The sequence below is a fragment of the Salminus brasiliensis genome, chromosome 1 (assembly GCF_030463535.1).
Source record: "Salminus brasiliensis chromosome 1, fSalBra1.hap2, whole genome shotgun sequence".
Classification (NCBI taxonomy): Eukaryota; Metazoa; Chordata; class Actinopteri; order Characiformes; family Bryconidae; genus Salminus; species Salminus brasiliensis.
The window spans coordinates 79,067,310-79,139,398 of record NC_132878.1 but is presented as its reverse complement, the minus strand read 5'-3'; the positions used below and the strand labels follow the sequence as shown (position 1 = coordinate 79,139,398).

The following is a 72,089-nucleotide window of genomic DNA, read 5'->3' as shown; positions in this document are numbered from 1 at the left end:
GATTTTGGATTTGGATGATAGATGGTCAGGATGTTGGATGATCACCACCACACCTCATCCCTAATTCCCCAACCCATCCCACACATACTGGATGGAGCGCCATCATGCCAGAGAACATAGTTCCACTGCTCCATAGTTCAATGCTTTATACCCCTCTAGCCCACGCCTGGCAATGGGCATGATGCCCAAGGGTTCACCTTTATCTGCTCCAGAGAGCACACAGAGAGTAGACAAGCTGTGTGTGTGTATGCATTTGTACATCGGTGTTAGCAATGGGTGCAACTTACTTATTCATTAGAAGAGGTGTCCACAAACATTTGGCCATGGTGTAATTTGACATAATGACCTACATGAATTACACAGTTAGGTAATGAACGACATTTACAGTAGATGCACATTCTGTGGGGGGGGGTCGAACCGTTCAAATGCACTTGGCTGGAAGATACAGCACCACTATCTGGGCACATCAGGAAGGAGATAAGGAAGCACTGAGTTTAATCTGAGCCACGTTATCAGAACGTAGAAGAGGGAAGCAGGTAATATCAGCAAACCTGCAGTTTTCAAGCTTACGCTTTTTGAGTAGGCCAGTGCTGAAGGCCTGTGAGGTCCAGCAGCTCGGACAGCAAGTATCAGACCACAGCGCCAGAGTGCTCCTCCGATCATGCAGCATGACACTGCTTCATAATCCACTGCCCACGGCCTATCAGCGCAGCCAAGCGAATACACACCACCTCAAACAGAGTGAGAGAGAGCGCGAGAGAGATACTGAAAGAGAACAAGGAGAGGTAGGGAGAGGACTCAGTGAGAGAACCTCAAAAGAACCCTATGGATGTTTAAATGGTCCTTTACCTTGTTAAAAGCTTCTTCCTATTGGTGGAAACCCTTTTGTAAATGTTCTACAGAGAAAGGGTTCTGCTACAATTATGTGTGTAAGATAAATACAATAAATACAATCTAAATATGAGTTAGTTAGAAACATCAATCAAACCCATTCATCCTCTTATCCGCTTCTTCCTGGTCAAGGTCACGGTTGGTCTGGCGTCTACCAGTAACAATTGGGTGCGAGGCAGCAATACTCCCGGACAGAGTACCACATGCAACTTAGCACTTAGCATAGCAAATTCACCTACCAGTGTATGTTTGGGCGGTGGGAGGAAATCAGAATGCTCAGAGAAAGCCTGAGCAGTCATGAGGAGAAAACACAGCACTCCTCACAGAAAGTGAAAGCAGGGAGGATCAGAGTCCGACCCACAACCCCAGGCCCCTGAAGCTGAAGCATCAAATGTAATGCTAATATAGGCATATTCCTGCAGATTCACTACATGTCCAAAAGTTTGAGGACACCCCTTCTATGTATAAGCTGCACTCATTGCTGACACAGATGCGCAAATGCCCAAAACACACAGCTTATCTAGAGACTGCCGATAGAATAGGACTTTCTGGAGCGGATAAACATGAACCTATTGGCACCGTGCCTAATGCCAGGCGTGGACTAGAGCTAGAGGGGTGTAAAGCCCTGCAGCATTGAGCTGTGGAGCAGTGGAACGGTGTTCTCTGGAATGATGGATGATGCTCCATCCTGTACTTTTGGGACGAGTTGGGGGGTTGGGGATGAGGTGGGGTTATTGATATGTATGAAAAAAAAAAAAACAGTCAGAAGGATCCAGGTTTGGTGGCCTAACTTTTCTGTGAACTCTAGTCACTGTATGGATTACAGCGGTTAGAGCACCGGCCTATTGATAACAGGGTTGTGGGTTTAATACCCAGGCTTAGCAAGCTGCCACTGTTGGGCCCTTGAGCAGGGACCCTCACCCTCCCTGCTCCCCGGGCGCATTGGTCACTGTGTATGTGTGTGTTTGCTGACTAGTGTGTATGTGTGTGTTCACTGCATGGATGGGTTAAAGGCAGAGGCCAAAGCCCATCCCAGTCCAACAGTAATGGTGAATACGGCTGTCTTTTCTTGATTTGTTCAGCTCCACCAGCAGCTCACCTGATTTACTTTAATGAAGATTGGATTAGATTAAGTAATTATGAGATGGGAACTGCAAAGACTGGCCTTCTTCAAGGAGAACTTTGGAAAGAGTTAAGCTAACACACATTGGAGCATTTGTTAAAACATGGAAATTGAGTTTTATTCATAATGTCTTCCTCTCCCAGTTCTAAAAATAACACGGTGTTACTCTGAGTCACGAAGAGAACCCACAATCCCACTCTCCTGTCTCTCTTCCTGCTCAGAAGACAGATAGACAGAGCGAGAGAGAGACGCACACACACACAGGGCGTGTTAATCCCTGAGCCAGCATAATTGAAAACGTGCAACAAGCCATTCCCAGCTGCACTGATGTGAATGAATGTGAGTGAGGCCGAAAGAGCGAGAGTGAGCGAGCGCGATAGAGAGAGAAAGGGAAAGGGTGAGCGAGAGAGCGAGAGAGATCGGAGTTTGACGGTTCCAGTACTCTGTTTGAGCCTCCTCCAAATTATACCTCTCATTTACTCTCATAAAAGGCCAAATTATCTGCTGTTATCACATCAGCGCAGCAGGAAGCAGAAACGCATGGCTGACTGAACTGAATCACACGGGCAGGAAAATTGCTGAGATATTGCCCACCGCCTCAAAGATGCACAATTGTGATTATGCACAATTCTAACAGTTGTAGTCATCATGTCAGCTGGCCAAGAAATGCATCGTTTGCACAAAAAAAAAAAAAAGGAGGGTGAGTGTTATACAGCAGAAATGCCTTCATCAGTGAGTGTTTATATTACGGGCTCACAGCTGACCACATGGTATCATAACATCAGCATAGGGGGAAAAAAAAAAAAAAAAAAAAAAGAGTTTCCCAGCTTGTGGAGGAGGGTCTCTGTAACCATTCCACTACCACTATAGCTATACTATTTACATCACGTGATGTAGCACATTTGCACCAATCAGCCATAACATTAAACCCACTGAATACCCAGTGAACAACAGTAATCTTCTCCTTACAGTGGCACCAGTCATAGGGTGGATATATTAGGCAGCAAGTGAACAGTCAGCTCTTGAAGGTGATAAAGGTGTTAAACGCAGGAAAAATGGACAAGCATAAGGATCTGAGCCACTTTGATAAGGGTTAAATTGTGATGGTTAGGCGACTGGGTCAGAGCAGTGGTCAGTACCAATCAAAAGTGGCCTCTGAATTCCCCAGATCTCAATCCAATCATGCAAATATAGGCATTTTCACACAATGTTTTCTCACTACATGTCCAAACGTTAATAAATGCATTCAGCTACTTTGAGCTGCACTCATTGCTGACACAGATGTGCAAATGCCCGCAAACACAGCTTGTCTAGTACCTGTAGAGACAGACGGTCAATAGAATAGGACACTCTGGAGCAGATAAACAGTTAGAATTTGCACGACTTACAGGATTTAAGGGATCTGCTGCTAATTTCTGCAATATACCACAGGATGCCAAGATCTTGTGGATCTTGTGCTTGCAGAGAGTTTTGGTGGCGCAAAAGGGGCCTACACAGTATTAGTGTACTGTATACAACTCAGTATTGGTGGAGCTTTGTTCTACTGTCATTTTTCACATCAACTGAAAACGCTGGCTATCCTTTACACTGTGTACATCTCATGATAACTTGACCCCAAAGAAATGGTCGAAAATGACATGGAACACATTTACTTTGTATATTATTTTTTTAAATTATCCTTCATTTATGTTAAAATCATTGCTTCAGCTACCCTAAAGGAGCGAGTAGTTTAGCCACTTTAGGTTCTGCTCCTTTCTGACACAAGTATCAGTTGCATCAGCTGCATAATCTACATAGAAAAGCACTGCCAATAGAACAAGCTGCTCTGGGAGTGCAATGCCAAGCGGAGTGGTAGAGTCAGAAGAAATGCAGGAGATAAGACGACGTCTGGTTCAATGTCCATTAAAATGTACTATTTTTTTCTTTTTTCCTGAAATATCAGACAAATGTAATGAAATAGCTCCTATAGAAAAGGTTTAGGCCACGCCCACTTCCAGTTCAAATCCAAATCCAGATACAGAAACAGATATTTCAAGCATTAAACAGATAAACAGGATATACAGAAAATGGCACTGCAACGGAAGTGCCTTGCTGTTTTTCTGATCTGAGGCTCAGAGAAATAGAAGCACAGGTCCGGACTCTGATCTGGGAGCGTAGTCTGAAAGTGTGTGGTGTTTTTTTTCTGGGACAATCTTGTTGTGTCGGCCTTCTCACGTTTTCAGCACCGGTAAGGAATTTAAAAATCCTGTAGCGTGGGCCAGGCTGTAGCCTTCAAAGCTGCACTGAACCGGCCAAGGATCCAGACTCGCATTTCTTAGAATAATTAGACCTCATTATAACGGTTTACTGAATACTGAGGTAATAGAATTTGAGAATTTAAAAGTTGTTCAAAGAAACAAAATACTCATATTTGCTATTATTAAAATGGAAGGGCATTCATCCAGCAGCTTTTGCCCATTGGGTTGAAAATGTGCTTTGTTAAATTAAAGAAAATACAATTTCTTTAGGAGGCTATACCAAGACCTTTTAACAAAACAATGGGACCCATTAGGTTTTTGGGATATATGTAAGCGCATTACATTGTCTGGTGCTCCTCAGTCGACTCGTCAAATCCTACAGTGTCTAGAGTCCTTGAGTTTGTCCTGAGTCCAGAACAGTTCAAATCAGACTCTATTAGATGCATCTTGTTGCAGACATGGACGATTCTGAATCGATTCACAAGAATTTTTTGTTAATTGATAATGTTGATTGAATGCAAACTCGGAAGTGCAAACAGAGACACGATGGATGAGAGATGACTCAGTCATGCAGATTTCTCCTATTCAACATCCGGAGAATTCGACCCTTCCTCTCTAGACGCAACCCAGGTTCTTGTTTAGTCTCTAGTCACTTCAAGACTTGATTACTACAACTTCCTTCTGGCTGATCTTCCTCTGCGTATCATCAGGCCCCTGCAACTTATCCAGAACGCATCTGCCATGTTCAGCCATGTAGCCTGTAGCTGCTGCCCGTATCAAATTCAAAACCCTGACCCTGGCCTACAAAGCCAAGAAAGGCCAGCCCCTCCTTACTTGATGGCAATGGTCAAAAGACGATCAGCACCAAGAGCCCCTTGAGCTCGGTACAGCTCGGCTCGGCTCAACCCGCCATCCCTCAAAATCCACAAAAGACAAGCGTCCAGGCTTTTTTCTGTCCTGGCACCGACAAGGTGGAACGAAGTTTCCCTGGGTGTCCGAACAGCAGAGTCGCTCGCTGTCTTCAAACGCAGACTCTTCCGAGAGTACTTGGGCGAAGTGTAGTGTTAAGTTGTATCGTGTCCATGTTGGCTTTTATGTTTAGTAGTATTTAAGCTTACAGGTATCTGTGGATCCTAGTCTATACAAACTAGCTAAGGATATTAACAGCGAAGCACTTTTGTAAGTCACTCTGTATAAGATCATCTGCTAAATTGAATGCCTTAAATTAATATTTTACTGACACAGTGATCCCTACACTCTACATGAAAACAGGTGTAACAGCTGTACATGCGGTGTGGACGTTCATTACCACTGAATCTTATGTCACTGTAGCTGCACATTTATCACAGATGAGTGACAGCTAGCATCTCCCATGCTCCAAACAAGAGCAATGATTGAGAGCCACACGGGTGCAGATCTGGTGGAGCTGTTAAAATATGCAGCAGAGGCTGTTGCTGCTGGGCTGGGTAAATTCCAACATGTGAAATGCTAATGCCCACATGCTAAACCATACTGCTAAACCTTCCAGTTAACCTGCCACATCGCTTCCATTTGTTTTATTATCATTATTATAATTTTTTCTTTTTTCCTGAAATATCAGACAAATGTAATGAAATAGCTCCTATAGAAAAGGTTTAGGCCACGCCCACTTCCAGTTCAAATCCGAATCCAGATATAGATCAAGCACTAAACAGATATACAGCAGATACAGATGTGAAATGCTAATGCCCACACGCTAAACCCTACTGCTAAACCCTCCAGCTCTCTGAGTCGCAATGGAATCAAATGATGAGATGCCTAAAGATTCCCATCCCTCGACTCCTACTAGCTCTGCCTCGAGGACTACAGCAGCAGCTGCCGGCATTTAACAGTGTGGAAGTTTGAAATGTCAGAACGATGCAAATAAAGCGGTTCCCACTGAACTTCGCGCACAGTGTTTAGCATGTTTAACTGCAGAACTGCGTAACTGTTAACTGTGCAGAGCAAATTCAACTAAAAATGTATGTACTGACTTTTTTATGTGAAGTATAACACTTTTGGAGAATTTCGACAAACAGGATAGTGGTGAGATTTACAGAGACAGACCTACTGTAGAACAGGAAACACCTGTGGATAGGTCTTTTCATCTCTCTCCTTCTCAGAAATACACACACACACACACACACACACACACACACACACACACACACACACGAGATGCATAAATATAGACATTTGTGGGTTGTTGCACTAACCGATAAACACCTCATTATGAATGATATTAAACTGATCGTTTCAATACATTATTTTAATGTTTTACATGACTATGTGGATATTTCAGTGATAACACACACACACACACACACACACACATATACACAAACACATACACAAACACATACACTTCAACACAGTTTACTACCGACAACTAACAAGGGCATTATTATCCAATGATTATCTGAGCAAAAATAATCTTCATACCCAAGCAGGTGAAGCTGCACGCTAGAAAAACTCGCCCCCAGCTACGACTTCCCGTCATGCCATATTATGAATAACTGGATAGAGGTTAGTGGAAAATTTCAAAGCAATAAAAAGCACCTGCACAGAGCACCCCTGGATTTGGATCTAGTTTGGACAAAAAAAAAACAACAACCCAGCTTTCAGCATGAAACAGAGACAAACGTCATTATAATAATGTCATTGTTTCATTTATCCACAAATCAGAGTCACGCAAACTCCATTTGTAGAGTTTTCCACTTCTTGACAATTGTTTTGATGACTTTTGAACGGGCACTATGCATGTCCTTTACATTGGGTCATGCTCCAGAAAGAGTCAAATCTTTTTACGATGAAAGTTAAGGCGGCGTTTTTTTTTCCCCCTCCTCCAGTCATCAACCACTATAGTGAGGCTACAACAGCAGGTCACAGAGTCAGCGAGCTTCTCAGAGCGGCTGCTTCCACACGGTCTAAACACACACATTCTTTTGGTCATCAGAGATTAGATTAGATTAAATGTGTCTGAGGAAAGCAGAAGGTCTGGAAAAGCAGATCCACAGAAATGAGCACATTTTCAAATGTCTTTTTCATGGCCACTGAGTGTGTGTGTGTGTGTGTGTGTGTATATTTTCCACAGAACTGCTGCCTGTGCAGCTGAACAGCAGGATCTACGGTGAGGAAGGTAAAAAAACAAAACGTTCACCCAGTATAACCTATAGAGTCTCTCGCTCGCTCGCTCACACACACACACACACACACACACACACACACACACACACACACACACACACACACACACACACAAGCCAGACTCCGACACATCTGCACCAAGAAAAGGTTCAGAAAGTTCACGAGTGCTGTATGAGTCACATGAACTCTGAGCAAATCCTCCTCCCACTGAGACCAGTGTTTAAACTGAACTGGAAATGAGAGCAGGAAGACAATTATTTCTCTAAAATGTGGATTTTAGGATGTCTTTAGGATGTTTCACAGCTCTCTGGCGTATCTGATGATTGATATGCAGTAAACTACAACTGCACCTACGTTGTAATAGTATGTAATAATAAGGACAAAAGTATTGGGACACCTGCTCATTCATTATTGTTTCTTGCAAAATCATCCCACCATCAATCCAGAGAACTCACAGTCCCATAGCTGAGGGGCTTTATATCCCTCAAGCCCACACCTGGTATTAGGCATGGTGCCAATATGTTCATGTTTATCTGCTCCAGAGTGTCCTATTCTATTGGCAGTACTTCTCTACAGGGACTAGACAAGCTGTGTGTGCATGCATTTGCACATCTGTGTCAGGAATGGGTGCAACTTAAAAGTAGCTGGGTGTGTGTATGTGTGTGTGGGCACCCCTGGTCAAATGACATGTGCTGTTGGTTTTTGAGGTATAAATAAGTCACATTCTCTCCACAGAGACTCCCTTTAGCACAGTTTGAAGCATATTACATTACATTATGAAAATAAATTAGGATTAGACATATATTATACTCAAGTTTGTTTACTGGTGAGAATTAGTCACTTATTTTCACTTAAAAAACCAAAAAAAAACAACAACATCCGACCAGTAGAGCAATATTTTATCATATTGTGATGAATTATGATATCGCGATAACAATATGCTTTGCTAAGCATATGGAGGATACTGTTAGTGCTTAATAAACACTGATCAGCTGCAGGTTTCATTACGAACAGTGTGATTAGACTGGTTTAATGTGATGAAGTGCAGCAGATGTTGAATATAAATCACTGTATTCAGTACTGGAGAGGATCTGAATAGTAGTTTTTGTAGTCTGTTGCTACTGATGTAGTAATGTGTACCATGTCTGTAATTAAATATATTCATAAATATTGTGTATCAAGAAAAATGTTCTTAAATATTGTGACTGTATTTTTAACATATCATCCAGCCCTACTGACCAGTGCCCAAACATCTGTATAAGCCTGTATACACAGATAAACACACACAACTTATGTTTTAAACTGATAAACCGACCAGGAACATTGTGGCTTCAGTGAGGACAGATGTCTTCGTTTGAACACACTGTCTGGGATTTGAGGGGTGATTATGTTCTCAACACTGCTTAGAATCAAAGCAGTACTACAAGAGTTTCTGCTGAGTAGCGTATCATTACAAAAGACACACACACACAGGCTGTCAAAAACGTCTCGAATGCATGCGTCACAGATGCATTCCGACTTGTCTAGATGTGGTGGACCTTCTTTTTTGGTGGATGGACAAAAAAAAGGCCACAAAAGGAGTCTTTTATATTTTAAGAAGCATTTAAGAGTGGGGTAAGTAGGGTAAGGCAACCTTGAAGGCCAGAGGAAGATCTACAAAATACAGACATACACTCTTAGTTTTTTGGAATTAATTAGTGACAACATATGGTTTAATAATAGTGGGACCAACAAAGCAGGATAAACTCTTTTTATCCTGCTTTCTAATTTTTTTTTTTTCTTCTAATACCTTTGATTTCAGTAGACACAAAGAACAAGCAGGTGTTCCAATACTTTTGTCCAAACAGCGTAGGTTATCCTCAATTATTGCCAGTAGCTTTACAATAAAGCGCTATGCAAGGTATTCAGTTGCAGACTATTGCCCATCTGTTGAGGCACAGTTTATCAGCCCACATGTATCAGGTCCTGCCAGGAAACCTACAAAGTGTGCTTATATGGTATGCGTTTCTAATAAAATGGCCAATTTTATAAGAAGAAAGCAGAAATATGTGTATTTATGATGGATATCCAGGTTGATGTCACATTTTAAACTCCACTAGTAGATTAGACAGCATTTCTCTTGCTCTCACTCTTCCCGTTTCTCTTGCCGTCACACTCTCTCTTCCTGTTCCTGCACCATCAGAGGAAGTCCACACTTCCCTCTGTTGGCTGCAAGTTGAAGAGGAAACAGCAGTGAAGCGTGGCGCAAAGCCGACAATTACGCAGCAAGCAACACGCATCCGCTCGCAGGCGGCGTAACCCCCTAGCCTTCACCTAGGGCCAATGCTAGGCTAAACGGAAAGTACTGGGAGTGAATTTGTATGGCGAAGCAATCACTGCTTTGCAGCTGTAGTGTCGCTTACATCACCGGCACTCAGGACCAAGTCATCTGTAAAGGCAAGTTCTGTCAGGTACCATTACTAAATGCAAATCCTGTAACTTTTATTAACGCAAACCTAAATACCATCAAAAACCATTAAAACATAACATTGTGGAAACACTGTGATGCTGATTCTCATCAGTATTCAGTACCGTCTGGAACTAACGGGAGGTTCCTCTATTACAAGCAACCTAGTCTACCTTGTTCCTGAAATAGAAACACAGTCATCAAGCACCTGCACTGTGGCTGGCTCGTCAGAAGTGTGCGCCTGGATTTGACTCACTTACACCATTTTTCGAGTCCTGCTGGATGAACGCACCTGCCAAAGGAATATATGTAAATGTAACCTGCTGCTCAAGCTCAACTTCTCTTAATACCACTGCTGTTGTCTTACATCTGTGAGAGGATGAGAGAAAGAGAGAGAGGGTAGAGAGACAGTAAACTTCTAGAGGAGTTCCACAGACAACATTTTTCCAAAAGGAGCCAATCAAACGTAAACGTCATTCGACGTGTTTTGTTGTGAAACATATCGATTCCGATTTCTTTACAGCGGTGGTGGAAGGAAACGGAAGGAACATATACAGCATATAGCCATTTCATATACCTACTGATGATGTGAACATCTACTTGATTACTCTGCTGACTGTTTGGGTTATTCATCACGTTCCAGAAAACTAATCTTGTGAGTTGACTGGCTGTCTTGTATCGTGCCTCCTTTAAAAAGCACCCAGTGTTAAAACCCTGCTGAGAACTACAACGTAAATGAGTGGGGCTAAACTGTGGTAGGCTAAATAGGCAGAGCTATGTAAGCGAGGTGGTTCATGTGACATCAGAGAAACCGCGACTTCAAAATGGGGTGTCTTTTTTTATTTTAGGATGCATCTATTTGCATTGTATGCACTGGGGAGTGACTGATAAGTTTGAACAAAAACACAAAAAGGCTCTTTACACATGTGTTGGCAGGGATGTGCCTGAGGCCCCGTCCACACGTATCTCTCCATCTCCAGCAGCATTATATAAAAAAAAATAAATAAATAAAAATAAAAAAAAAATCTCTCTGTCACTAAAAAATTACAAACACTCGGGCCCCCAACACCTTGCAAACTTTAAAGTAAAATTCCTCAAGGAACAAGCCTAACGGCCAAAACAGACCCAAATCCAATGCGTAGTTGAAGCTCAACTTTTCTAACAACAACAACAAAGACTTTCTTACTGCGCTGTTCAAACAACAGGTCTCCATATTCCAAACTCTCACAAGCAACTTGTACCAGGAGCAAGGGGCTTTTAAAGCCATGGTGGTTACACCGGAAAACCTTTTTTCAAAAATCAAATGATGGTAGGAAACATGGTTTCTTTCCAGCTTCAGTGTGTAACTCCAGCAGTTAGTGTTCCCTGTGCTAATATTGACCAGTTTCCTTTTCCATAAGAAGAATGGGCGGGACTACACATCATATCTCATGTAGAAGATAAGTCCTCATCAACATCCAAAATATTGATCAGCCTTGAAGAGAACACAATTGGATTTCTACAAAAAAAAAGTCAGAATGTACATCCCTAAAACCTGTGTGTCTTCTGAGCTTTTGTATGTAATATTTATGATGGAGAAATTGTGTTAAATTTGTACCATTTTGCCTTACAAGGCCCTGCATGTACACCTTCATGAATCCATTCATTTTAGGCCTGGAATCAGCCAGCACTATTATAATTACTTAGTGTTAAAATCTTTTGTGAGGAACTCTTCATCATCCTACATCATCATACAGTTACCAATTCTGACTCTGATTGTTGCAGACGGTCTAGATTGTATGTTTCACACCAGAGGGCTCTAAAATTACACTGTTTACAATTACATTTAGCATACATTTAGAAATTCCCCTTTATCTAAAGAGCCAACGTATAATGAAACTCCTGTCTGGACGCCCACTTCTCATTCCTGCTGATGAAACAGTAGATATTTTATCGTTTCGTGATTACAATACAATTACAACTGCTTTTTTAATCATATCGAGGATAGTGTTGGTGCTTAATAAACATTGATCAGCTGCAGGTTTCCTTACAGTTTTTAAGAATCTGGCTACTGATGTTTTTAGTCTGTGATCACATGTATCGTGATAAATATTTTGTATCATGAAAAAAGTCTTTAAATATCGTGATATAATATTTTTACCATATCACCCAGCCCTATGAGACAGCCTCTTGACTTGAGGACAAACACATTCAGCACAGTCTATACAAGTATTAAGAGACATGGCGTTCCTTGGAAATGTATTTGTACATTTGTATTCAAGTATTTATTGAAAAAAATGAAAAAAATAATTTCAAGCTACTGCTGGAAACAATGAAAGGTCCAGACAAACAGGACAGTGCACTAAACATCACATGCACAAGATAATATAATAAGAATATGACGCATAACAACTCCTGCTCTCGCACACAAACACATCCTGACACCCTCACACAATTGGCAGATCATCCTGTTCGCATCAGTGCCCTGCATTCTGCAACGCTGCAAGTCAACCACCCATGCCCTGACAGTCAGCATTCACAGTTTGGTCAACACACACACACAGACAGAAATTGTGGCATTGGTAACGGCTCTTTCACACCAGACGGGTGTATGGTGGTGAACTTCTGCTTCGTCCAGGCTAAACCATCTACACGTAACTTGGCCCTTGGGGTTTAAATCCTCAGGATACAAACCAGTCGAGCAGTAAGTGAGACCGCAAATACAGAACTAGAGTCTCTAAAGTGACACTTAAGCATTTTCTAACCCGATCTCAAAATGTATGGTCAAATGCAACAGATAATAACTTCAACATAGGGGTGTAGGGGCAGTGGTAGCTCAGCGGTTCGGCAAGCTGCCACTGTTGGGCCCTTGAGCAAGGCCCTTTACCCTCTCTGCTCCCCGGGCGCTGGAGTTGGCTGCCCACCGCTCTGGGTGTGTGTGTGTGTGCTCACTGCCCCTAACACACAGGTGTGTGTGTGTGTGTGTGTGTGTTCACTACCAGATGGGTTAAACGTGGAGGACACATTTCACTGTACAGTGACAAATACGTGCACCTTTACCTTTACCTTACCTTTCTACATGTTTCTCTACAAAGTGTCTGAGATCATTTTGGACAAACGTGAAGAAGACATGGAGTGCTGAGCTTACTTCAAAATGCTACAACAAGTAGTCTGACACAGCTGTGAGGTTGTAATCATCTACTTGACTGTGTAACAGGTGCTCAATGAATTTAAGTCAATTTAAAAGACCAAATTCTCAATAAAATAAAAGCTAAATCCGAGAGTAGAGCTCTCACGTGTTGCTGCTGTTGTTTGTGTTTACTGTTAGTGCAAGCATGCTGGCACGGAGTTAAATAGAGAAATAAACACCACACAAGCAATAGGATTAGCGTGTAGAGTTGTTTAGGAATACGCAACAGGATTAGCATATAGAGTTGCGTAAGAATAAGTAATAGGATTAGCGTGTAGAGTTGTTTAGGAATATGCAATAGCATTAATATGTGGCATTTTGTAGAAATACACAACATGATTAGAATAATCAGTTTTGGAGGAATACGCAATAGCATGTGGAATTGTGCCAAATTCTAATGCAGTTATTCGGTCTTTTATAATTTAAAGATTCATCAACGTGGCCTGTGCAAAAGCATTACAGAGGCTCAGTTTCTGCTCGCTAGTCAGAATAAAAGCTAAATTACAGTCGGAAGCTCCCCGTTGCTGCTGCTGCTGTTCGTGTTCACTGTTAACACTTGTTTTGCAGAAGAAACAAATGTGATCACCACACAACTTCCTGAGAAAGCCACCGATGAGCAGGGGACACTTTTTGATCTGGATTAGTAAGCATGCTCTACCTCACAGCTTAGTGGGAAACAAACTATTTTAATCACCTAAGACACTCAGGAACTGATCAAGCAGGTCAAAAGGTCAGCGAGACAGGCAATAGCTCACCCTGACAAAGTTGTCTGGAAACAGGCCCCTTCGGCCATCCACCTCGCCCTCCCACCAGCCCCCCTCATCCTTCCTGATGTTGCTGATGATCTCGCCGACGGAGATGGTCAACTCGTCATCGTGCTGGGCCTGGTAGTCAAACTCCACAATGGCCTCCACTGAGAACGAGAGAGAGAGAGAGAGAGAGAGAGAGAGAGAAAAAGAGAGAGAGAGAGATAAGGCTTTGAATCTGTGTGTCTGAGGAGAGCTGGTGCAAAAAGCCAAAGGCAACACTGTGCATCACATGTTTCCACTTTTGCAGAGGGTCCTGTGGGAAAGATGAAAGAAACGAGTGCGGGGGGAAAAAGGAGTGCGGAGAGACTGCAGAACACATCACAGCCACAAGACTGTCCCTCATGAGCCAGAAGTTACAGAGTGTGCTAGCAGTGCGTAGACTAGCGTCCAAACGTACAGAGATTTGGAATACAGGACAGCATTAGCATGTGGAGCTGTGTAGGACTACACAACAACAGCATTAGCATGTGGAGCTGTGTAGGACTACGCAACAGCATTAGCATGTGGAGCTGTGTAGGACTACGCAACAGCATTAGCATGGGGAGCTGTGTAGGACTAGGCAACAGCATTAGCATGTGGAGCTGTGTAGGACTACGCAACAGCATTAGCATGTGGAGCTGTGTAGGACTAGGCAACAGCATTAGCATGTGGAGCTGTGTAGCACTACGCAATAGCATTAGCATGTGGAGCTGTGTAGGACTACGCAATAGCATTAGCATGGGGAGCTGTGTAGGACTACGCAACAGCATTAGCATGTGGAGCTGTGTAGGACTACGCAACAGCATTAGCATGTGGAGCTGTGTAGCACTACGCAACAGCATTAGCATGGGGAGCTGTGTAGGACTACGCAACAGCATTAGCATGTGGAGCTGTGTAGGACTACGCAACAGCATTAGCATGTGGAGCTGTGTAGGACTACGCAACAGCATTAGCATGTGGAGCATGTGGAGCTGTGTAGGACTACGCAACAGCATTAGCATGTGGAGCTGTGTAGGACTACGCAACAGCATTAGCATGTGGAGCTGTGTAGGACTACGCAACAGCATTAGCATGTGGAGCTGTGTAGGACTACGCAACAGCATTAGCATGTGGAGCTGTGTAGGACTACGCAACAGCATTAGCATGTGGAGCTGTGTAGGACTAGGCAACAGCATTAGCATGTGGAGCTGTGTAGGACTACGCAATAGCATTAGCATGGTGAGCTGTGTAGGACTACGCAACAACAGCATTAGCATGGTGAGCTGTGTAGGACTACGCAATAGCATTAGCATGGTGAGCTGTGTAGGACTACGCAACAACAGCATTAGCATGGTGAGCTGTGTAGGACTACGCAACAACAGCATTAGCATGGTGAGCTGTGTAGGACTACGCAACAACAGCATTAGCATGGGGAGCTGTGTAGGACTACGCAATAGCATTAGCATGTGGAGCTGTGTAGGACTACGCAATAGCATTAGCATGTGGAGCTGTGTAGGACTACACAGTAGCATTAGCATGTGGAGCTGTGCCAAATCCTAATACAAAAATAAAAAGATGTCATCAACATGGCCTGTGCAAAAGTTTGGACACCCTAAGCCGCAAAAAGGCTCAAATTTAGTTTGACAAGGTTTCAGACCATGATTAGCAAAGTAGATCTGATGCACAGCAGTGACTGTAAATAGGAACTGGGAGCTGAATCAAAATCCCAAGCTTTTTAAAACCTCTGCTTCCTCAAACCTTGCACAATAAACAACTTCAAGGTCTGAACAACAGTAATCAATGCTTACAGTGCAGGGGAAGGCAACAAGAAACCAAGCCTCTTCTAGCTTGCACTTTCTATAGTGCAGACTGAAATGACTGTTCAGGCTCTCTAAGACCAAAACAGCCTTTGGTGAGAACTGTTCGCAAGACCAATGGTTAGACGGGCAGATCTAAACTCATGACAAGAACCTTCATGAATGTTTAGCTAAATCATAAGGATGGTACAGCGTTGCTGGCAGCATTATCTTTATGGAGTCCCAAAAAGCAAACTTTACCTGGGGCTTTATCACAAAACACAAAACTTTTTGCTGTGGAGAAGTCCGATAAGGACATGTCAGATAAGGTGTATAAACAAGTGCTGTGGACTGGTGGAGTCAAAAAAAGCAAATATGTGCTTTTGGAGAAAGGAGAAGAACTGCATTTCATGAAAAAATAAAAAAAATAAAAAAATTTCCACTTGTAAAGGGGGTGGTTGTGTTGCGCATACATCCATGACCCCTGCATTTCAAACCTCTGTAGTTCAATCAGGTGATCATTGACTCAACATTAAACTATGGGAAAAAGGCATTGAGTTGAGTGACAATGACTTAATTCTGAATGTTGAATTAACATTGATAACAAGTAGACATTTCAACAGTGAAAAGCTGTGGTGGATATAAATAAAAAAAAGCCCTGAATTTCATACTGAATATGCTTCAATGTTTTTGGTTTCCTCCGCCAAAACGTAGTTCCACAACAAACGAGTTATTGCTGTAGGCAAGTGAAGGTTCATTAAGGTACCTGCTGAGCTCTGTGCACAGTCCAAGAGAACTGCTGATACTGTAAGCCTCAGCTTGTGTGGTACAGATAGAGTTATAGAACTGTCAGAGTATCAAATTCAGCCAGACAGTGAAGAGTTATAACTGAGGAGACCGGTCACTGGCTGAAATATGAATGGGAGTGCTCATAACGCTCATCAACAAAAAGAGCCAATCAGCTTGGTGAGGACGTCCCTAGTGGGGAAAGGCTTAATGTAGAGATCTGCGCAATTCTGCGCAAGCCTGTCTGAAAAGTTTTTATTTTTTATTAATCCGAACGGTACAAATTATTCACAACCTTTTTATTTTTTCGATTTTAAATATCAGTGATTTTAAATATATGATTTTTAAGCACTCTGATCTCTTCTCATTCACAGAATAAGGAGTCTGGTTGCGTGTGAAATTATTGCATGGCGGCGTTGCAAAAATGGCACAGGGTGCACAGGGTTGCCTTTACACTTTTGTCAGTGCATCGGCGGAGTGATACAGTGTTAGTAGAAGCAAGCCGTGCTGTTATCACAACTATCAGCACAGATGAAATGCCTGTGAGGTCAGACTGTAAGGTCACATAGGGTCATTTGAAATGTAAAATGTAAATGTAAAATGTAAAGTGTAGTCAACTCATTCATTACTACTTAAAATGCCTCAAATTAGCTTAGATCAGATTAGAACATCATCTGAGAGGATTTTGGAGGAACCTCTGATGATTGAAGTAAGAGATATCATCAGGGCCAGATCCGAAAAAGCTCTCAGAGACCTTCATGACTTTACATAATCAAAAAAACAACACAGCAGAGTTCTGATATGTTAAACACGGTAACACTGCCCTGTATTTACGTACACACACACACAATCGCAGAATGCTTAGAACTACCGTGAAGAGGACATGTGACATGATGGTGTTCTGAACTGTGATTATTGCATTACTGTAAATGTCAAAGGCTTCCTCTTTTTTTCTGTCTCCCTACTTCACCAACAGCGCCACAGCAGACCATTGAGCACTGAGGGGAACGCATGCTCCTGATGATTCTCCTACAGAGTTTTATTGTACGCCTAATCACATCCACCTGACTGCCCTCATTCGGATGTTCCTGAAAGCTTCATTAACTGAATCAGGTGTGTTGCATTTAAAGTTTGTACACAGCTAAAAACTGCTCGATGTCAAGTGGGACTGTTGTTGACAAAGACAGTGACTATGCACTGTAATATGCTGATTGCATTACTGTAAATGTCAAAGCCTTCCGCTGGCTCTAGCTCTCTCCATCGTTCACCCTCACCTCACCAACTGCACGCAGCAGACTGCTGTGCTGAGCCCAGCACGGCTCTTGTTGTTTTCCAAGCAAAACAAGCACACCGAAACACTTACTCCCCCATAACACATAGTGGAAAAAACGCCCATAGTGCAGCGGAGCTTATTTTAGATGGGCCGAAGTGAGTGGAGCACAGACACCAGACAAGTGTCCAGCCTCCAGGGATTATTCGAGTAAAGGAAACATGGTGCTGGCCTCAAGGTCTACAATGTGCATTGGAGTTGATGAAATAACATTCTGCCATTCTGTTCCTCAGTCTGGTATTCGTAGAAAAAGCTTCAAACTTTCAACAGCTGCTGTTTCCATAGGCAATAAGTGCATAACAGACACTAGATGAAGAGAGAGAAGCCAGGGTGTGTTTAGATTAGGGGCGTAGTGGTACACAGACGCCACAGTTCGGTTTTTACAGCAGTTTGGACATTACAATTTGGTACATGGAAGAAAAAAAAAACACTGAAAAATTATTTTCATCGATTCTGAACAGACACTAGCAGTAATTTGTTCCACTTAGAGTTGTATAGTCCCCCAGAGATACTGTAGTGTAGAGTGTTAAAATGCTGTACAATTGGCAACAACTGAAAAGCACGTTTTATCTAATTAAAAATTCAAACACAGAATAAAAAAGAAAACAAACTACATAAAAACTTTAGGAGGAATGTTTCAAGTTGTTCCATTTGAGTTTTGAATGTTTAAATATAGCTTAAGACAGAGGAAACCCCCCTTTGCTGATTTCAAAGAAGCAAGCAGGTCTTCTAGCTCCTGTGTACCATTTGAACTCGCCATAGACAGACACCAATCAGCTTCAGCTAAGCTTAGCGTTGCACATTGCTAACTTGGTAACGGCTTACAGCTTATTTGGTTCCACATTGTGTTCGTCAACCTTCTCAAAATTCCCCGTTTGACAGCTTATGCCGAATGCGAACACGTCAATCCGATGACAGGTCGGGACAAATACACATTCTGTTACACCCCTAGTTCAGGTGATCCTGCTAACCCTGATGGTGCGCTCAATAAAAGTGGGGAAACTCAGGGTTTTAAGTCATGACCAGCCAGATGATTTAATTGATTAAAAAAAAAAACTATATTGCGATATATTGCGTAATTTCAGCAATAATACAGAAAATTACAGAATCACATGAACACAGTAGACTAATGCCGGCCTTACAACAAATAACTTTTCAAGTAATTTCACTGTGGCAGACAAATTTCCAGTGTCAGAATAAAATCATGTGAGTCTTGCTAGAGTTGGAGCGTGCTCCCATCATCTCGATCATTTGGTGTAAGGTGGTCAGGATAGCGGTCTTCAATCTTTCTTTTTCTCGTCTTGCCGTTACTGAAAACATGAAGCAGCTAAGTGGCTACAGGAACATCTCTAGCGGGTAGGTGAGACATGGAAGAGGCTCCAGAGAGGTCTCGTAAAAGAAAAAAAATCTAGGAATCTAGTTTTAATCTTGCAAATTGTATCCCTGCTAAATCAAAAAAAATGTTTAGCCTAATCTGGCACTGGTCTATAGACCTGTGTTGTGAGTAATTCTGTAGTTCTGTTTCAGGAACTCCAGGTCTCAGTTCTTCCTCTTTTTTTTAGAGCACCACCATCACATCTCGTGTGTTCCAAACCTTATGTTTTATCCTGTTTACATATTTCCTCCAAATGTCACAGCTTTCTCTGAGTTACAAATTGTAGTCAAAAATAAATATTAATAGCAACATACTAGCAAGATACCACTGCAAACCCTTATAGAAAAATACAGCTAATAAGGGAAAGACTACAGAAAGGGAAATATTTCAGTATTAGAAATTGTGTGTCTTCAGTATCAGGATTATCATCACCTAAACCACTTTGGAGTCACGTTATAGCAGTGTAAACACATCCGTCTGTCTTCAGATTTCAGCCTGACTATCCGGAGACATATTTGACTACCTAGTGTAAATGCATGCGACTAAAATCTTATCAGGATACAATACACATGCAAGTCACCTGAAGTGACCAGGTGTTAACTGGATCTCTGTTTGCCAACACGGTGTGGCTACCAAAACAAAAGGAATTCCTCCAGCATTAGGAAATGCATAGATTACTTATTATTCATGGAAAATGATATGGAAAAATATTTGTAACCTTTAGCCATATCTAGCCTTAGTGTTTAGCCTTAGTGTGTTGGTGTTCCAGGGCCAGTACAGGGGGTCAGAATGATGAGGGCAGAGGGGACGAGGAGGACAGGTAACCATGGGAGCGGCGGTCTGAGAAGAGAAGGAGCTGATGAGTATCGCGTTGATGTGGTCGTGAGTCATCGACTGGGCCCATCAGAGACCACCAGATCACACCCACTCTTGTTTCCAACACACACCAACTGGAGGATTCATACAACACATCTCTGCAGTTTATGACTGTTAGCTCTGAGGAGGAGGAGGAGGGGCCTACTGGGTGCAGAGGTACAGCATTTGAACATCTCTAATGAATCTAATTTGGAAGAATATGAGATGGCTAGATGGATGTTCCTACACACATACACGCACATATTCACATACATATACACACACACAGAGATAGACATACAGTGGCAGAAACCACATAAGTGTGTATGTGAAGTTACTTACAGCGCAACACACCTTGAGTACAGTGTGAAACTTAGGCCAGAAACACTCAACGCAGGTACACAAATGCCAACACTCGGTACTTAGGGGACGATAGAGGACAAATCTAAATCCAAACTGGTCCAATATGTCAGCTGCATGGAAAAGCATGCCACGAATACTGGATAACTTGGCTGATGCTGTAGCGCCCCTTGTGGAAGAGTTTTTGAAAGCAACTACGTGTGAAAACCAGTCTGCGTAGGTTCGAAGTGCCTGCATCCTTGTGTGAAGTATGCTTCCGACCTTAAGCTTATTTCACACCAGACACAGAAATATCGTGTGTGCAACTAGCAATACACTCCTATATTAAATCAATGAAGGCTATCACACTGGACGCAAGCGTTACGCGACACTGCAGCTGTGCACATCAAAAAAGCACAAAAAATTGCTTTGGATCCATTTTTGGACTGCTACTATACCGTACACATGAAGTATTATATATACACATGTAGTATCCTTGCTAGTAGGGCAAAAACAAACAAACAAAAAACACCTCAGCAAACAGCTCAAAACCAGCACATAAGTAACCAAGTAATATATAGGCTAATTCTAAAAGCTATGCTCCAATTCAGGCAACATACGGTGTATTTAGGCAATAAATGGTCAATAAAGTTATGTAGCTTGTATACTCATCATAAAAAAAAAAAAAACAGAATCTGCATACACGTCACGCCCAGTGTGAAATTATTAGCATCGCAGAAGCGCTCTGGAGCCTCACGTGATGTGGTGCGAACTTTTTCTCCTGCCATTAACTTGTGAAAACGATGCATTGATAGACAATAGACACCAACACATGGCAATGTGTGAAAGAGTGTGTTCAGCATGTGTAGGCCTTCCTTCAGTCACGTCATAAACCCCCCCCCAAAAAAAAACAATATGGTAGAAACTATTCACTGCTGTCAGATCACATCCAGAGCTTCAATCCAGCTAGAAAAGATACAGTAGGACAGGAAGCAGTATAGCTAAAACCATGCAATTTATGTGTTCTACAATATTGATAAAAATGTTATTTATCACACTAACAACACTTATCATGACACTGGCCAGCTCTACTATAAGTTATCCCTATTTGTTAGCCTAATAAGCACCTCTGTATTGAAGTTGATGGCTGTTAGGTCTTGAGAAAAACTGTTTTCTTGATTGAACACAACGTAACATTGTGAAAAAGCTGTAAGATTATATGAACCAATATTATATTTTATATTATATTCTAAACGCGCACACACACACACACACACACACACATATATATATATATATGTATATATATATATATATATATATATATATATATATATATATATATATATATATATATATATATATACACACACACACACACACACACACACAAAGTGCGCTTCTTTCTCTTCATATAAGGTATGGGAATTTAAAATCAATTAAGCAACATGTTATTAAAATCATATTGTCATCAGCAGCAATTGCTTAAAAAAAATTAAGCTGGCATCGGAATTACATCGGAATTTCTTCTTTCAGATTTCATTCAGACTAATCAGAGACACATTTCACTACCAGGTGTAAAATGCATGTGGATAAAATATTATCAGGATACAATCTAGATACAAGTCACCTGAAGTGACCAGGTGTACATGCGGTCATTAAGTATTTTCATGGAAACCAAGGTGATTTGGTTAGTGACAAGGTAAATTCTAGAGGTTGGTGCATACTTTTGGGCTTTGACCAGCCTGAGCAGAAACTAAAAAAGCTACCAAAGCCCTGAAAATCTAATAATGAACCTAAAAACATGTGAATTGTTACACCCCTACTGAGCAGCACTAGAAACTCAAAGTCCACACACGTTCAACAACAGCATTAGGCTTTCCCGAGGCGAGCCTTTAGCATCCTGGAACCCAGGAGGTTCTGGGACGTTCTAGGCTGCTAAGGACGGAACAAGGGGGGCGGGGGGGGGGTGCATGCATAAACTCTGAGAGCCTGCAGTCATAACACACACATTACTCCTCCACTCCTTTCCCCCTCACACACTAACACTCCCAAACATCTGGAGACAAGCAGGTACCGATGAACACACACACACACACACACACACACACACACACACACACAGATAAACCACCTACAGCCATCACCCACGCATGCCATTCGCATAAAGGCATAGCGCTGCTTCTTTGTAACGTTAGAAAGCATTCCAGAGCCACATCTACTGTATTTTGTTCTGAGACCTTTCCCCCATTCATCTGCCTGAAGGCCACAGATAACGGCCTTGAGCAGCAACAAAAAAGCCTTCACCTCACTGCGGTGGCCATGACTAAATAGAAGCCTGTTAAGAATCTTAGCAGAGTTGTCCTGAAACAGCACAGAGGATAACTCAATTAGATACTTTCTCTGCATGGAGAACTTGGGGGCCTGAGTCCTCCAAATCATCACATTATGGTCGGCTACAATTCTGGCAGCTGCCTCCTGACTGCTTTACCAGTGTCATATTCATGTAAATATCTTGTAATTTGACTCTACCATGTCAGTTTGCACGCTTCTTTCACTTTCACTGACGGTTCTGTATCTTACAGCTTGCAAAAAGCATGTGAAAAGCTTGTCCTTTAGTGGTAGCTCTAAGCGCAAATGACACTTTCCGAATGTAGAGGGAGCCCAGAAGCAAGACATGGCAATTCTTACATAATACTGCCTTAAAACTGCAGATATTCCAAGCTGCAGCCCAACAGACCAGGACAGGCAGCTAGGAATATACATTCACCAAGCACTTTATTAGGACATGAATTCCACAAGATGCTGGAAACGTTCCTTTGCACTTTATTTATTCCTTATTCTTCATAACTCTACAGCTTTTTTAAAAATCTCTGGTTGGTTTAAAATGCATATTTGCACATTTATTCTATTTATTGTTATTACTGTAATTATTGTATTACTGTGCTGTATTGTACAATTGCTACTGGCTGTTAAATTTCCATTGGGTCCAATAAAGTATTTATCTACCTACCTATCTATCTTTGAGATTCTGATCCATGTGGCCATGACTGCGTCACAATTCCTGCAGATTCTTTTAGAATGCAAATCTCCCATTCTTCCACATCCCAAAGGTGCTCTTTCACCAGGATTCAGAGCTGGCGACTGATGGCCAGTGAACACTGTACACATTTTCATGTTCATGAAACCAGTCTGAGACGACTTCTGCTTTGTGACACAATACCTTGTCATGCTGGAAGTAGCCATTAGAAGACAGATCTATTGAGTCCATGAAGGGATCTTCTGCCCAAGCTGAGGCTTTGCACATCTCAGGCTTGGTCTGCTGGGATGCAGCTTGAGGTCACTCAATAGTTCTGCAAGTTTAGACCTTGTAAACAAGTCCAAAAATATCCCAATATTCCCTTTGAATTGGTGATTTCAGCAACTTTAAGGTGCATTGATTGCTGACACAGACATTCAATTGTGCACACACAGCTTGCATAATCTCCATTGAAAAGCAGTGCCAAGAGACCAGTAGGCTCTGGAGCAGCTGTACATGAGCCTAGGGTCTCCATCATGTCCAATGCCAAGTGTCAACTAGAGAGGTATGAAGCACCATTGGGCTGGGGAGCAGTGGAACTGTGCTCTTTGCAATGAGCTACAGTGGAATTAGTGATCCAGACCTCAGTTATGCTCCTGTGAACAGAATGCAAAAATGTTCTGATGTCAAGCCTGAGGCCTTCAAAGATAGGTAGAGGATGATATTGGTGTAAAGGAGGACACAATTCTGAGTATTCCTCTTGATTTTATGAAGAAACAGATGATTGGGTGTCCACAAACCTAAACAAACAACAGGAAAATGTGCATTCGAAGACCTCCAAGAAGGTGGGATTTAGACTTTCATCAGCCTTTTTTTTTTTTTTGGTCAACCAAGCCAGTGACAGCCCTGTTGCATACGATAACTGTTGCACAGTTCGTGTCCTTGTTCCTTTCCTGTTTACTCCCTCTCGCACTTCTTCTCCAGCTGCTCAGGGTTTGGATTAAAGAGAAAAAAGTGACATGAAGCACAGCTGCCATGTTTATAGTGAGACATCTTCCAAAAAAAAGAAAAACTCCACACACACACACGTATACACGCACACACACACTCACTGCTGGAATTCCTCTTGAATCTGGGTCTTCCACTCCTACGCAGTCTCGGTTTTTCAGGCTGCTCTTGGCTGGCTGTCTTTCTCCATGACCTCTGCTTTATCTTCCCACCACCACATACTCACACCACAGTCACTACCAAACACAACCACCAGACATCTTTCTCCTCCTTTCATAATGTTCACCCTTTTTCCATGGACACACATCGATTTGTCATCTTCATAAAAAAGCTTTCGCTGGTTGGCAGTGTTATCGTGTCCACATACTTGATACTTTGAAGACATTACATTCAGAAAAGTTGTAAAAACTATTTACAGTTGTGGTCGGAAGTGCATAGACTAAATATGGTCATTTTGAGATTTTATTGGTTTTATTAAACTGTTCTTTTTCTGGGGTGAAATGAGTTTACAACATGCATCTTTAATAGGGAACGACTTTGAAGAATTTGGTGCATTTCTGGGTTTTCTGAAATCAAAACAGCCTCGTCATTATACATACAAGGTCACAAACCTACATACAGCACACCTAATATTATGTCCCTCAGAAAGTTGTACCTTGACCTGATATGTTTGAGATCCATCAACAAGATTTCTGTTTGGATATTTGACCACTTTTCTTGGAAGAATTGGTGGAGTGTTTTGAGGTCAGAACTGTGAGAAGGCCATTTCAAAAGCTGGATGGTAAAGTGTTCTTGGGGTTGAAGGCCTCACTTTTTATTTCATACCTTTACTCACTGTGGCCAAAATACTACATTTTCACCTCATATGACTATAAAACGTCCCTCATGTAGGCTTGTCCTTGTCCATGTGGTCAGCTGCAAACATTGACACTGGTGTTTCAGCAGCTTTCATTGCATGGCTGGTCTGTGCCTGAGCTCCTTGGAGTGTTCCATTGTACTGTAGTTTTGGTCTATCCGAAGACTGCGGTCAAACAAACCCCTTTAATGTAGGCACAGAGAAGCTACCAGCTGTAGTCAATCATTATCACTAACAGGAAGTAAGGAGGCCTTGCTATGGCAAGTTGACATTTTGGAACTTTCGGCACCACTGAATTAATGATCTAAGCTGGTGTATGTTTGACCCTGTATGGATGATGTTGATTTCAGAATAACACCCCCCCCCCCCCCCCCCCACACACACACACAAAAGAGGAACCCAAACTTGTCATGACATCCATTTACATGCATGTAAACCTCAAACCACAACTGTAATTTTCACATTAGTAGAATGTCATACTGTCCATTCCTAATTCGTGGTGTGAGTGGATCTGGGGGATAGTTTTCACTCACACCATCTCTGACCATCTACTCAACTCTGCTATTAATAACTATCTCCACATCTAATTAGCCACTTCAGTCTGGGTGTGTTGTTCTATTTCATACACACACACAGTCGGGTGCTTGACCATGTTAGGGTGCCCATGAAGACACACTCTCTGACACAGCTCTCTCTCCATCACTCTCTTTAGAAGCCCCTCCACAACCCATGCCCAGCCGCTCTCCTCCGTACCTACCTGGTATATTTAGCCTGGCTGAAGCATAAAGGCCGAAGTGTCTCATAAGGGTAATCACGTCAAGTCTCCATCGACATGGCTGAAGATTATATTATGTAGACAGAAAGCAAACACTGTTCCGATGGTAAAAGGCTTCTTCTGTTCAGCCCTGTTTATGTAACCCCGGAACTCATTAACCTAATTGGGAGGAATTTGCTAAAGCAGTAAACACCTCCACAACAGAAATAGGTCTCAAAACCATCCAGGAAGAAGCCAGGATTGAGGACCGAGGAGGCCGCAGCTGGGCTGTTTTTTAGAGGCACACTACCCACACTTACTACAACGGATGATGAAAAAGAACACCATCAACCACAGGCTAAATTTAGCTCGCAAACAAACTAGACGGCCCAACCCGCCCGACAGGCAGACACAATTAGCCGTGACAGCCCACTGCGAAATGATGTAAAAGATTCTGTCATGGGCCCACTACATTCAGAACTGGACTGAGATCAAACACTCAACACTGACCCATTTCCGCTGAGCAGTCACGAAACAGAGCACCAGTGCAGGGTTTAGCCCTTCACACTGTGCTTACACTGCTGCACTGAGGAGAAGCCAATTAACACTGCTAATTAAATGTTTATATTCCTGCACTTGAGGTGTGACAACCCATTCTTTTGTATCTGCATGAGAATGTTTACTTATAAGTATGGGGAAAACTCCAACTTCTCCACAGGTTTTTAAATAATTGAAGAAACAGTCTACAATGTGTTTACAGGGGATCAGTACAGTATGACCCAATGTTATTTCTAAGTCGAAGTTTCTAAAAGCCCCAAGAACCTTTATAGATGCAAAAATCCATTAAAAACTGGCATGGTGGATTTGGACAGGACTACAATCACTGAGACAATCCAGTAATAATTCCATGAACCCACCTCCTCATGTGCAATACTAATCCAATATTCACAGAGCTTTAGTTTAAAAAGGTCAAAATGACTTATTTCCCAACATTTTCACTTAGTATTTTAGACTAATAATGTCACAATAATGAATTACTATGCCACCATTTTAACTTAGTATTGAAGTTATGGACTTATCATGCCTCAATGAATCACTTATTGACTTAGCATCTAAAATACATGACTCGTTAAATTAAAAGTGATTATTTTGAGAGATTAAATTTTGAGAAAAGTCATCAGTAAAAGCCTTTTAAATATAATAACATACATAGAAAGAGAAAATTAACATTATTATAATTCTCCTTTAACAGGCAAGAAGTCTATCTGACATTACTTCATGTCGTTTGAGGCAAGTGTGTGATTATTTAGACTATTTTAGTTGAAGTCCTTGTTGATTGACTACATTTAGGATAAGGGGGTAAATCTTCCCAAACTACTAATTGAATTATATCCATTTGTCAAGAGCTGCATAAATATTCATGAGCCATCTGATCTGGCAAGGGCGGGCCTTTTAACACTACCTGGCTAGCAAAGACGAGTGCGTCTGCACACCAAAAACGCCAATCGGTCCCATCACCATGGGGACTCTAGTGCCAAATAAGGGTTACCATGGAGACCTAAACGTGCATCTTGTTACCTCTCCCCCACGTACCAAAAGCGGGCGTCTCGGCTTGCATCTCATCAAGCGCTGAAACAAAAGCAGTCTGTGTGCTGCTGACGGGGGGGTGGGGGGGGGGGTTGCTTTTTTGATTGGACAGAGTGGGAGTGAGAGCAGGAGCGGGGCTTCTCCTGAAAGCTCTGTAACAGGCTCTCGCTTTGACACCCATCACATGACTGCAAAAGTGCTATTCACAGCCAATCCTGACTCCAGATGGTTCTGATACAGAGCACTGTGTCCTGGCAGCGGATGGGAAAAATGAGCTACTGAGAGCGTAATTGCGGCTTTGAGCGGTTTGAAGAAAGTATCTGTGATTTGTCTCACTGATATGGTAACGGTGATTGAAATTGCTAATTATTTTCTATAAATTCAATTTCAGGCCTAATTTGTGGTCAAGTTTCTTGAAATAATTACTTTTTCTAAATCTTTACCTTCTTGGTATGATTTCTCTTTGTGAAATTGTCTTTATACCTTCATTACTTTGTCGAGTTTATTTTGAAATATATTTTTTATGTTGACTTATTTTTGAAATTCTCAAATGATATCAAAATAATGACTTTTTTCCCCATAAATCATAAATCTATTATTTCGAGGCCTAATTTGGTATGTAGGCCACTTTTGTATATAGTGCACCCGACCAACAGATAGTTATGCTTGTGTTGTCATGAACATATGCACAGGTGTTTGGTAGCTTCTGATTGGTCTAACTAGCTTTTTAGACTGAGCGCCACCCATGATCAAACTAAAACCTCCAAGTATCTCCTATATCATCTCATCTCACCCATGTCATCGTAACATCCTATCACACGATGCCACAAACACAAACAGTATACACACTCAATTAACTCAATTCACTTCATTTTTAGTTAAAAAATGGTCCTCAATTAAAAATTAAGACAACAATGTTATGAATATAGGAGCTTTTGTGATCTTTTTGTGATTATTCATTCAGCCCTAGGCGTAGTGCATCAATTCACTGCGATACGTTAATCTGAAGGTTGTGATTTGACTGCACTGACCAGATTTTAGAATCTATAATCAATGATATATTTAACTAGAAGCAAAAAACATACATGAAATAGCAATAATAACAACAACTACAATAATAATAATAATAATAATAACACATAAAACACATTACATAACAATAGAGATTGTTCGAGATTTCATACAACAACATACTGAATCCACAGAAAGTTGCTGAATAACCGAAATGTATATAAAAAAGTAAAGAAAATCAAGCTTAATTAAATAATTGTGAACTCTCCTGAGAACAGCAGGGAAGCCCAGAGCGATTCTTTCTGAGAGAAGCTGTAAAGAACTATAGATGCTGCCTCACAGTCATGCATCAGATAAGAGCAGGACGCCAGCTGAGCTGTCAGAGCGGTGGATCTTCAGAGACACCGCCATGCACCATGACATTTAAAGCTACACCGCCACCCGCAAACCTTACAGACCTCTCAGCGTACAGCCCGCTCTGCACTGCATCCTATTTGTGCATGCTTAAGCATAGTTAGCAGGGGCTGGATCATTAAGCAGAGCAGCCAGAAGCATAACGGCTGCATGGTCACACAGTTTTGGATTGTGCGGCAGCAAGAAATTAAAGCTATGCCACAGACCATTGCTTAATTATTAACGCAGTATTAGCCCTTAAAGGAAAGCTGCAATGTGCAAATAACGTAAATAACCACAATGCATTTTTTGGCCTCTGTTCGGATTGCAGTACTTTATGGCTGACTATTTACTGTTAGCCATCCAATGCAATCTTTTTGTCATCAATAATTTGAATATGCTAGGTTGTGACTAAATACTACAGTAGAAAATCAACATTTTTAATATACACAAAGGTCTATATTAGACTCATGTTGTCTTTTGGCCAGTTCAACAGATCTGGTGGTCTGGCTACCAATGACTTTTTCCCCTGAATTTCCCCCAATTATTAGTCATTTTACATGATCTACTTACTAGCTAGGACTCCTTCTTATCACACAATACCACAAAAAACTGGGAGGGTGAAGGCTAGCAAGAAGCAGGACCACCTGTTTCTATTTAATGCTACATCATTAGACAACTCAGCACACTTGGAGGAGAACACTAGCTACCAGTTCCGTTACATCAGCTAAAAGACACCCGCACTGACCAGCATCGTGCGACATGAGAGAAAGGGCCATCTTACCCACCTAGAGTGGGCAAGACCAATTGTGCTTTCTGGGATTGCCAGCTCCCAGCTCTCCTGATGATAGACCCATCACCTAGACAGCTGTGCCATTCATTCTATAGAGAATATTCTATAGGAATATGCTATAACAATCACATTTCCCCAACGTACAGGCTGTAGTTCCCGTCATACTTTGGTTCACCCTGTTCTTTGTCGTTAGTAGGTTGTGATGCTGAGGTGGGACAAAGTGGTCCAGGTGTTTTATTGGTGTAGGTGAAGAGTGCAGCAGTTGGTTATCTCTTTCGCAACATGAGGTGCTGTTATAGGCTGTGGAAATGATCCATCAGGAGCAGTAATCAAGGTTTTTACACTAGTTTCCACTGAGTGAAGCAGCACCCTGAATATGGTGTTAATACTGACCCTGGGGTTAAATTAAAGACCAAAGAAAAAAAATCTCACTGTTAAAAGTTCCTTGAGGAACCTTTGGAAGTTCTTCAATTTGAAATGGCGAAGGAACCTCTTAAGGTTGCTTTGAGGAACCTTCAAAAGTTTTTTAGAAGAAAAAAATGCCTTAAGCACCAGAAGAAGTTCCTCCACTGTTTCAAATTGAACAATTTCCTTCCATCCTTAAGGAACTTATATATTTAACAGTGTATTATTATGCATCTCTCTGGCAGCGGATTACCAGGAAGTCATGTGAAACCGGGAATTCTGATTTCTAATGGACTGACGCATTGCAGGTCCTGGACGTAAGTTCGGTTCTGAGTAACCTTAGTAGTTAATTTGGTGTTATTATCATTTATTTAGTAACCAACTTGGTTTTTGTAGTTTGGCTGAGTCTGTTTTACTTTTCCCACTAATGGAAGAACTGACAGATTACAGAACAATTTGATTACATCCTTAACATTGAATCAGAATATTTTTTTGTTTCTCAGACAGCAGATTATAGTATACAACTATTAGATCCATGGAATGCCTTTTCTTAATAGCAATAACCACAATGCATTTTTTTTGCCTCTGTTCAGATCGCAGTACTTTATGGCTGACTATTGACTGTTAGCCATCCAACGCAATCTTTGTGTTTCCATAAAGAATACATTAATAATTGGAGTATGATATGCTAGGTTGTGACTAAATACTACAGTAGAAAATCTACATTTTTAATATACAGAAAGGTCTATATTAGACTCGTGTTGTCTTTTGGCCATTTCGACAGATATGGTGGTCTGGCTACCAATTACTTTTCCCCCCGAATTTCCCCCAATTATTAGTCATTTCACATATCTACTGTGGAACATATCTACTAACGGCAATGTCAACATGGTTGGTGTGGCGCAACAGATAACACCACTACCTGCCACGGAGCTACCATACTATGTGGGAGACTGGGGTTCGAATACCGGTCTGGGTGATTGTGCTGCGCTACACCAATAAGAGTCCTTGGGCAAGACTCCTAACACTACATTGGCCCACCTCTGTAATACGAGTCACCTTGTAAGTCGCTCTGGATAAGAGCGTCAGCTAAAGGCTGTAAATGTAAATGTAAATTTCAACAAAATCATTTGGCCATTAACTGGACTGGGGGCAGCTTGTTAGCTTGTTAGCAATTGATATAATGAAGAGTTCAAATGTGAAATATGGTAAACTTTCCTTTTAAACATTGCCAACCTTTGAAACCCCCCCCATTATCACCCAACATTAAATGCACATGAGCCAAATACTATACAGTTGAAGATGCGTCTTTCAGTGGAACTCTGTTTTTAAGCAGATATTACCTAATGACACATCCGCCACTGATAAGATCAGCAAGTTAAAATCAGCCTGGGGGGGAAGAAGGCTGACAAGACAGAGTTTCTTTCAGCTTCGCACTTCAACACTTAAGCAAACACCACCGTGTTCATGTTTGCAAAGTGCTTGTTTGCCTGATGCCCATATTAGGCCATGTGTGTTGCATGCACAGTCCTCTGCACAGCTTGAATGTAGACGTCAAGAGCAGGCCTAGCACATCTTTCTGATACTGGACCTCCATTTTCTTTCTTTTCTATTTGTTCAACATCCAAAATATATAGCCAGAGTACTGGCCCTTAAAGAGCATGTCCTGCATTACAACGTATTGGTTTAGTGGAGATTTGGCCTGACGTTTCCTGCAAAACGGTGTACTGCAGGTTTCAAAGACACATGGTTCACTTTCCTTGAATGAATCACACAGCTTCAAGACCAGGTTTAGACAAGGTTTACATATGGAATCATTACTAAAGCTTTTTAGAAGTTTTGGAAATCTCTTATTTTAGATACTGTAATTGTATTAACGCAAGATAATGAAAAAAAAAAAAAAAAACATTGAAAAGCATCAACAGTGTTTGATAACTGTACTTAAAAGTTCAGATCAAATCTGAATAGTTTTTTAAGATGAGTGTAAGTGTATAAGATTGCAGGTTCAAAGATTGCAAAAGATCAAATCTGATATTAGAAAAGCTGTTACTTGTAAACATGATTTAAAGAAAAATAAATATGCAACCGATCAACAAAGACATGTTCGGTATGTGAAATTTGCTCCTTTCATTTAGATTGTGGGATGCTAGGCTAACGTTGAGAACAGAGAATGGCCTTAAATTGTCATTGAGCTCATCAATCTTTCATTTATTTCCTTCAAAGAATGCTTCATACCAAAAGCATGACTATTACTTGTCAGCAACATGTGAGCCTCTACCTGCAGATGCTTTGAAGATGAACAGTTTGTCTGTAAATAACATACACCAAAATATTGATTGAACAGATTCAGTCAAATAAAACCCTGAGTTTGCTAAAAACCCTTAGCTTAATCCTTTTGAGAGCCGTCAGAGATTTTGTATACAATTAGAGCATCTAACTTACAGGGAACCTCAAAACTGAAAATGTGCTCTGCAAGAGGTTCATCCAAAGTAATATAAATAAATGTCACTGAGTTTTTTTCCCTCTTTATATTAAATCTAGTTTTGCATGAACGTAACAAATACATAAATATATATGCAAACTATTTTTTATACAATTAAACAGTTTCACCGTGCAGCAAAAAGGACAATACAGTAGGACTTCTGCATTTTATCTGACTGTTCCTCATTCCATTCTACTTGTGATTTGGTACACAGCAATTTGGCATTTACTGGTGTTAAACATTCACATGCATTGTGTGCGTGTGTGTGTGAGAGAGTGTGTGTATATAAACTGCTGTTGTGGAATATGGCAATGTGTGTACATTATTCCACTGTAGAAAGTGCAGTACTACAGAACAGTTAAAGGGCCAATATAAGGAAATTAACTGGCCTTACTTTTTTAAAACACAAGTGATGTCGTATGTAAGCATTGTTTTATTGACTTCCCGACTCACATTAGGAAAATAATTTGTAAAAACGTTGTTTTTGTGATGTCACAAAATCACTTACATATTTACATCTCTCTCTCTCAACAGCAGGTTAACCTTCTATTCAAAATGGGTATGTCATAAGGTTATGTTATTAGTTGGCCCAGCAGCCAATCAGAGAAGGGGGTCATTTACATCAGAAATGTGGATGTAATCTGTATTAAAGGAACAGTAACAAAACTGCCCAATTTTTAGTAAGATATCGAGGTTAAAAAAAATTATTGTACAAGCATACATCAGAAATGACTATTTTCAGTACAAACACCCACACAAACACCATAAATAGACCATAGGGGTTTAAAAGAAACCCACACACAACAAGACAAATATAGCATATGGGCTCTTTAAAGGACAAAGATGCAATATTTCAGGAGGTGCACGCCTCAACCAGCTTGTTTATTAATACTGCTGAGACAGCTGACAGTCGTAATACAGACAAGTTGTAAAACTGTACTTATATAATATACCCTCTCAGGTTAATATGCCAGAAATCAGTACACAGCTGTTATTTAACAGACCTTCTACTTCTACTTTCGCACAGGCCATTAAGGGCACAGGGAAATACTCTTTTATTAAAGGAATTAAAGGAATGCTTCAGAATCTCTTATCTGCTGCATCTGCAACAAACAATAGGTGAGATACGTTTCCCTTTACCTACAAAAGAACAGAAAACGTGTTGACTCAAAACACATAATAGAAGTCAATGGGCCGATGCTGGGCCTCCAAATGCAGCAGACAGATAATAGGTTGAAAAATACAGGGATATTTCTTTAAAAGAATCTTTCCTTGCACTGGGGTAAGGCTGCACGTAAACGCAGTATGCTTCATCTCTGCGGATTCTGTAAATCCCTTACTGCCTCATCATCGCACAGTGCCACCGGCTGAAGCCAACAGTCATCCTGTTTTAGAGGAATATAAGCTCTAATAAAGAAATTCATTTAAAAAATAAATAAATAAATAAATAAATAAAAAGGTCTTGGCTTTAAGGACAGGATTGGAGAAGCAGGTTTACAACCAGACCATGAACACTTCTTCAAAAGAGAGAACTACAGTGTAAACCTGCAGGCATTTAATATGTCTTTATCTGCACTGCCATTGCCTCACCTGCAACAACAGATCTCAAAGTCATTTTATTAATGAAAAAAAACAGCTCTTAAATCGATCATTAGAATTTAATTTTAGGGTGGTCTGGTTACAGGTTGAGGGGGCCAGCAAGTAACCACTAATTAACCAACTAGCGTGCTACACTGCAACCCCCTTATCAAAATGGAAAATATAGAATTTTGAACAAAACACATAACTGCTTTCACATGTCACTGCCTAATGTAAGTAGAATAGCTAATCGCACACTAATTAAACGGGGTCATACCCTTTACAACATTAGCAGGCTTGTCACAATTAATGCGTAATTATACAAGTGCAATTATTTGAGCTGATCATGATTAAGTTATTTTTCCACAGTTGTTACATTTCACAATTCTATTGTCATAACAAGAAGGCTATGAATTTGGTGCACAGGGTAAATAAATAAAATACATAAATACGATTATTTTTTTATGTTATTAGCACGTACACTAGCTGAGCAAGAGTTGTTGGCATATATTTTCACACAGTTAAGAGAAAAGCAATTAGCTTGGCCCTATGTATCACACACAGACACACACAGACACACACACTGTACTACTAATTATAAGCTACTGATAACGATAGCTTGGAAGCAGCTTATCAGCTAATTAGATTGGGATTGTTCTTTAATAGCCGCATAAAATTAACAATATTATTACACAATAGTTGTTATTAAAAATATATAATATTTTTTAAATTATAAATCATATTTTTAAATTTTATATATATATGGCAAATGGTTGAAGATTGAGACTTTCTTGTTTCTTTCACAATGTTGAATTTTCCTTACCACAGCCAATTTTACAACTTCCAAAGCTCACTAGTTAGGTAAGCAGTCCGACATTCCATTAAAAAAACAAAAACAAACCGATGAACCAATCTGCAAGATTTGTTGCAATGCTCACAGCTAAACATCATGATTACAGCTTTCTGCGATACCAAGACCTATACTGTGAATACAATCAACAAATGATTTACTGTGTAGCCCTAAGATTTTGTCCAGTCAAGATTTAGGTTTAAATTAGGTGCTCTGTGTACCTCATGAAGGTTTACCACGTCATCTGATGCACCAGAAAATGGGAAGTCCTGCAATGTAGCATTAGCACTGACGTCAGTCAAAATGCCCATCAACAGGGCACAACTCACCAGGAGATTACGTAAGCGTGTACAATGTATTATTCACCTTTAGGAGAGCACAACCTGCTGTGAGACATGATTTCTGGCCTCTGGGGAAACGAGTACATGATGAGCTTTTAGGTATGAAGAAGCAGTCAGTGAATAAAATTCTGCACACGGGGGAGGAAAAGGAGATCAACGTAGAAGAGGGAGATGAACTGGTCTTAAAGAAGACCATACCACAGATATCAAGATAAGCTGAAATACTGCTGATCCTCGAACAGCTGCACCCTCAAGACAAAGCCCTTCATCTAATTAAACCAGTCTAATTACGCTGTTTGCAATGAAACCTGCATCTGATCAGCATTTATTAAGAATTAACAATATCCTTGATATAATTAGAAAAGCATATTGTGTATCACAATAACAAAAATTATCACAATACGATAAAATGTCATCATATTGGACTACAACTGGATTGGTTACTTAAACTAGTGGTCTCACTATTCAGCTGTGCAAAGCCATTTAGTACGGATTGCTAAAAGTAATTCATACATTGAGAATCTATGTCAAAATGAATATTTCACTACATAAATACAAGAAAAATACAAGAAACTAATGCAGAATATGATTTCGATGAAACCATTTTCACAACTGTTTATAATGTTAGAGCAGGTTAGCTATTTGCAACACTCTGCACTGAGCAATAAGCCTCTGTTGAACTTTCCTTCTAATTCAAATGGATTAAGAAAGGGTAGAAAATGACCACTGAGTGTTTTTGGTATACAAGAAAAATTCATAAATATATGAAATAGTTGGAAAATGCAGGTTATGAGCCTTATAAAGTGTCCCCCATTATCTGAAATCACTCTAGGCCTGTCTGAAATATATACAGTATTAGTGTGTGGCTGAGCTGAGCTTATTTGAAGGCAACTGATTTGCATACTGGAAATGGACTAATACTCACTGATACTAGATTACATATCAATGGCTTTTAGTCCATGTTAAGCTACAAGCACAACAAGCTTTGTTGCACTATGTATTATTTTTTTAATGCACATATTATATCTTAAGACAATTGAAAAACAACGCAATACACATTTTGGTGCACTTTTTAAACACTTTGGGACATTCCTTCACTTCCATGCCATGTCCCACACAGCAGGCATGTGTTTTCACTGTGGCTTTTACAAGTAAATAAAGATCTGCAGATCTCAGGGCAAACGTCACATACTAGGCAAGTACTATGGCAAGTACTCATGATCCTTTCAATTGGTCCAGTCATCGTGCAATGTTCACACAATGTGAACATCAGCCTGCGTTTAGTAAACCTAAAAGATGACCTTAAATCCATCTGAGTGACACTAAAATACAGTATGTTCTCAAAAGTATGGTGTATTTTCAATTGCACCTATGAACCTGAATAGAATGGGATTCTCTGGAGCAGCCACACATGAGCCTAAGATCCCCATGACCAAATTCAAGCATCAACCTGAGTGGTATACTTGAGCACCACTGAGCTGTGGAGCAGTGGAACTGTGAATAAGCTCCATCCAATACATTTGAGCTTGGTTAGGAGTGCCAGAACCGATCATCCAACATCAGTCCCTGACCTCACTGATGCTCTCTTGGCTCACAGCAATGGTGCGTGAAACACCTGGGGAACTTCTTACCCAGAAGAATAGACAGTTAGGGGTGTAAGAAGCACTGGCTGAGCAGGCGTACACAAACCTTTGGCCACACAGTGTACGAGTATACTTATTCCTGCTTTCATTTTGTGGGGAGATTAACTCTGTGTAGACAGGACTGGGACAGGGATACATATGCACTGTGGGGAGTTTAAGAGGATTGTGGCCGTAAAGCCTCAGCATATGTGCCGATATGTGACTCAGGGTCAGCCTTATGGAAGGTGTCACTGTTGTGATGCATATGTTCCTGAAGTGCGGGGAAATCGGAGAAAAACTCATTTTAGATAGTATTCGGCAGCATGTGACCCACAGGCCCCTACATCCACTCCTTATACAAGACTACAGTCGCTCTAGACAGAGATAAGTAAGAGGAACAACACTTATTTGGCAGCTTTACCTGTTCTGATTTCCCGGATTTGTCCAACATGGTAGAATTTGGCAATTTTCCATATCTAATATCATTAAAAGTGCAGACATTTACTGCCGTTGCTGCTGTTAGGTTTGCAAAACTAGAAGGCAAACAACCCCTCTTGCTGTGAAATATACACACACACACATATATATATATATATATATATATATATATATATATATATATATATATATATATATATACACACATCACAAACAAGCCTAAGCCTCACCTTGTGGTTTCAAAGGGCCTGAGATGTGATCTACTATCAGTAGCATCAGTTAGAGCTATCTGCAAACCAGTAACCTTCCAGTTAGGCCTCATCAGTAATACATTGATACTGCCTAGCTTTCAGAGCTTTCAGGCCTGCATATTCAGGTTACGCTGGGCTACCAGGTAATAGGGAATGCTTTAAAGGGTCCATATCCTACATCCACCTATGACACTGATCAACCAAAACTCTTCCATTACGTTGCTATTGTAGAAAAGCTCTTCATCCCTAAGAGTTCATTCGTTTTTTCAGCCTTTAAGACTGAAATATGTAAACACCCTCTGCTTTGATTGGTTTCTCTGTATCGGGCCTTGTTTACAATGCAACCCTGGCTGAGACACTCACTATACCTTTTAAAGTGAATGGGCAGGGACCTAGCCTGGCCATGCTGATATATGTAAATGCACAATATCACAAAAATAAAGAATCTGAATTTTGCATGTGGTTCCATATACAGACCATATGGATGCACTATGTTTAGCAAAAATCACTATGTCTACATACATCAGGCCCCTTTAATGGGACATAAAATCAAAAAAAGTTCAGTGTAGCATGCTATAGGCCCTTGAAAATCCCTAATAAGCAAATTCCAAAGCTTCTCATATTACAAAAGTACCAAGACCTACCCCACTTTCCTATATAACGCAAGGAATCATAATACCTGTGCCCACCCTATCAGTTTGCAACATACACCATCTGTGCTGAGAGGTGCAGTAAGAAGACACGGCATCAGCTAATATCCCAGCCCTGTAGAGCAGATCTGGCCACATTCAGACCAGAAGAGCAAAAGCACAAAAGCTCAGAGTTACAGGCTCAGCCCCAAGTGAAAGACTCATAGGCATATGGTGCTTCCTCCACATCCTCATGAAAGGGCAGAGGATTCCACATTCAGGCCAGCTGGATGGGAGCTGGAATGAAATACAGTTGGAGTTAACTCTTTCAGGTCTTAACAGGGGGGGGTTAAGGGGTAGGACGTAAACGTGTCCACATCTTGAGTCCATCCTGTTCAACTTTGGATAGGGGGTTTGCAGACACAGATATAGTTTAAGGACACACACACATACTAAGCTCAGCTTTCTCTCAAGGCACTGGAAGGAATAAGAAGGTCCAGGAAAGACTTGAGAAATGTGAGCTGAGTTGTTCTCCTGAACAGTCTGAATAAAGGCTGCTCTACTCACCCATTTATGAACTTGTTCTCGCAGCGTGGCCCTCCAGGAGACTGATATCTGCAGGAGAAGAGGGAGAAAGGAGGGGGAAGTCCTCTACTGTGGTAGAGATGAAGCCCCTGCGCACCAGTCCGAGTGGTGGAGGAATATAACGGTAGTGCCGCCGCCGCTGCTGCTGCTGCTGCTGCTGCTGCTGCTGCTGCTACTGACTGAGGGCTTAGGCAGGCGGGGCACGATGGGGAAGCATAGTCCTGTACGCAGGGCTGTTCTCTTCTCTCCCAGAAGCAAAGCAGGAAAGGGCGACAAAGCGAAGGGAGACGGGACGATGCGTGGGATGGTTGCCCCCGTTGCAAGCTCCGATTGCAGCGTTTCGTTTCAGCGTCCCCAACCCGCCCTGCCTGAGCCCAGCCCGCGTGTTCTCGCGAGAGAACGTGTAACGTTAGCTTGGTTCCCTCATCAACTGTACCGTTGACTGTACTCAAGACAACTCGCTTTTCTAAACAGCAATTTTTTTTAATCAACTTAGTTTTAATAGTTTAATACATTTATTTTACAATATATAATCTAATCTCGTCCACTTTTAGAAACTTCTCTTAATTCTGAGTGATGGAGATGCTTGGATACGTTGGTGCCAACTTTATGACACACGAATAATGAGAGTCTCACCCTGAAATTGTGATTTTATGCAAATCTTACATTCCCAGTCTTACATTTCCACGCTGTTTATTACTCAAATGCGTGATGATTTAGTGACTTTTCCCCCATGGTTTGTAAAAACGTGTTAGTCAGCTCTCTGCTGCCACCCGGCGGTCAAACGGTGAAACAGCATGTAAGTCACCTGCGCTGTTTACTTTATGAAGCAGTGAGTGTTTACATATTCTAGCATAGAAGATCCCCCATGTGTACTTTCTCTCTTTTCTGCATCACCCTGCCTCCCCACCCAATGACTAACACCTCAAACCAGTCTGCTTTCTGCTGCCCAAAGCACATTCCCCACTGGGTGAGTGTCAGTCCCTTCAGCATCAGCAGCACAAACACTGGGCTTAGGCCCATGGCGGGACAGCTAAGCCCTTTCTGTCAATCAAAGCACAATAGGGACATAAACACATCCAAACACACATGGAAGTGAAGTGGAATACCTTACAACATGGCGAAAGGTCAGTGAGGGTGCAACGACTTTTACAAATTACAAACAGCGTTTCGAAAACCTCATAGGGCTTGTCATTTGTCATCTTATCAGGGAAGCACTGTCAGTGAAACCTAGGCCCCTGAGTGCCTCCTGTCATATTAATGGTCGGGAAGGGATGCTGTGCACCCACGCTCAAATGACAAGGCCTTGTTTCTGAATTCTAAGCTTTCTGCTTTGGGGGCTTGTTTTATGAAAAGGCAAGCTGTGTCATATATCATTATAGTTTTGACATCCAGATGTTTTCAGCAACCAAAAAAAAACAAAGCTTTAAAAATCTGTGTATTGTTACACTCTTTACAGCCAGTAAGAAAAGAGGACAGAGGAAACGGCAGAGGAGAATCAACATGTATCAGAATGCTGTTAAGGCTCTCTGGGGACGTTGTAGTAGGGCATGTGAGGAAATAGTATTTAGTGGCAGATGCTCTTTGGAGTGTCTGTTAATACTACTGGCAGTAAAACAGCACCCCATAGTGGGCAATAAAGCTTACAACAATGCTCCTCTCCCCACCACTGTGAACTGCCTTACTGGTGGTCAGTACGGCAAAATATCCACATTAATGCGATCACTTATTTCCCAATATACCTTTCTGAGTTACATCAGTACTTTTACAAGAGTAAAATTGTATAAAACAAAAATAATACACTAATCTTGTTGATAAGAAGGTTTTACATTTTTAATCTTTTGTTTAATCTTTAACTGTATGCCTTCTGGAGATCAGTTCATCTTCTACTCACATAACTATTCACTTCAACATAAACTGTGCCCAGGGGTGCTCAAATGTTTGCAAGTAACTGTATGCAGTTGTTTAGAATTCTTAGGCACTGGACAGTTCAGGTATTCCACAGAAAATGATGATGATGCCACTTCAATATGTAGTCTGTGCTTCTAGAGAGTAAAAATGTACAAACAGCATCACTAACAATTTTAGGATTTTCTGATACTTGATTGAATCCTTCTTGCCCTGCACACACTACAGATCTTTAGTGCCAGAGGAAGCAAAACATCCTAAGCATCATCTATCTATTTATCTGTCTGTCTGTCTGTCGGTCCACCCGTCCATCTTTCCATCTATCTATCTATCTGTCTGTCTGTCTAGCTAACTATCTATCTATCTAACTATCTGTCTATCTATCTATCTGTCTGTCTATCTGTCTGTCTGTCCACTCGTCCGTCCTTCCATCCATCCATCTATCTGTCTGTCTGCCTGTCTGTCTATCTATCTATCTATCTATCTATCTATCTATCTATCTGTCTGTCCACTCGTCCGTCCTTCCATCATCCATCTATCTGTCTGCCTGTCTGTCTGTCCGTCTATCTATCTATCTATCTATCTATCTATCTATCTATCTATCTATCTATCTATCTATCTGTCTGTCTGTCTGTATATCTGTCTGTCTGTCCGTCCATCCATCCATCCATCCATCTATCTATCTATCTATCTATCTATCTATCTATCTATCTATCTATCTATCTATCTGTCTGTCTGTCTGTCTATCTGTCTGTCTGTATATCTGTCTGTCTGTCCGTCCATCCATCTATCTATCTATCTATCTATCTATCTATCTATCTATCTATCTATCTATCTGTCTGTCTGTCTGTCTGTATATCTGTCTGTCTGTCCGTCCATCCATCTATCTATCTATCTATCTATCTATCTATCTATCTATCTGTCTGTCTGTATATCTGTCTGTCTGTCCGTCCATCCATCTATCTATCTATCTATCTTTCCATCTATCTATCTATCTGTCTGTCTGTCTAGCTAACTATCTATCTAACTATCTGTCTATCTATCTATCTGTCTATCTGTCTGTCTGTCCACTCGTCCGTCCTTCCATCCATCCATCTATCTGTCTGTCTGCCTGTCTGTCTATCTATCTATCTATCTATCTATCTATCTATCTATCTGTCTGTCCACTCGTCCGTCCTTCCATCATCCATCTATCTGTCTGCCTGTCTGTCTGTCCGTCTATCTATCTATCTGTCTGTCTATCTATCTGTCTGTCTGTCTGTCTGTCTATCTATCTATCTATCTATCTATCTATCTATCTATCTATCTGTCTGTCTGTCCGTCTATCTATCTATCTATCTATCTATCTATCTATCTATCTATCTGTCTGTCTGTCTGTATATCTGTCTGTCTGTCCGTCCATCCATCCATCTATCTATCTATCTATCTATCTATCTATCTATCTATCTATCTGTCTGTCTGTCTGTCTGTCTATCTGTCTGTCTGTATATCTGTCTGTCTGTCCGTCCATCCATCTATCTATCTATCTATCTATCTATCTGTCTGTCTGTCTGTCTGTATATCTGTCTGTCTGTCCGTCCATCCATCTATCTATCTATCTATCTATCTATCTATCTATCTGTCTGTCTGTATATCTGTCTGTCCGTCCGTCCATCTATCTATCTATCTATCTATCTATCTATCTATCTATCTATCTATCTATCTATCTGTCCGTCCGTCCGTCCGTCCGTCCATCTATCTGTCTGTCTGTATATCTGTCTGTCTGTCCGTCCATCCATCTATCTATCTGTCTATCTATCTATCTATCTATCTATCTATCTGTCCGTCCGTCCGTCCGTCCGTCCATCTATCTGTCTGTCTGTATATCTGTCTGTCTGTCCGTCCATCCATCTATCTATCTGTCTATCTGTCTGTCTGTCTGTATATCTGTCTGTCTGTCCGTCCATCCATCCATCCATCCATCCATCTGATCCATCTATCTATCAGATCTCTTCTCACTCCACCAGAGGGGAGTGTTGATCCGTTACAGGAAAGTGGTCACTAATATATTCACAATCATCGGAGACATTTGTGCTACAGCAGTTAAGCATTATGAGGGGATGTTTCATTAAACTAGTGATATAAAATGGTTACATTAAAAAAATAAGATCCAAGATCCAAGAAGTTCAGGTTCACGGGCAGTTTGACAGTTTTGAGTGTCCAAGCGTTACTGCTTGAACTTCTGGTATTTTTTTCTTCCCTTTTTTTCTCGAAGTTGTTGCTGAACTTTGCAGAAGGTTTCAGGAGACTGCCCTTGGGCCTCAATATGACACAAAAGAAAAATTGCCTGTTTTTCTCCCTCTGCTTCCTGGAATAGGATTTGGAGGAGTGTTCAGTGAAAGAAAGCACAAACTGCAGTGATTGTCATGTTGTGAAGAGAACACCTGTCCTGGTTGAACAACGTGTTCTAGACTAGCCCACAGGGAACGTTAGCAGTGGTCCACACTGCTCGATCATGAGAAGGGAGATTCTTTGGTACCTCATCTCGTGACTACTGGACAGAGCTACTACAATAACTATAGTTTTCACAGAGAGAATGCATCTGTGTTTTTAACGTCCAAAACAAACCTGTATTAGAGCATTAAGCTCGAAATAGAGTTAAAGTGTCTTGAAATATGTGACAACTTTAAAAGTCTCCGTATATAATGAGATAATCTGCAACAAACATCTGCTACATGCTAATGATAAATATTAATAGGGACGAACACTGGCCTCGTATTCATGAATATCCTACGTCAATATTCACTTGCTCAGTCTGTTCAGCCGTTGAAATGTTTGTAAACAATCGCCTGCCATGTGGCACTGCGGGGCACTCTGGGACGTGTAGTGTAGAACGTTCTGACTGCCTTTGAGTCGGTTCACTCCAGAGGCAGCAGAACTACAAATCCCATAAGTCCCGTGTTAGCCGCGGATTGGTGTTCGGGTGTTGAGAGGATGTGATGGGTGGTGATATGTACTCTGCACGCAGCGGCTCTGCAGTTTTTCCTCTGGATCTCTGGGCCAGAAATGAGAGCTGATGGCTGACCGGGGTTAGAGCTGGACACATTTGGAGAGGGTTAGAGATCGAGAGAGAGGACAATCGTCCAAGTCAGACTGAAGAGACTTTTTAACTATAAAGAGAAGTTTAGGCTGTTTTTAAAGGTAGGTTTGTGCTCATGGTTACTCTGTTGGCTTATTAAATGTGACTGACCTGATTATAGATTTTCAGGGCATGTTTGTATACTTTTATTCTATTTTATTCTATTTAGTTCAATTCTACTTTCTTGGGTTACTTTTCCCACTATTCCCAACTAGTTTCACTCAATTTCTATATACGTCTCATGGGGTTATGAATAATAACTTCTATTCTCTTCTGTTCCATTTGATACTGTTTTATTCTATTCTATTCTGTACTATTCTATACTATTCTATTCTATTCTATTTTATGCCGTTCTGTTCTATTCTATACTGTTCTGTTTTAATCTATTATATTCTATACAGTTCTATTCTATTCTGATATGTTCTTTAATGTTCTGTTCTATTATAGTATTTTCTATTCCGTTCTGTTATATTCTATTCTATTCTGCTCTATTATATTCTATTCTGTTCTGTTCTATCTTTGCCTTTCTGCTCTATTCTATTCAATTCTGTTATATCCTGTACTATTCTATTAAATTCAGTTCTGTTCTGTTCTATTCGAAATGATTTTCTTATATTCTATTATCTTCTATTTTCTCCTATTCTGATCGATTACATTCCTTATTTTCCACTAACACATGTAGCCAAACCATTCTATTATATTCTGTTGTTTTCCTTATAGCGTACTAACAGCTTTCTCCATAGTTGTTCTAATAAAAACCAACCAAGCCTATAATTAGCAGAGTTCAGTAGAACAGAATTAGTGTACTCTTTGTAAGCGGCACAATAGCTCCACTTAGTTGCGAAATGGGGCCATGTGACCGTCTCTTTCCCTCCGTAGGCTTATTGTTTACATCTTCAGTAGGGGGAAATGTCTAGGTAGGCCGCACACAGGCCTGTTCTCACAAAAACCTATTTAGCTGTAATCTTAGAGAAATATCTGGCTATGAGAGTGCTTCATGTTGTATTAACTTATGTTGTAGAGTTATATGACTAGTTGCAGGATGTTGATAGTAGCACAGGTTTTCTTCTTTCTTGTGGCCTAATTCTGTGGGGGTTGCTATTTGTGTATGCCTCTCGGCTGTTCTTCAAATGATGACCAGAGTGTGTAGGCCATCGCCTAAAAGTGTGGTCATCGCCTTGTTCATATATCATCTCATATCCCTCACTGCCGCCCCACCGTCTCGGTTTTAAGAGCAGGGGTGTAATATGAAGTCCCCTCGTAGTTGGATTTGACCTTCGTGTGCTCATTTCAGATCTGTCAGCAAAAAATCTACACCTAGCACACAGCCGACGAGCAGAAATGTAACTCTAGGTTGGCAGAGTTGGACAAGGCCCACATTAATCACAACAGTACAGACAGTCTGAAGCATTACTTTTTTCTGAGCGTAATTTTCTGGCCTCGGATGCAAGCTGGTTCTTCCCCTAATTACTGCTGCGTGTGGCTGTTGCTCGGAAGTTCTTTGTTCTTGCTATTTTGCTGAATATCCGTGAACACAAGAGGGCAGCCGGTAAAACTGGCTCTCAGGTAGTTCATTGTTCAGGTAGACTCACCTGGGGCTTGTGGTTCGAGTGCATCAGACAAAGGATTGGCAGGTTTTTCATAACACGTGGAACAGCAGTTAATTTTTATTCTGTGATTTAGCACCAGCAGTACAAAAACCTGCCTTTATTATTATTAAAATGTGTTTTTATTGGGATTTATTGGGATTTATTGGGATTTATTTACCACTGGGCAATTTATGCAGACTATTTTCGGGTAATGTGTAAGCTTTGTGTAAACATGCTAAAGTCCAGGAAGTAAATTAGACACAAGGGCCAATGATAGCATTATAATACTTTCCAAATTTGATATAATTATCTATTTGTGAAACCAGTAATTAGTGGCATGCTGTGGGTGTACATTTCTATATCTTCTGTTATTATGTTCATCATGTCTGTGGGCAATGTTTCCTTGAATTTTGCTATCTTCAGTGACCGTCTCAATGTCTAGTGATTACAAACACAGAAACCTCTCCAACCGTACCTTTATGGTAGAAATGGCTCAATATCTCTTTTTATTTTCAAATATCGATGTTGAAACCTTAAGCTCTGGCTAATACTGATACTGATCCACCATACTTAGCTTTAAAATATGGTTTTAATGGAAGCATTTCTATATTGAAGCATAGAGGTTAAACTAACTAGAGATGGCATATCAGTCGCTCTGGATGAGAGTCTGCTAAATTAAAATAAAGTGTAAATGTAGTATGATAATATCTTAAATGAAGCACTTGAGCTAAATTGAGCTAATTTTAAAGCTTAGTAGTTTTTCAAGAACAAATATCGAGTCAGTAGTGGCCAGCATTTGAGATTTCAGTATCAGTAGGTACCATTTCTAACAATAACCATAATCTATAGCTTGGGTTGTAAAATGCATCTTGTAGTATCAACCTGAGCAGGGATGCTGTAATTGATAATCTGAATGACCTTATTGGACTTTCTTCTTTCTTCATTTCTGAACAGCCGGCATCCCTTTCTGCCCTCCTTCAGTAGGCCTCAGGCCTATTCAATCCTGACAGCCATGGTACTGATCCTGGGAAGGCGGCTGAACCGGGAGGACTCTGGGACACGGGAGTCCCCCGCCGTCAAGCGCAAGGTCCTGGAAATGGACCCCAAGACCCTGAGTGGCCACGATGTCTTCGACTTCTCCTCAGGCCCGTGCCACTCTGAGAGCGTTCTGCAGATGTTTGACGAGTTCCGCAATGGCCGCCTCTTCACTGACGTCGTGATCAGCGTGGAGGGCCGTGAGTTCCCCTGCCACCGCGCCGTGCTCTCCGCTTGCAGCAGCTATTTCCGCGCCATGTTCTGCAATGACCACCGTGAGAGCCGCGAGATGCTGGTGGAGATCAACGGTATCCGCTCAGAGGCCATGGACACCTTCCTGCAGTATGTCTACACAGGCCGAGCACGCATTACCACAGACAACGTGCAGTTCCTCTTCGAGACCTCCAGCCTCTTCCAGATTGGTGCTCTGCGTGATGCCTGTGCAAAGTTCCTGGAGGACCAGCTGGACCCATGCAACTGCCTGGGCATCCAGCGTTTTGCTGATGCCCACTCGCTTAAGCAGCTGGCCAGCCGCTGCCGCGCCTACGCCCTGCAGAGCTTTGCTGATGTGGCGCAGCATGAGGAGTTCCTGGACCTGCAGCGTGATGAGCTGGAGGAGTACATCGCCAGTGACGAGCTGGTGATCGGCAAGGAGGAGACGGTGTTCGAGGCGGTGATGCGCTGGGTCTACCACAATGTGGAGCACCGGCGTGGAATGCTGCGCGAGCTGCTAAACCATGTTCGCCTGCCACTCCTGCACCCCAACTACTTTGTGCAAACCGTGGAGGGGGACCAGTTGATCCAGAATGCCCCAGAATGCTACCAGCTGCTGCACGAAGCCCGCCGCTACCACGTGCTTGGAAATGAGATGATGTCGCCCAGAACTAGACCTCGCAGGTGGGCAACATCTTCCTTATCTTGCTAGGCAATCAGCCACAGTTCAATACCAATAACTGGTAATAATAAGTGCTTAGCAGGGGTTTAGATTGTAGCTAAAATGATTAGCTAGCTAAGCCAGTTAAGCAAACTACCTAATTGACTTCTACAAACTTGACTTGTATGATGAAAACACTACACTGTAATGCAACACTTAAATACAATGGAACAGGCCCAGAAACAGAAAGAAAAGTGGCTTGCATTAATCTGTCTTAGGAGTGGTAATTGTCATATCACAAATGTATCCAGTCATTGACTTACATGCGTCAGAAGGTCTGAAAAAGTCCAATTTGGGCAAAAAAAGCCCTGTAACATGAACATAGCCTTAAGGTGCATTCCAGTCACCCTATTAGTTCCCTCTGAAGTAGGGTATATAGGGTACTTAGCCACTTTAAAGGTGCTTTCAGACCATAAGGATTGAAGATGTTCCATTGGAAAGGAGCTTCACACTGTGCAGAGGGTAGTAAACAGCACTTCACAGGAAGCTGCAGAAAAGTTTACCCATCAGTGATTGCATGTCTGTTGGATAGCATGTGTTGCTCTGTGTTTAATGATGATGTTGCAGAAGGTGAAGATACAGTATGAGGATGTATAATCAGCTGCAGTTCCATTCGCTCACACTCTGTGTTCAGCATGTAGAAAATAATAGGGTACTTCATAGGGACCCTGTGGAATGGAAGGGTCTGTCGTGTCTTTTGACACTTATGGGGTGGGGAAAAACAAAGGCGGTCAGGGGCCTGCAGGTCTCTACCACCTTTGTCTTAACAGAGTTTAAAAGGCAGGTTAGGGGCAAATAATAAAACTGAAGAACAGGAAGATGAGATACAGCAGTGGTTCAGGGGTCTCTTTAAGTGCAAGCTAATGTAATCTGACAGTCAGGAGATAACCGAGAACAGAAATAGCCTTTCACACTCACTTTCTCTATCTTGCTTTGTGTCTTATCAACATGACCTGGTCCTGTTGGTTGCTGTTGGCTCTTGTTTCCTCAGTGGCCTCCACCTGCTGGCCAACACAGTGGAGAAGGCTGTGTGTTGGAGCCATTGTATTTGGCCAATCACACGGGACGGTATCAAAGAGCTGCTCTGTTTTTGTAGTCTTTATCAGCTTAACAGCTATCCCCTGGTGCATGAGAGCAAGCCCAAAGTGGTTTGCATGTTATTGTTGCTTGTCTGGTTTCTCTTAGAAATAGCTTTGATAAGGCCCAGATTTCGAGGGACTCAAAACAGAGCCTGTACCAGACTTTTCCGGAGGGGATCTTCTTGAAAGCTTATAAAGACAGGGTTGGCGATGCACATGTACTGACTTGAGTGATAGTCGGGGAGAGGAGGGTGTTAGCAGGAATTACAATGGGCCACAGGGACCTCCAAGGCTAAGTTCACACAGCAGGCTCAAATCCGATCCGTTGTCTGTGTAGCAGTGTAAACGACAAAAAATACATCTGACATTTTAAATTCTGATTTAGGACACATTCATGTATGGTATTGAAATCTGATACATATCTGTCTGAACGGCGAGATCGGACTTCATGTTTATGTCAGTCCAACTCGACATTCACTGAAGAGAAGGGGAAATGGACGGCCGCGGTGAAGGAGGTTGTCAGTGGTGGGATAGTAAGGTAACGGACCATAAAAATATTTGGGGTGATGTCTCTGTTAAGATAACATTGGCAGGCACATATCGCAACTGCTCCAAGCTTATAAAAACAAAGGTTTAAAGAAACCAAGGTAACGTGGCCGGTGGTCAGCCACTGGAACTCCTTCATAGGTCCTGTAATGCTGGCGGTGATCAAACTGGAACGTTAAGTACATCGGTTTTGGAGTGTGACATCTTCAGACGAATGTTGGATAAAGGTCACGTGAAAAAGAAGGATGGGATTTGTTGAGAACATTTGGTCCACATCACCTGCTGAGTGAATGCAACCCAAGTGTTTTCTGAGAGGGATCGATCTGCTAGCTTTTCTGTAAAATAAAATAATTTAATTTAATAATAATAATTTCAAAATGAAAAATGATGTTTTAGAGACCTTTCATAAGACAGGTGATTTAACCAAACTAACCAAACATAGCAAACTAGCTACGTCCATATGTCAGTAGATAGAAAAGTTTCTCAGGGGTTTTATGTTTAGATGTTCACATTAGCCATTTTCTACTGTAACTTAGCGATGCCCATTTCTATCTGTAGTTTTTAGCCACCTAGCTAGCTACCCTTCTGAAAGAAATCATAAAAAGGTTATTACTGGAAGTAATAGTGTTTTTTGGTGGATTGATGTCACAAGATAATCCCACAGTAAACTAGTTGTCTCTAACCATTGAGTCCGGTTCAATTTGCAGGTAAACCACCTAGCTAATAGTCCTAGGCCCTTGGCCCAAGGTGTGCTTGAATGCAGCTAATTAATCATATACAATATAAGAGATAGTTAATTCTAAGATTTTGAAAGTGCAAGTAAATATTATACACATGATCAGTGTGTATGAAGAAGTAGGCAAGGAAAATCACAACTTCAGTTCCTTTTAGTTTCCTCCAATTAGTATTCCTGTCCTGTCTAGAGTAACACCTGCTCAGGGCAAGGAGGAACCTGCTCCTAGACAAGCCATCTTGTTCAATTCTTTCTGAACATGGGCTGATGGATAGGGTATGATGAAGGCTTGCCTGTACACATTCCTCCACCACAGTCTCCGTACCACGTAAACACCTGAGTTTCGAAACATGCTCCTGTTGACCCGAGCCCATGTGCGCTTTGTTTTTGTGCTCAGACGAGGAGAAGAAGGTGGGGGTGGCTGTGTTCTTTCCTTCTTCATGAAGCGAAGGACTTTGGAATCTGTCAGAACGTGATTCGCTTACAGAGCTAGCGTCGCTAGCAGGTTTAAAGGTTTATCGGTTTAACCCTGTGGGTCATTGTGTACTTCTCTGCAATAGGGTTAGGTTAATAGCTCAGACATCACATGACCAATAAGATAGAGAGTCGGTGTAACGGGTACAAAAGTTCACGACGGTGAACACCTGCGTGCTAGATGACAAAAGCGAGGTGGTTTTGTTCAGCAGGGTGTCAGTTTTCAACAGGCAAACTTCCAATCCCTCCCTCTATCTCCGGGCAGATTGTCTTTGCTTACATCCTCAGTGATCCCACTGAAAGTGTCTGTTTCTAACGATCCCAAAACGTACAGTTCCTGCAGTGCGCAGTTCACTTTGTGCCAAAAGAGTGAACACACCAATAAAGTCGAGCAATTACACTGGTAAAGGTTCATAAAAGGAACATTTTTTCCATACGGAGTCACTCGGTCAAGATGTGTATAGCGTCTGAAGTGTGCTTCTTTGGTTTTGCACGGGAGCTAAAAGGCTAATGTAGCTAACAAGAATATGAAAGCTTTTGTATAGAAGTTAGCTTTAGGAAAATCGCACGAGTAGAAAATTCAGTAAGCAACTTGCTACTGAATTATAATTTTCATTTTCGAACCAACATAAGCAAGTATATTAGAGATTACTCAACATCTTGACAGGCGAGTGCTTTGAACACAATGCTAAGTAGTAAGCTGCGTACTCCCAGTGGCAAACAAAAGAGGCCCATTTCAGACACCAAACTTGACTAATGACTTTTTGGTTAAAAGGGATGTACGTTTTGCCTACGTATGTTTTTTTTTTTTTACACCTTTTGTCCTGAAAAGACCTCACAGGCAGCAGCATGTTTATGTCGAGGTGGCTTTAACTGAGTCGGGCAGCTCACAGCTCTAATGTCCTTCCTTTCTAAGGGGAACTGGAGTTCAGCGCTAACTTTAGCCTTGTGGCAGCTGCTCTCCCTCCTCCCCTGAGCTTTCAGAGAGAAAGAGAGGAAGAGAGACAGACCAGTAGTTTTCTAGACAGCTGTTTTTAAGGGAAAGGGGAGGAGACATTTTGGACAAAATGTCTTGCTGGCAACGTGCTTGTGTTTGCCATCCTGAGTGGAGTTCACCACCTAATCGTATGTGTTTCTCGCTGCTATTCTTAGCATAGGGCCGTGTTCCTGCACTGTCTTGCACACATGGAGCTATCGGTGCAGAAAACAGGCCAAACAAACAGGTTCTGGTAATGAGTTACAATGAGCAGAGGTCACTGTTGCTTGGGGTTTATTGCATTTGCACGTCATCGGCTTTGAGTCACCTTGTCCACAGGGTCACTCTGGACTGCTTAAAAGTTGTCCTGAGAGTTTTTTTTTTATATGTGCTGGTCAATCATACAAGGTGGCCTTCAGTAGCAGTTTGGGGGTTTGCAGTTGCTGGAGACCCAAAAGATTTAGCAGATCTAAATGATCATGACATGAACAGAAATAATAATAATTATTATCTTATATATTATATAACATATAGTGATAACTTTATTAGTTTAGTTCGTTTTTGCTATTATTCCAATTAGCAGGTCAGGATGTTGAATGATCTCCAGCCCACCTCATCCTCAACTCATCCCAAAAGTATTGGATGGAGCACCATCCATCATTCCAGAGAACAGTTCCACTGCTCCACAGCTCAATGCTGGGGGGGCTTGATGCCCCTCTAGTCTAGTCCACACTCGGCATTAGGCATGGTGGCAATAGGTACCTGTTTATCCTATTCTATTGGCAGTACTTCTTAACAAGGACTAGGTAAGCAGTGTGTGTGTGCATTTGCACGTCTGTCTCAGCAACATCTGTCTTTATATATATATATATATATAGGATTTTTCTCTCCCCAGTCCATATGGAAATTGCTCTGCAAAAACGACCTGTTATGAATGTATTATTTTGTGTGAGGTCATAGATTTTCATATATCTGCCCTATCAGCTTACATCAGGATAGCTCCGCCCATTCGCTTAGCCGTTTGGAGCACTTCAGCAGCTATGGACAGTGTTAGTGCAGAATATGAGGCCTTTAATATTCATGTGATTGAACTGGGGGGGGTCTCTTCTTGTCGTTGGGCAGGTCTACGGGTTTCTCAGAGGTCATCGTGGTGGTGGGCGGCTGTGAGAGAGTGGGGGGCTTCAACCTACCTTACACTGAGTGCTATGACCCCGTGACCGGAGAGTGGAAATCGCTGGCCAAGCTGCCTGAGTTCACCAAGTCCGAGTACGCGGTGTGTGCCCTCCGCAATGACATTCTGGTTTCAGGTAAGTGTGGAGGAGGATAATAAGGAAGGTACCTTTTTTTGTATTTCCTTGTGTTTGTTTATTCCCCTTTTCTCTAGTATTTCTAGCACAGGGGCTTCCTCCAGCCTACATCTGCCAGACACACACACACACACAGTCACATTTGCCCTAATTCTCCTTTTCACAGAATCAATTTGTTTTTCCCTGCATGTTTTTCTGCTCTCGCTGCTGCTCTGGGTTTTTCTGGCCTACTTCTGAGCACGTCTCTCTCTGGAGGTTTGATCTGCGGGGATCGCTTAGAAGCTGCACGGGGCTGTGCTAGCAGCTCTTTGAACAAGGGAGCAAGTTCGGAGGAAAGGTTGCAGAGGAGGCGGGATGAGATAAGAAAGGGACAGCGAATGAGAGGCGTAGAGAGGGGAGGTGGGCAGAGCCTCCCTGGACTCTGTTTACATTCGCCATGTGCCAAGACCTCACGTGGTGCAGAGAAAAGCACAGTGTCTCTCTCTCTCTCTCTCTCTTGGTTTACACTCTAAACTCTCTCTCCTTGTCTGTTTATTCCTACACTCTCTCTCTCTCTGCCTCAATTTACCTCATGTAGTCTTTGCCTTTTCCTTACACTTTCTCTACTCCCCTGTTTACCTCACACTCTCATTTTTTCTTTGTTTCTCCCTACTCCCGCCTCCTCTCTCCCTCTCTTTCTCGGTTTACCCCCTAAACTTTCGGTATTCCTCTGTTTTTCCCAGATCTCTCTCTCTATTTACCCCTACACTCTCTCTATTCCTGACACTCTCTCTTCTCACCCTTGAACCCCTACACTGTCTTTCCTCAACAGTTCACCCCATACTCTCCTCCTCTTCATATGTTTCTTCCTCTCTTTCTGTCTCTCCCTGTGTAGTGTGAAGTACAGTGGGGGAAAAAAGTATTTAGTCAGTCAGCAAGTGTGCAAGTTCTCCCACTTAAAAAAATGAGAGAGGCCTGTAATTGACATCATAGGTAGACCTCAACTATGAGAGACAAAATGAGAAAAAAAATTCAGAAAATCACATTGTCTGATTTTTAAAGAATTTATTTGCAAATAATGGTGGAAAATAAGTATTTGGTCAATAACAAAAGTTCATCTCAATACTTTGTTATATATGTTTTGTTGGCAATGACAGAGGTCAAACGTTTTCTGTAAGTCTTCACAAGGTTGGCACACACTGTTGCTGGTATGTTGGCCCATTCCTCCATGCAGATCTCTTCTAGAGCAGTGATGTTTTAGGGCTTGTACCAAACAGTTCTACTTTGGTTTCATCTGACCATAAGACATTCTCCCAATACTCTTCCAGAACATCCAAATGCTCTCTAGCAAACTTCAGACGCGCCCGGATATGTACTGGCTTAAGCAGGGGAACACGTCTGGCACTGCAAGATCTGAGTCCCTGGTGGCGTAGTGTGTTACTGACGGTAGCCTTTGTAACATTGGTCCCAGCTTTCTGCAGGTCATTCACTAGGTCCCCCCTTGTGGTTCTGGGATTTTTGCTCAACATTCTTGTGATCATTTTGACCCCACGGGCTGAGATCTTGCGTGGAGCCCCTGATCGAGGGAGATTAGCAGTGGTCTTGTAGGTCTCCCATTTTCTGATTATTGCTCCCACAGTAGATTTCTTCACACCAAGCTGCTTGCCTATTGCAGATTCAGTCTTCCCAGCCTGGTGCAGGTCTACAATTTTGTTTCTGGTGTCCTTCAATAGCTCTTTGCTCTTTAACATAGTGGAGTTTGGAGTGGGACTGTTTGAGGTTGTGGGCAGGTGTCTTTTATACTGTTAACGAGTTCAAACAGGTGCCATTAATACAGGTAATGAGTGGAGGACAGAGAAGCCTCTTAAAGAAGAAGTTACAGGTCTGTGACAGCCAGAAATCTTGCTTGTTTGTAGGTGACCAAATACTTATTTTCCACCATTATTTGCAAATAAATTCTTTAAAAATCAGACAATGTGATTTTCAGAATTTTTTTCTCATTTTTTCTCTCATAGTTGAGGTCTACCTATGATGTCAATTACAGGCCTCTCTCATTTTTTTAAGTGGGAGAACTTGCACAATTGGTGACTGACTAAATATTTTTTTTCCCACTGTATGTTAGGGGAGTAGTTGGGCTGAGGCCAGGTCTGGTTCTGTAAGTCAGGGCAGCGGTAGGACAGTTGCAGATGTTTATGTCAGCACTTAAGGCATGCAGTGCCTGTAGACCACAGCTCAACATTCAGAACACACTGGTGGGGTTGTAGGAGTTGGAACTTTACTAAATTTGTCTCTCTGTGGTTCACACTCAGCTGCTTTCTTACTCACCACACAACTGACTATTATGTGTAACACACAGTATCTCTCTCTCTCTCTCTCTCTCTCATGCACACACACAGGCACACACACTTTACTTCCAACATTCCACAGTTTCTCCTAGAGCCTTAGTCTAATCAGCTCTTCCCTTTGCTGCCTTGCAGGCCATTGGTAACCAAGGTTATCTATATATATATATATATATATATATATATATATATATATATGTATATATATATATATATATATATATATATATATATATATATATATATATACATATATATATATATATATATATATATGTGTGTAATTAGAGAGGCTGGGTTACCTCAGAGCTTGTCTTCTGATTCATCAGTCAGTGTTTACAGCTTTGACTCTATTTTAAACTCTGTTTGCGAACGTTAACTGATCTTGATGAAGCTTTTCATACTGAACAGACTTAATCCAAACACGTTCTCCTTCAAGTACTGTTTACTTAAAACATGAGGCAAGAGCTAAAGAGATACAGAGTAAAAGAGACAGATAATAACTTTATAGGATCCAGTGACCGTGTGTTGTGCCAAGCCAGCAAGATGACTGACAAGTAAACCAGGTTTGTTGTCCTACACGGACATTTGCATAGCTGTTGAAAAATTTGCATGGGATCTCACTGGTCTACTTTATCACTTCCCTCTTCTTAAACAGATAGTTTGGGAATTCACAGAACTTCCTTTTCCCCCAAAAGGTGGTCGATCAGTCAAGACATGTTTGGTGTGCTTCCTTGTATTTGCACTGATAGTGATAGCTATGAGGCTAATGCAGTATTTCAGTATTGTGGTGTATAATACAGTTCTGCTCTGTGGTGATTTCAGGGGGACGCATCAATAGCAGGGACGTATGGATGTACAACTCACAGCTCAACATCTGGATACGGGTGGCCTCGCTCAACAAGGGCCGCTGGAGACACAAGATGGCCGTGTTGCTGGGCAAGGTGAAGCTCTGCTCACTAAAATGAATAAAGGTTCTTACTAGTTTCCGGGCTGACAAAGTATGATTCTTAAGAAAAAAGACAAAACAAAAAACGTTTGCATTAACTGGAGGTAAAGACATGTTCCTCAAACTCACTTCTCTCAATTACAAAAGTGGTTCTTCGTGAACCATCCACTGAACCAAAAAGAAACCCTCTCAGCACCCTTAATTTCCATCTGGCTTTGGTCCGCACAGGGAAATCCACGTCATTCTGTTTGCCCAAGTGCTTTCTACAAAGCAAGCCGGTCTTTCATCAGTCTCTCAGACATGTGTAAGCTTGAGTATAGCTCAGGGCAGCTGAGCTGACATGTCCATCTGTTTTCAGTCACGTGAGCTTTCTATTGCAGTGGTCATGTTAATGACCATTTTCTGCTGCACTAGAAAAAATCTAATTTCTGATAAATAATATGTTCAAAGGACAAGCAATTGTCATGTGTTGTGTGTGGTAGTAACAGTGTTAATACATGTGATTTGTTTTTGACAGGTTTTGCATATTACAGTGCTCTCACCTAAATAAGAATTAACTTAGTATCTTAATATAGGATTCCTAAATTCTAATAATGAACTAATAAAATAATTATTTACTTACAAAATTGTAACTTAGTATCTCAAGAGCTACTTATTTTGTCAGAATTATAACTTAAAACCTCAATACTATGACTTATTATCCCAGAATTAAACTTTTTGTTGTATCTCAGAAATCTCAGAAGTAGTATCTTAAGTTACTTGCAAATTCTTAGTATTAAGATAATGAAAAAACATGCAGTCAAACTTTTGTCAATTTTACACTTCAGAAAGCTAGCCTGCTAAATGAGAATAAGTATACACCCACAACAAAATTCATCTTCATATATCATATATTCTTCTCTTATATTGGCAGACATTGTTGATGATCATCTCTGTTTAGACCTGACATTCTCTTTTCAACAACAAACACTGGCAGACTCATACATGCTAATTAAACTCATTTAGCCCACAGACACTTTGCCGCCACTCTTTCCAACTGTCTGCTTGACTGTCATCGTTATTGCATTGTCATTTACTCTATACACTCATCTCTCACTCAGCACACTTTCTACCTCTCTCTTCTCGGCTCTCTTTCCCTCTCTCTGCTCTAGATTCTTCTTTTGCTTACTTTCCATCTTGGCTCTCTAAACAGTGACCTCATTAGTTTTCTCCACCCTGTGAGTCACTTGGCTTTAATAGCTTGATCGTTAGTGTTCCATAACTCTCCTGCGTAATGGCTGACTTGAAGTCCGTCAGTTTTCTTTTTAGGGGAAGGACTCTGTGGAGCATAGGAGCTTAAAGAAAGGAGCAAATGGAGCACCTGAACTCCCACCTTTATGAGGGAGGAGGAACAAGTGCACCCATATGTTTTTATTCCCCACTATTTTTTAAAGTTACATTTATTTGGTGATTTTCCCCCAGCCACCATGTCCATGTACACCACTAGCTAGGTCTTCTCCTATGACGAGGCTAATTAGCTAAAGCCACTTGTTATTGTAGTGCAACGTAATTGGACAGCTCTGTGCCCCTAGACAAGAATGCTTACAGCCTTTTCTGGCAATACAGATAGAAGAGACCATCACTGCCTAACATTACAGTGATTGATTAGACAAAAGTGGGGACTATCCTACCCACTCTGATAGAAAGTGGGTTATGCTCTCCTGTACTCCCAACCAGATGGCTGTGGCATCATCAGAGTTGGAACTTCAAATGATTTTAATGTATTTTATCTAGTAAAGTTAAGTATATACAAGGTTAAGTCTTGCTAACCTTAATCTGAGTATGCTCACTAAATACTAGACTTTCATCTGCATAATGTAATCTTCATAATGTAATTTAGTGTTTGCTAACTTAACACAGCAAGCAGTTACTTAAGGTGAACTCACCAGAATTTCTCTAGTGCTCTAACCCCTCACCACCCCTCCAACCAACCCTTACCGCCTACTTCCACATAAAATCAGGCACCGATTTAGAGTCAATAGAGTCATATTTAGTTATGATGTTTCTTTTTGGTAAAGTGTTAATCTTGGATTCAGAATTATAGATGAGGTCACACCTGTGTAAAATGGTCCACTGAAATCCTAGAGGCAAATCGGCCCATGCTGCTGTTGTGAAAGATCAGCCATGCTTTCTGCTTTGTTTTGCTCTGGGAGAGGCATGGTATCAGAACCGGCTCAGGGCAATGCTTCTTGTTTTTGCTAAAGCCAATGGGGAAATAAAAGCTGCTTGTGTAATAACAGATTACAGCATGCTGCGTAGGTTACGTCCAACCACCTGCCGATAAATGCCCCCCTCTCTCTCTCTCTCTGTCTCTAATTTTCCTCTGCACTGCTGGCTTCCACCTTCAGTTTGTTTTTTTCCTTGTCCTGATCAGATCACAGACTCTCTAATTGTCTCTCTAATCTCTAATTGTCTCTTTCACTAGGCTTTTAAGACTATCCCTAATATATCAGCTGACAAACCTTTTTAAATATAAAACTTTTTAGGTCCAAATTTCTTTTTATTATTATTATTGATTTGTGGTTTTTTTTTTTTTTTTTTTTTTTTTCGCTTTGCCATCAGTGTCCGGAGTCCAGGAGAGCACAATTGGCTGTGCTCTCTCCATGTGGCTAGATGGCGCTGTCTCCCCTCATCACTCTTAAAGTAATGTTGGCTGGCACGGGCGTCTGTTAGCTGGTGTGTCGAAACTGGGGACGTAATGATTTCTTCAGAGCATGTGGGCTGCCCAGTGATTCTGCATAGGCGGTGGCTGGATTTACATGTTTTGGGGGAGACATGTGTTAAGGTGGCAGGAGCATTGCTAGTGCTCGTAGAAGCTACTAACAGGTGGGTGAATTGGCAGTACCAAATTGTGCAAAAAAGGGAAAGAATTTCACTCAAAAAAGCACACAAAGAATCAAATGTGTCCAAACGTTTTGCAGGCCCTGTACCTCGGGAGAGATGACTTAATGAGTTGAGCACTCTGTGGTTTGTTAAACTTCATTATTGTGGCTGTGGTTCGTTTCATATTGACCCTGAGCCAGAGGAATAATTTGGCACACCAGTGATTCACCCATTGCTCATGCTCATCACGAATAACACCATAAGCCTACGTCTGCTTTCTTGATAGGCTAATTCCAGTCATCTAAACTAGTGAAACACATCAGATATCAAACATGTCTTGGCTGATTGACTGTATTTGGGTTACGTTAATTTCATTCGTTGCTGAATTATTCTTTTAGGGGACTATTAGGAACGGGGTGATTTATTGGAGGTAGCAGAGTTTATATTTCTCTTATCAGCCTCTGCAATCTCTGAAAGTGAACAAAGAAGTCTTGATGAGCACGTGGCTTTGAGCCTCACGTGAGTGGCATGTTGCCTCTCTGTGTTACAGCAAGTTCTAGCATGGCCTCCGGTCGGACCGGTTTGCAGCGTTGATCCGTTAGGGTCAACATGTTTACTGCGCCACGCTGCAGCACATGTGGCAGCTGGAGGAGGAGCTGACCTTTTGAGGGTTTTTCACTTCAGCAATCTCAAATAGCCTTGTTTATTTCTTTTTTATGCTGAATGCTGTTAAAGTAGACAACAAAACAGACAACATTCAAGATTACTGTTACTGCTGCTTTTAGCTTTGTGACATACTCCTGTTCATGCTTATAGAGTGTCAGACAGCACTTGACGTGGTTTGAGGTAAGCATGTGATGCTTTAGTCATTCAAAATTCACTGTAAACAAAACGGAAAGTCAGGATAGTTGAAGAGGTGATGAAAAGGTAATTCAATTGATTTTGGGTTAACTCAACTTTGTTTAGTCAAAGGTCCATGTTATTAGTTTGAATCTCTGTTAGGTTAAAAATGCAATTTAGGCAACCATAAAGGGCTGTGGCCATGGCTGACAGGACATACACTTCTTACCTTCAGTCTCTGGACAAGCAGACAGTTAGGCAGTTGCGTCACCCCAGAGCTGTAAAACCATGTACAGATCTGTGTCCAAGAAAGAAAAAAAAGAAAATCTATGTTTAGTGTGTTTTTAGGTTTTACAGCTCTGGGTGGTACAGTGGTCTAAGTGCCTGCTTGACTAAACTGAGATGAGAACTCAAAAATTTAAGCACTGAGAACTTTTGACTAAACTAAGTTGAGTTAACCCACAAAAGCGGTGTAATCGTATCATTTAGAGTGGACTTTGCAATGTTTAGAGAGTGAGGCAGCACATTCATTCAATTAAACTAAGGTGAAGTTGACTAAAGGCCTATTCCCACTAAGTATTAAAAAACGGATATGATTTCTGTGCTCTGTAAACGGGACTAGAAACTCCATAGCTCTCATAACGCTCATTGTCTGCTATTGCTCTTAAATTTCCTTCCTCCACACGAGTGCTTATTAGCAAAAAAAGCTATTGTTCCCCATTCTTTGTGTACTAAGGTGCACCAAGACAGCTATGGAGAAAAAAAACACATAAAGTGTTTTGTTTGTTTTTCCTTGAGTTGAGTTGATTTAAAGATTAGTTTAAAGTGTGTGCAGTTCTTGATGCACAAAACTGAAGAAACAAGACTAGTTATTCATGCCTGGAATAAATTATGAAAATGAACATTTTATGTTTTACCAAAGTAAAAAAATAAATAAATAATAATAATTATAATAAAAAAGGGAATATATATATATATATATATATATATATATATATATATATATATATATATATATATATATATATATATACTGTAGCCCATTTGTTGCTGATGTTTCAGACCCTTCTCCTGTCTATTAGTGGAAAGGGACCACAATGGAACCACTGCTGACCAGATGTTTTTTGGGTAGTGGACCAGTCTCAGCACAGCACTGATGCTAACACAGTAGCTGGGTTTTTACACACCTGAATGACACTGTTGCATTTAGAATAGCCTGACGACCAAAATCATCCAGCTAACTGTGGGCATGTGGTCAGAAACTGACCAACGACAAAGGGCTAGAGGTATGGCTGACTCCAAGCAGTAGGTAGGTCTGTCTAATAAGGTGGTCAGTCAGTGTAAGTGTACACTCCTACTAGTGTACTACAAATACGTGCACCTTTAGTGCATCACACTACTATGCCGCAGCAATTTTTTTTATTTTTTATTATTATTTTACTGTTGTACGGCTCAGGTGAAAAAGAAATCTGGTCATCAGTGGTCCCATGGTGGTCCTCTTTTATTTCTTGCTTGCTAAAGAATTTGGCACCTGTATGGTAGGTGTTTCTGATAAAATGGCCTATTAGTAGAGTGTATCATGACGTGTTTCCGTGATTTGGTCCAACCCCTGCTGATTTGGCAAGTCAAATTCCAGACAGAACTAACAATAAAGCAATTGAGCCTGTAGACTGTTTAGCAAGTCTTCTGCTAATAAATCAGTGCTCACAGGAAAGACGTTTTGCACTGTAGCTCACAGGCAGGGTTTCATTAAAAAGCCTATTATGATATTAAGTCAGATGTTATCTTTGTAAGCAGACATCTGCAGCCAAACTGTCTCTATTTGCTCAGCACTTCCCACCTCTCCTGCATGCTATCAGCTGATGACATCTGATTGTCTACTTACGACACCGAACTGACACTGAGATCAGCCTGCTGGAGAGATGAGAACAAAGGTGTGTTTTGTGGGTGTAATTGAGGCATTTACTTCAGCGCCTTTGTATGGAACTCATGTAAAGAGATGCAGCTGGAGCTGAATGGGCACTTCTTGTTCTACCTGACGGACCTGCTCCAATTCGGCTGTCTACTGTTTACATCCTCAATTCCTCAGAACCAAAAACAGACCTGTCTGTAAACAGTGAGATTTAGCTTCATTGTTTCTGTTTGTTTAGAGGAGTAGTTTCGGTGAAAAATTCAGTGTGCACATCCAGCTTCGCATACTCAACGCCGTCTGTCACTCATTAGATATTTTATTTACTTGCTTTTATGTACTTGCTTGTTCCTTTAGTTCTGTGCTGGAGCTATAAGGCTAATTGTGATAAAAATGCTAACAAGTAATAACATTGTAATAACACTGTTTGACATATGGTTTCCTATAGGTACCAAAAACAAGCTGTCTGTGTTCATAGACAGTATACAGTAAAGTACAGTGTCCGAAACCAAGTCTGCATAAGATTTAAGCCAGGTGTGTTTTAAACTGCCGTTAGATGGAAGGTATAGGCAGGGTCTCTTGGTGGCCCTATGTGACATCCTACCCACCCTAATCACATTTTCTTGTGTGAAAGGATAGAAAATGTCACAAAGGCCATATGACTGTCGTCCAATGAAAAACCTGTATCTCCATTTTTGGAGATTTTTAGTTTTCTCCATCCTTTGAACCCAGTAGCAGTACCCTGTGTAAATTATGGGCAAATGGAAATGCTCTATATGACTTAATATAGTCATATATTAATGATATCATAATACAAAGGCGCTGAAGTAATCATATATATTAGTGTGAATTTCCCCACTGCGGGACTAATAAAGGACTATCTTATCTTATCTCTTATCTTTACATTAATCTCCATTCAAAGTTAAGCAGAGTTTTAATGTTTTTCAACAAATGATATTGACTAAAATGTTACATGCTTTGCTTATAGCAGGCTAGAAATGATGAAAATTGTTACTAGCTACATTAGCCTCATAGCTCCAGCAAAATCTAAGGAAGCAAACTTCAGACATTAAACATGTCATTGCAGACTGAACACATTTGAAATAATGTGTGTAAAAGCAATGTGTTGTACCATGGTATATATGAATTAAAACATCTCCTGCCTCTTGTTTCTCTTCAGGTGTATGCAGTGGGCGGCTATGACGGTCAGTCTCGTCTTAGCAGCGTGGAGTGCTACGACTCCTTCTCCAACCGCTGGACAGAGGTGGCTCCCATGAAGGAGGCGGTCAGCTCCCCTGCTGTGGCCAGCTGCGTTAACAAGCTCTTTGTCATAGGTGGAGGCCCGGACGACAATACCTGCTCAGATAAGGTGAGGGTGGCATGTCCCTAACCAACCAAAACCATGCAGAGAACCGCCCAAATGATCCGAGCGGTTATATTTAACATTCAAAGTAAACTACTGACGCAGGTCCAGGTCACGGTTAGAACATGCTGTAATGCATAAACCATTAGAGTAAGTCATTGTTCCAGAACGATCCACTGTAAGGCTGTAATAGATAATCTTCCGTCTTCAGTCTCCAGTAAAATCCATAATTCAGAGCTTTATCGTAGGTTTATTGTAGATGTCCTTACTTCTGCAGACCATGTCTATTACCAGGTAAAAGTGTGGATCTATCTGATTAATCTGATGTATGTTTTTATCATCTTAAAAACATTTTGATCTAGTTGTCTGTGCTTAAATGCTTGTAATTTATTTCAACGGCAAATATAAATAGTTAATTACACTAATTTATTATCAAGTCAAACATTTTTCAGCTGCTTGACAGAGTACCAAAAATGTGCCTAGGTAAATTATCTATATTATCTAGTTAATGCTCATGTCAACCACTGAGCCATTGAAAAACTGCCTGTAACAGATAGCTAACAGGCTAGCAGTCTCCTCAATGTGATTCACTATTAACCTTTGAACTAAAGTACTTTCTGATGGATTAATTGTAAAAAATCTCACAGGTGCCTAAGACATATAAAGAGACCACCATACATTATCAGTTTCTTTGGTTTTACTATTTATAGGAAATGTGTTTAGAGAAGTTAAGCATTTATAATGTATTTCATAAACCATGGACATTTCCCCTAAATTCCAAATAAAAATATTGTTATTCAGAGCAGAATTGCAGAAATGACTGCTCAAAACCAGCTGCTCAAATAATGCAATTCAGTTACTCAGCTTTGTTTGATGAAATGCCTGGAATAAATGGGCTGCCATACACATAGAGATGCAAATTTAGGGGGAAAAAATAGGTGGTCTTTTTTTTGTTGAGCTGCATTTCTAAGTGTATTTGTAAGTTTTGCCAATAGTATAGAAACCCATTGGCAATATGCGTAAAGCCTCCTTGTAAGATGTGGATGGTGATGGTGCTTAATCCAATACTTTTGGGATGCGCTGGGGATTATGTGTTCTGGGTAACATCCTGACCTCACTAACACTCCTGTTGCTGAGTACAATCAGATCTTCACATCAATGTTCCCAAATCTAGTAGAAAGCCTTCCCTGGACAGTAGAGACAGTTACTCCAACAAAAGCAGGATACCATTGACTTTAGAAGAGGAATGAATGAGCTGGTGTCCCAAGACTTCTGTCCACATAGTTGTTTTTTATATTGTTGCCATTTGATAAGAAGTAAGGGGTGTTGTTAGACGACATGGTGTTCTGGTGGTTTATTGCTTTATCAAGGTACATAGAGCTAAACATAAATTAAAGGCCCCTATAATGAATGTCCAAACATGTGACTGCTACTGTATTTCACAATATTCCTAGTGACTAATTGTTGATTAGTCCCTTGTGTGTAATGTCCACCCTGGTGATCTACTGGGGTCACTGCATGCTAGGAATTCTCCCTGCTGCACTTCAGACATAAGCTTCTGTTGAGTAGTTCCTTAGTTACTAACATTCCATAACTGGAAGGGACCAGAGTTTCATACTTTTTGCCTGATGATATAAATCCTGTTGCCTTTCCCAGATGGTAATGGGTTACATGTTCAATGTCCCTACCATGGTAACTTGTGGACTGTTTATCAGAGGAACAGTGTTACCTGATTGGACTGTAAGCGAATCGCAGCCTGTGCCTTTGCCAGCTCCCCTCTATTGTTCTGTGACACCGGAGTGTTTGTTTTTCCGTTGCAGAGATATAATGCTGTCTCAGTGTGCTGAGGCCTGACTTGCCTCTGGCAGGACAATGCTCTGATCAAACTTTCAGCAAAATGCTTTTGGTGCTGCCATCTAATGGTGGTCTGCTGTAAGGTCAGTCTGACCTGGATCTGTCAGACCGCTGCTGATATGTTCTCCAGGTGACCGTATGGAGAGGAGCACTCCTCCGTGGGCCAGACTCAGATATTTGTGGGGATCCTGATGGCTGCCATTTACAACTGCTTGCCTTCATCCGGTCCTACAGCCTTTAAACGTTATCATTGCCATTCTGCCACACAATGTACTAATGTAATTATATATTTACCTAATTAATGGCATACCTAGAAACACGGCAAGAGACATTTTCATTGAATTCATGAATTCAACAGAAGGCAATCAAAAACCCTTTTCGTGTGGTTAAATGTCAAAACCAAGGCCATCATTTCTGAATTAATTGCCACTTGTTACAAGTGAGAAATGATTATTTTAATAATTAATAATTTACTCTGTGTTTGTTTGTGCTGGCTAGAACTGTAACTCCTTAGGCCCTCCACAGCACAGCATTGTGTTTTTTTTTTCAGAACCATGAAGGCCCTGCAGCTAATTGATGATTTACTGCCTTTCAACAGCTGAGCTTTTGTCTGACTCCAGCATACAGACAGGATTATTATGAGGTCCTGTATATTTATGAGATTGTGTAACTAAATATTTGTGGCTTTTAGAATATATGAAACCATAAAACCATGCTGCTTGCTCGCACTGGGGCGAGTAGGGTGTTGGGTTTTCGTTTGTTTGTTCACTTTCCAGCCGTTGGAATTCAGAGCATCCTCATGTCTTCTGTCTCTGTGGCTTCCTGCTATGGAGAATCTCTCAGACGACTGACTTGTACCCGTTAACCCTTTAAAACCACATGAGCACATAAAGGCACCATCATTCCAGAGTACACAGATCCACTGCTTCACAGCTCAATGCTGGGGGGGCTTTATACCCCTCTAGCCCACGCCTGGTATTAGACATGGTGCTTCAAGGGTTATATTTATCTGCTCCACTGAGTCCAGTTCTATTGGCAGTACTTCTCTAAAGAGACTAGACAAGCTGTGTGCGTGCATTTGCACATCTGTGTCAGCAGTGTAGCTAAATGCATTCATTAAAAGGGGTGTCCACAAACATTAGGACACATAGTGCACAATCCATTTAACATCAGCTACAGTAGTTAACATCTAGCTAACACCGGATAAAGTTGGTAAAATCTAACTGACATTAGCTACAGTAGCTAACATCTAGCATAGAGCTAAGACTAGTATGCAAGTCTGCTGTAAAACTGATACATACTGTAGTAACTAATAATTATTAGATATATATTACAAATGATTTGTACATATGCATATGTATTATTTATGAATAAAAAGTCTACATTTAAAAGGGTTAACTCATGTAAGCCTGTATTGATTGGTTGCCATGGATCAGTGTATCTGGATGTAGGGAAGTGAAACAGGGAAGTGCAATGGGTTCAGCCTGGTCGTGTTCAGTTTGAAATGGCTGCAGTCACGTTCCTGCTCTGCTTGGCTCTCGGCACCGTTGGGCCCTGGGCGATTCTCTATTTCCAGCTGGTCTGGAACAGGCTCCCCTCCTCCACACACAGATTCGCGCTCTTTACTCTCTCCGCTTGCCCATTCCAGCAGAGTGAAGGATGAGGATGGAAATAGAACCAAAGGCCTGCCTCTTTATCAGCTGCATGTGAGGGAGAGTGTGTGAGTGAGTGTCTCACTCTATAAACAACTGTGGCCCTTTGTATTCTTCACCACTCCAAAGGGAGCACAGAAGATTCTTTTACTTCTTTACTTCTTTAACTGCAGGCATATTCATCAGCTGTTTATTTCACATATCCCAAATAAACATCCTTGCATTTTGATTTTATTTTTTAATACCATTATTTATGTCCTCTTTCAGGTCCAGTGCTATGACCCAGAGTCAGACAGCTGGTTGCTAAGGGCCAACATTCCCATAGCTAAGCGCTGCATTACAGCTGTGTCTCTTAACAACCTCATTTATGTGTCTGGGGGCCTGACCAAATCCATCTACTGTTATGACCCCACTGAGGACTACTGGATGCATGTGGTCCATACCTTCAGTAAACAGGTACTTGGTGCAGTTTCATGTGTGGTGTACTGATGCTTGTTGTGCAGAATTCAATAAAAGAATGGTTAATATAGTTCTTATGACATGGCATAATGAGTCATGCTATAAAATAGCATAAACAGTTAAATTAATTCTTTAATAACATGATTTTTAAGCAAAACAGTATTATTTATCAGGAAAATGACAACCAGCTGGCTAACGTCAGTATCTACTAAACCAGCTAATGATAGCTACCTACGTGTTTAACAAAGTGTTGACAAAAGTCTAGAGGAAGCCTAACAAAGTCAAGCCAAGGTCAAGTCTTACTATCAGCAGAAAGTCCTGGTAGCTCTCATTGTTTTAGCATGGCCAAGAACCACCTAAAGGTTTTTGAGACCTGAAGAACCACCTTAAAGGTTTTGCCAGTGGCTAACTAGGCCTTCAGCCTAGGTCATCAATGTTAAAACAAGGAAAAACACATGTAAGATTCCGCTCATTTCTGCTAGCGCCCCTATGGGATTCTAGTAGTATGTAAGCACTAATAAGATTCAGGACAACCGTTGTGGAGAGTGCTGTTTACATGCATTTAAATAAAGTGACAGTAATGCAGAAAGTTATTTCTGGCTGTTCAAGATGAAACACTAGCTGTCATTTAAAGCTTGTAAAATACATAACAGATATTTGAAGTAACAGACATTGACAGTATGTTATGCAATATGTTGCAGTTTTACAGTGACACTTTCAGAAAAGTGTCCTGTTTTCCATTGTTAATTGACTGAAACCTGGTTAGACCACTGCTAGAGTTCAAAGTCAGTGACATTTGTAGGGCTCCCAGAAGGTCTAGGCTGATGTTCTGTCAGAAAGTATTTAGTCAGCCACTGATTGTGCAAGTTCTCTTACTTAGAAAGATGAGAGAGGTCTGTAATTTTCATCTATCCTCCTTCTATCCGTGAGAGCATTGAAGATAGAATGTGGCTGGGCCCTCCAGCATGACAATGATCCCAAACACACTGCTCGGGCAACGAAGGAGTATATAATATTAAATATAATACCTACAAAGGCCTTCTTTAATTACCTAGAAGGCTTTTTTATTTTTAGCATGTGTTCTTATGCTGAGTGAATTTTATTGGTAGGTCAGTGTAACCAAGGACTCTACTTGGTAAAACATCAGGCTTCCTGCCTGGAGAAAAAAATCTCACCTTCAGTTTTGTGTGCTGCTATGCTATCTAGCTACTCATGGCTATTTTTTCTGCTCATGTCTGTCTCTGTAGGAGAGCTGTGGCATGTCTGTGTGTAATGGGAAGATATTTATCCTGGGGGGTCGCGGTGAAAGTGGAGAAGCGTCAGACACCATCCTATGCTACGACCCTGCCACCGGCATCATCACTGGCGTGGCAGCCATGCCTCGACCGATCTCCTACCATGGCTGTGTTACCATCCACCGCTACAACGAAAAGTTCTACCACACATGACACCAAACCTAACCCCCTGCATTTCGTCTCACACAAACACACACACACATACACTGACACAAAACCACAGGCCTTACTGCAGGGATGACATAAGCTGAGCCGATGGTAGCACCTGTGTGTCCTCACAGGCTCTCCAGGCTGACCCCAGGCTGGAGTTTGAGTAGACCTGCTAGTCAAACCCATTACTGCACAGCATCCAGCTCCCTACGTAGCTTCTTATAAAAAGTGTATTATTTATCTGCGAAAGATACCAGCCAGTTAGCTAGCCAGCATTACCGTAGTTTAGACTAATTGTGTCCGGACACTTCCACAAACTATTAAAATCCCAGTTTTACTGATGATATGATATATACACACACAACAACAGCTGATGAGAGGATGTGGTAAACTTGTTAAGAAGGTTAGAATCTCTGGTATCTTTGACCTGTGACCCAGGGCCCCTGCCTTTTCACTGGGGTCCTTCATGTGTTCTTTTTACTCTGATTATTTTTATTGTTATATTACTACCCTTATTGTATTGTCATGTTGCTATTTTATTACAGTGTATGGTGTTTGTGTTGATTATCGTGAATGGTTGAATGGTATGCTAGGTGGATGTGTGGTGTGTGGAGCCTCTGAGAGGGCATTGACTCGCATGGAACGTTGTAAGCGGAAGTCAGTTGGACTTCAGTGTCATGTTGATTTTTTATTAGCTTGTGTTCTTTCCTACTTTTACTTTGTTTTTACTGGGTGAAAATAATTAGCACTTTTTATTTAGTAATCTGGGGTAACACTTAACTGCAGGGCAGCATTTGTAAGGCTACATAGCATTTACAAGCCATTATTGACAACTTAAAACCTACATCTACATTTATAAAGGCTTACTTAGCAAGTGTTATGAACGCTGGCCTTCCGTAAAGTGTTACCACATTTTGTGTGGCTTCAATGGCATTTACTCAGCATTGCACAGCAAACACATTGTGTGTTTTCAGAAACTACTTTAAGACCTTTAAGAAAACACAAATGAACATGATTCATCACTGACCCCACATGCAGTCAATTAATCAAGACACGTTTGATATCTGTAGTTAGCTTAGTTAAGTAGTATAGTTAAGAAGGAGAGATGCGGGGCTAACTGCTTACACTTGGACTTTTCCAAGCTCATCTCCGTAATTAAAGAAGCATTATGCAAGATTTCATATTTCCTGCTCCAGCGCTCCCCTTTTAGGACATGCTTTACACATACATTTCTGGGCAATCTGAGAGAAGAATGTGAACTAACATGGTAACATGTTGTCCTGCCCTTTTCACCAAAGTTACAGGCGTGCTGAGCCCGGAGTAGCAAGGATGGAGATGCTATTCTTTCTGTTATTGGTCAGTGGAGCATCACAAAAATGCTACAAAATGTTGCTTTAAATGCCCAAAAACATCTTCATACAGATCTTTATTTGTTTTGTGCCATTTTAACAATGATTGCCTGGTATCATTCCACACATTTTGGTCCAGTTTGACAGCAGAATAGGCTACAAAGCAGAATGCTCAGTAGATGATGATGCAATTTAAATCCTTAATGTTTAAACAAGGTCAGGTCACTTTTAATAATTCTTCAACCTTCTGAGGCCCGAACTTTTGCTTGGTGTGCATTTTTCATTTCTCCTATTTGAGATTAGTAGGACTTACAAGTACAAAAACTAAACTTAGTTTTTGCACAGGAAGTCATTTTTACAAAAAAAAAACAATGTTCTCATATAAGGCCAAGGGGTAAACACTAAAATTAATTACCCTGGTGTATTCCTGAAGCAGAAATGTAATGTCCCCATATAAGGACGCAGGGTCTCAAAGCAAATAGTCAAGAAAGCAAATGGGTAATTAAATTGGCATGTATTTACTGAGATGAGATTGGTGACATTGGTGTCCAGTGTTTGTTAGCAATGTTAGCCTAGCGCCTCCTGTTAACTAAAACAGCAAACTTTAGATATCAAACTTGTCTTGGCTGTTTGACTGCATCCGGGCTAATTTCCACAAACTTACTTTAATTACTTTAATAAGAATAGTAGTTATGATGAATTACCGTGGAGAACTCCACATATCTTCATGTGTACAATTACAGTCACAATACATAGCTGTTAGGAGTATTCCTGTGGTTTTCATGTCTGGTGACCATCCAATCAACACTTGAGTTCAAATATACTTAGCATGCAGTGCCCAATATTTGTGTGGTGTATTAACGCCAGTTAGAAAGGGTTATAGTGTAAGGGCCACATTTCTGAGTGCATAATTTTTTTCCTCAGTTGTTGATGTTTAAGTTATTCATACTTGGTGAAAGTTGGTGAGCCCCAATGAGGCACTTTTTCTCTTTGCTCCTATTGCTGTCCTACTGTAAATATGAGTTTGATCTTTCTTTGTTTTACTGTATCAGTAAGTACAGTAGCCTTGCGTCAGACCGAAGGGCCTCAAGTCTCGCAATGCCCACAGTCACGACTCCACTTCAACCCTAGCCATGTGTGTATGGTGCGTCGTAAAATGTGTAGCAGTTCAAATAAGACAGAACGACGTGTATGTGTGTACCCAAGTGTTGTGGACCATTGACTCTGTTTAGGTTGTCCGTAGTAATTGAGAGAGATTTTCACTGCTCTAAATGTACCGCAAATCTGCAATGTAATGATGTGATTGTCTAATGGCATATCAAGCTGTATTTGAATTAGCTGGTTAAAACCTGAAACTCTTAAGGACCTCTCTGTTCTGCACCTACAAATGCATTCTATCATAGCCAGTCTTGTACAAACAGTCTTGTAATCTTGTAACAGTGTTCCGATCCATAGACATCCGTGATCGAGTGTCCAGGGGTTCATAATTGGCTTGGCTCCCTCCAGGTGGGAACAGATTTGGCTGTCAGTGGTCACTGGTTCTACATGTCTTGGAGGAAGGACATGCTAGCCTTCACCCTCCCAGAAAGAGAGAAAATTTGCTAGTGGGTGGAATTGGACATGACTCAATTGGAAGTTACGCTACCAAGCTGGACTAAGTAGCTAATCACTGGAATGGCAACAACGTTTCCAGTACAGTAACACTGCTGGATTTACGTATATTTTAAAAATAGTCTTGATCTGTTGTAATGAAAGAATGCATTTTTTGGCAGAACATAGTAGCCATAGAGTAGATGACCATCCAGACATCAGAATCGAACGTGGCCTTGGTTATTCCACTTCTGCTATGACTATTCTAATTATTGTACATCTTGTTCTAAGTTACTGTCATTGTTTTTTTTGGTGTATGGAGTTGTGAGTGTATATTTTAATGTGTTTTTGAGAGAACGGACACTGACAAGTGTGTTTAAGTTCAGTTATTCGCTTTTAAAGTTAGTGTAGTCGGTGGCAAATGCAATATGGGGAAAACTTCACCACAAGTGCATTCGATGTGATATGCCTTCGGACATAAACCAAAGATGTTCGCCTTGTGTCATTTCTGGTGTGATATTGTGAATAAGAGACAGTGAGTGTTTTTGTTTATTGCTCTTTATACGTGTAAAGCCATCACTCTTCTTTCTTCTTTTTTCCTGGAGTGATTGAAATGTATGAATGCTCTGTATGGCGTACATGTACTGAACTTGAAATTGCTTTAATAAAGTTGTTTTTCATACGGCTTTGTAATAATTTGTCCAGTCTGCTTTTTGGTTTCTGACCGACTTTTAAGAATGCTAATTGATTTTTATTATATTCATTAAATAATTCATATTAAATTAATTAAAGGAGAGCTGTGAGTAGATGTTTCAAATATAGCTTTACGTATTTGCATTAAAAAGCCTGCATACAATATTTTTCAAACCGAAGGACCACTAATATCATTATTATGATTTCAGGCACTAGTCATTCA

The 72,089-nt window shown here is 41.1% G+C and overlaps 2 protein-coding genes across 5 annotated transcripts in view; one reads left to right on the top strand and one right to left on the bottom strand.

Annotated features, from left to right (window-relative positions):
- sh3kbp1 (SH3-domain kinase binding protein 1) overlaps positions 1-39,277 on the bottom strand; it is an 87,089-nt gene extending 47,812 nt beyond the window's left edge. For 2 of the 4 annotated variants that reach the window (XM_072690225.1, XM_072690233.1), the window contains exons 1-2: positions 38,864-39,269; positions 13,787-13,944 (exon numbers count right to left, since the gene is read on the bottom strand). In XM_072690225.1, the coding sequence (XP_072546326.1) occupies positions 13,787-13,944; positions 38,864-38,867 (162 nt within the window). In that variant the 5' untranslated portion in view covers positions 38,868-39,269. Of the gene's footprint in view, positions 1-13,786; positions 13,945-38,863 lie in introns of all 4 variants that reach the window. The other 2 variants (XM_072690250.1, XM_072690217.1) reach the window with 2 other exon arrangements.
- A 4,545-nt stretch (positions 39,278-43,822) lies between these two features.
- klhl24b (kelch-like family member 24b) lies at positions 43,823-71,855 on the top strand. The gene is made up of 7 exons (XM_072690151.1): positions 43,823-43,969; positions 46,451-47,428; positions 52,396-52,580; positions 55,727-55,845; positions 62,642-62,830; positions 66,598-66,786; positions 68,037-71,855. Exons 2-7 carry the CDS (start codon positions 46,509-46,511, stop codon positions 68,235-68,237), a joined length of 1,803 nt encoding a protein of 600 aa, XP_072546252.1. The 5' UTR covers positions 43,823-43,969; positions 46,451-46,508; the 3' UTR covers positions 68,238-71,855.
- The last annotated feature ends 234 nt before the right edge of the window (positions 71,856-72,089 follow it).

What these genes read in the sequence shown, in the direction of transcription:
- klhl24b (XM_072690151.1), top strand. Translation starts at nt 46,509, where the DNA reads ATGGTACTGATCCTGGGAAGGCGGCTGAACCGGGAGGACTCTGGGACA. An exon ending in CAATGACATTCTGGTTTCAG is followed by an intron (nt 52,581 to 55,726) that starts GTAAGTGTGGAG and finishes TGGTGATTTCAG; the next exon opens with GGGGACGCATCAATAGCAGG. An exon ending in ACAATACCTGCTCAGATAAG is followed by an intron (nt 62,831 to 66,597) that starts GTGAGGGTGGCA and finishes GTCCTCTTTCAG; the next exon opens with GTCCAGTGCTATGACCCAGA.